General features: G+C 33.9%; 2 protein-coding genes and 1 pseudogene across 2 annotated transcripts; 2 read left to right on the top strand and 1 right to left on the bottom strand.

Moving 5' to 3' along the window:
* The first annotated feature begins 20819 nt into the window (after window positions 1–20819).
* LOC116145453 (laccase-11-like) lies at window positions 20820–28446 on the top strand. The gene is given in 7 exon segments (XM_031430906.1): window positions 20820–20934; window positions 21033–21177; window positions 21258–21502; window positions 21587–21715; window positions 21805–22728; window positions 28312–28367; window positions 28369–28446. Coding segments are annotated over 7 exon segments (1692 nt in total).
* Window positions 28447–29326: 880 nt separating this feature from the next.
* Window positions 29327–31913, bottom strand: LOC116145452 (BTB/POZ domain-containing protein At5g03250-like). The gene is made up of 4 exons (XM_031430905.1): window positions 31853–31913; window positions 31340–31410; window positions 29940–31160; window positions 29327–29848 (listed from the first exon to the last, which is right to left on the bottom strand). Exons 1-4 carry the CDS (start codon window positions 31911–31913, stop codon window positions 29327–29329), a joined length of 1875 nt encoding a protein of 624 aa, XP_031286765.1.
* A 28789-nt stretch (window positions 31914–60702) lies between these two features.
* LOC116145394 overlaps window positions 60703–60948 on the top strand; it is a 2955-nt pseudogene continuing 2709 nt past the window's right edge.

Raw genomic sequence — 60948 nt, 5'->3', positions numbered from 1 at the left:
TCCTATCCAAACGGCCCTTAATATACAATTTTATACAATTTCCATAAACCCTTCAAAAATTATAAACCAAGGGTAGTGTGCATGTTTCTTTCATCTTGTTCATGATAACATTTCTTACTTTCTCCATGTTAAGTAATATGTATTGAATATAAGTTTTACAGCACACTTGTGGAGCTACATTAATTTAATAAAAAAAAAAAAAAATCTCAAATCAGTTTCCATGCATTTAGGGGCATGTATAATTTTGATCGCCTGAGATTGTTAGCTGCATTAATTAATTTGTTGGACAGTCGACATTTACTTGAACAATATGAGGTGTATACATTAACCCCACTTGTAACCTTGATGTTTGAATGAAATTGCTAGGGTGTTTAAAAAATGCAAAAGCCAAACCGAAAAACTGGTTAACCGAAAAAACGGTTCAGTTATAATTCAAAAAATTTTAAAAACCGAATTTCCGTATTTTTATTTTTGTTATATATTATATATATTATTATAAACAAAAATAAAAAATTATATATTATAATAAATAAAAAAAATAATATAATTATTATATATATTAAATAAAAAATAATGGGTGGGTTTGATTTATTTTTGGATAGGATTTTGGGATAGTATTGGGTTGTTAGATTCGGGGAGTATTACGAGGTAAACTTTAAAAATTTATGAAAAAGCCCTTAGATTTACTAATTTAATTAAAGACCCTAATATATAAAATGACAAAAACACCCCCACCACCTGCAATGCTAGATTCCAGCCACCACCGCCGGAATCTGGCCGAAAAATTTCGTTACAACACAGACCGGTCGGATCTATGCCGTAACGAGTCGTTATGGCTTTTTCCGGTCAAATCTACCACGGATTTGGCCGGAAAAGACCAGATCTACGAACTGCTGGCTCCATCTTTGGCCGTCGTTGACGGCAGATCTGGCCGGAAAAGGCCAAATCTGTCCATTACCGACTATTTCTGGTGACTATGTAGCTATTGTGATAGATTCCGACTACCACCGGCGGTGGTTGCCAGAATCTGGCAGGTATCAGTGGGTGGGGTGTTTTTATTAGTTTTTAAACTTTTTTCTAGGGGTATTTAATAAAATTAATAAACTTATAGGGTCTCAACGTAATTAAAAAAAATAGACTAATATTTTGGGAATAACGTGCCAAACAACATTTGAAAAATATGATTGATAATATGGATAAAAACAATAAGTCAAACGCAACCAATAATATTTTTAATGTATTGTTAGTAGTGTTCAATGATATGTATGAATGTTTAATTTTTATTTGGATATGTATTATTTATATTTACAATTTAATTTAGAAAGAAAATAAGCTTTATAAATAAAAAGGAAAACCAATTCAACTCTCTAAACCGGTTTGGTTTTAGTTAGGAAATTTTTTCAAACCGAAAAACTAATTCGGTTAAAAAAAAAACAGTTAATGTGACACGACCTGTCCCGGCCCTCTTTATCCCATAGGCTCCGGACGCACCCATAAGACTCAGGTGATCGAGACGTGCCATGTGAGAAAACTATAAAACCCATTTATAAATAAAACATCATAAAAATGTAACGTCATTTACATATAAACAAATGTAATTAAATTTTTCACAAAATGAAATCTATGGTATCAGATTTTTTTTTTCCATATCTTTAATAATCCAAAACAAAAAATAAATACATGATGAAGGAAACATAAACTTTACAATAGAAAACAAAATACAACTATAAAATCTATGGTGAAAACGAGGAGTGAGCTAGAAATGCTCAATAAGTGGGGAATGGTTTAGTATGTAATAAAACATTTCAATATACAATAAAAACACTCATGCTTATAAAATTTCATTTCCATATACACATTTTATAATATGAGCCATCTTTCATAACATATGTTGAAATCTCTCATGGCAAGACATCTTTCTGAACACTATTATGGTAAACGAATAAATACTCATATTTATCTAAAAACATCATTTATAAGAAACAGTTCATATACGGATAACATTTACATTTATAAATTCTCATTTTCAAATAGATGATATACATATATGTACATATCCAAATCATCTCTCAATCACATGTGAAAACTCTCACTCAACTAGTACCCTGGGGAAAATCTGTCATACCTGGTTGGCGTCCCACACGCAGGCAGAGCGAGGGACGTACCTATCATACCTAGCAAGATCTATCATCACACGGGTAGAGCCACTGAAACTGTCATACCTAGCAGACCACTCAACGCCCAGGCAGAGCCAATAAAATCTGTCATACCTGGCAGACCACTCAATGCCCAGGCAGAGCCAATAAAATCTGTCATACATATGCGCAGAGCCAAAATCTGAAACTGTCATACCCAGCGGAATCCTGTATTGCTCGAGCAGAGCCAAAAATCTGTATCTCTGGGGGATGGGTACTTCGTAGGGTGGTTTTAGCACCACAACAATCTCATGCATAATCTCAAGTAACATGTAAGTCAAGAGTATATTACGTATGTGCTTATAAATCATAAACAAATATCACTTTTAAAAGTCAAAACTCATGTAACACATTATAATTATAATTAAACCCAAGAGCAAAAAATAATAATAATATATGAATATTCCCTATAAGGATAAGACATGCCAACATATGAGATTTCAGGAAAATAGGGGGTAAAATGCAAGTTTTTTTAAAATATACTTTCAAAACTAACGAAAAGCACCCCATTTCCCCTTTTTACCGAGAAAATTATTATTAACCTCACAAATCTCAGTCTTTTCTTTAACATTTTAACAGCCAAAATACCTTAACTCCCAGCATTTTAAAACACCGTGGAAATCAATTTTCTCAAAGACAGTCCAACTGGAAGCATGCTAAGTGTATTTAACCAACCAACTTTTTGCCCAAATACATAACTCAAGCACCTCTCAAAATGCAGTCCAGCCGAGTGCATGCAACCCAAAATATCCAGCCACCATCACAGTTTATTGAAACAACCAAATGCATGCAAGTTTAATTAGCAAGCAAAGTTCATTCCATTTTAAAACTCAAAACAACCACTCTAGAATCTGCCCGAAATCATGCAAAGAAAAATAAACCAAGCAAGCTTCACATTTAGCTCAAACCTCATCAAAATACAAAAATGGCATACTAGAAATTAACATGTAAGCATAGATCTGAAATTTTTAAGGAAAGTTTTTATTAAAACCACTCACAATTTGAAGCTCGACCCTTAAGCCGAAAAATGATTGAAATCTTCTAATAATGCCCCCGCTTGCCTCCCTATATACAAAATCCAATAAATCCTCCATACATAAGTCCCCATAAGGTAACACCTCAATATTAAAAATCATTGGACACTTCACACACCAAAAGGTTAACATAACTTCTTCTTTAACAAAACTCTCTCATAATCGAACATCGGTCGCTCTCAGATTTTTCTTAAAAATTCCATTTATCATTTTAAGCCATAATTTTAACAGGGCGTTCTAGAGACATAAGTTGTTCCCATTATTTCCTCAAGTCATTTCGGAATCAATAACTATTTAAAACACAATTTTCTTTCAACTCATTCAAATCTGTCCCCTGTTTCCAGAATTGAGGTTACTGACTTGAAAAATTCATAACAATCCAGCCCCTAATCCAAACCTCATGAAACTATCCAGAATTAAACTAGACACATATAGGATTCACTAGAATTTAAAATCACTCAATTTGGATAAGAATAGATACATCAAATCATTTTCCAAAAATACATGTTCTGCAGAAAATGAAAATTCCAGAATTCACAAGGCAACTTCAAAATTCCATATAAAATTCAATCCTTCGAGTTTTTAAATGAAATAAATTTCTAAACACTCCTCAAGAAGTCTACAACAACATATCCAAAATTCAGCTTCAAACAAAAACCCAAAACATACAAACAATTTTCGGAGTTCCAGATGGTCAGATTTCTGTATAATAAACCCTTACATCAAAAATCATATCTTTAACCCATTTTTGTTTAGAAACAACCTCTATGTTCTACCCACACCAAATTATTAAAATCAATCTCCCTATTATAGTGCAATCTCATGTCATTACACTCAATAATAACCAACACAAGCTAATGAACTAAAACTCATCAAAAAAAAAAAAAGAAATTTTAACCTTTACTCACCTCCCATATGCTTGATCTTCATCCACTCTCCGATCACCGGATTTTTTCTCGCCGGCGGCCACTTTTCCAGCCACCTCCGTCGGTCTCTTATCTCCTCTCTCTCTATTTTTGGTTTCATCTTTCTCTCCCCTTTTTTTTTTTTCTTTTCTTCTTCCTTTCCTTCTCTTCTTCTTCTTTCTCTCTTTTTTTTCTCTTTTCTTTCTCTCTTTTCCTCTCTTCTTCTTCTTCCCCGTTTTTCATTTCATTGAACGGTCACTGTTTATCAAAATATCTGACAAATTCAATTTAGTCCTCACTTATTTTGGATATTACATTATACTCCCTAAAACTTTCAAATATTACACTTTACCCCAGAATCACAAAATAAAATTTAATAAAACTCTATTAAAAAAATACAGGGTATTACATAATGGTTAACCGCTTTTGAATACCCTAAAAATTGTGGCTACTTGCATGACTTCATTGATTTTTGAGCTTGCAGTGGAAGAATTTTGTTGTTGTAAATTAATTTAGGCTTTTAGCCCACTAAATTTACATCATTTATCAGTAAGTTCCACGATATCTACACGGTTGTCTTTGTCATATGCTTTAATTAATTAACTGACAATGTCTAAAACTGAAATTGCAGGTATGAATTCAATTCAGATTTTTTTGTGGGATGATTTCAATTAATTCATGATAATCATCAATATGAAATTAAGCTTTTTCCTCTGGAAACTACGCTTTTTGTTATGACTAAGAAATTAAAGGCTAACGTGGAGTTGCGTGACGAAACGTGGTCTGCTTCCGTCAGAACGGTAAGCGCACGTCAGGCCTGCCAAACACCCTGGTGCTCCCACGTGTCCGCTAACCTGCTCCAAATCGCGTGAAATCGGCTTAGAAAATGGGTAATGGGACGTAAAATCAGATTAGGTCCTGACAATCACACTAACCCAAGGATTTAGTGATGATTACGCACATTCAACTGGGTATAAGAAGAGGAAGACCCCTTCATTAAGGGGATTCGACAATTTTACACAAAAACTCTCTCTCTCTCGCGCTTTTGTATCCATTTCCCAATCTTTTGTAAGTCAGTCCGCTGTTGCGACCTGACCCACACTATCAATATCAATACAAATCGGTGGACGTAGGATTTGCTACCTTGCCATCCGAACCACTTTAAAAACTCTCATAGCATTTATTTCGCTTTCTATATTCATTATCATGTGTGCTTTTTGACCAATCAACGCTACGCACGTGATAATTAGTTGGTGCCAAAATCCAACATCAACAGTTTGGCGCTAGAAGGAGGGCCCTGATTTAGTGTCTACCCTTCATCAGGAGAATCTTTGACCTACTGGTCCTACAACAGCAAATGGCCCGCCAATCTGAGCCAGAGCAAGCTAATCAACGTACTGAAGAAGTTCCAGTTTCGTAAAATGCTGCGGGGGATATCCCGGCAGCTTCACAACTCGACCCTGCCATCAGAAACTACCTGGAGAGGTTCGACAATACTCTCCAGATGGTCAACCAAAGGTTGGACCGTTTGGACCAAGGCATGTCATCTACCACAGCGAGGGCGGTGCAACCGCCAAAGACGCCTGCAGGTCGCGCGAAAGCGCGGCAAAGGGCAATAGCCCGTGCCGCGAGCACTGCAGCGCGTAGACGTAAGGGCAAGCAAGTGGCAAAACTAAAAAAATAAGGCTTACCAAGTGTATAATAATAGGCTCAAAGTGTTAACTAGGGATAAAGTAATATAGGTTGGCTTGAAAGGCTCAATCGTTCCAAAGAAAATTGCCTAAATCATATCCTAAGTAATGCGGATTCAAGATTTCACCTCAAGTGGTTATCAAAGGAGTTCTAGAGTTTATGCACAATTTTCACAAAAATCTATTGCCCATAAAAGCACACATAAAACGTCTCTAGGTTTCCGAATAACTCAACCAATCAAACTCATTCCTAAGAGAGTCATAACTAGATGCAATTATCATCTACTATCATCCTTACACTATGCAAAAGTTAATAAATTCTCAATATTACAAATTCACAACCATGGTCTTATCATTTACTTATGTATGAGTTCCAAAACAAAACAAAATACATTGACTCTTTGACCCTACAACATACCTAAAACAATTCCACCAAAAGCTTTTAAAGCGATAATTAAAAACAAAAGATATTCAAAGATGTCCATCAAACGAAACTAAATTTGGCCATTTAAAAAAAAAAAAAAAAAAAAAAAAATTCCTTACCCCCAACGTTAGAGATGGACATTGTCCTCAATGTGCAAAGAGAACAACTACACTATCCTTCGTGTGCAACATTTATGTGGAGATAATTGCGTGAAGGCATGCATAATGTTTGTTGTGTCCAATAGTCATCGGAAAACTAGTCAAAAGAAAACAAACTATGCGCATTTCTTGGCCAATTTAGTGTGCATGAAAGAAATTATGGGTGAAACATAAACAACTAACATATCAAACCAAATCAAAGTTATCACAACTTAACACATTAAACAAAAATCTAAAATAAATTCAAAACAATTGCAAAAATCAAAATTAATGTTAAGAGCTTGGGTTGCCTCCCAAAAAGCACTTTATTAGAGTCGTAAGCTTGACTTTTTTTCTTTTTCTTTTTGACTCCTTCAATCCGGATCATCTAGGAAAATCAAAGCCCTCATATCTTTAATGCCACCATCTACATAAAGCTTCAATTGCTCTCTTTCACTCTTATTCTCAATCTCCTCTTTCATAGTCCTACAATTGACTACACAAGTTCCTAGAGGTGGACAAGGGTATTTTTCCTCTAAGGTTTCAGCTACTTTGTCATCAAGAATGCTAATCTCAAAACATGTATCTACCTTGGATGGATACTTCATAGCATCAAAAACATTAAATTCTACTTATTCATCCTCTACTTTTAAGATTAGCTTTCCTTAGTGAACATCTATCAAAGTCTTACCCATAGCTAGAAAAGGTCTTCCTAAAATTAAAGGTGCTTCCCGATCTTCTTCCATATCAAGCACAATAAAATCTACCAGGAAAATCAATTTGTCTACCTTTATTAGGACATCCTCCACCACTCCTCTAGGATATGTTATGGATCTATCCGCCAATTGAAGATGAATCATGGTTGGCTTCACCTCTCCTAAACCAAGTTTCCTGAAAATAGAAAATGGCATCAAGTTAATGGTAGCTCCTAAATCACAAAAACCTTTATCAAAATAAAAACTACCAATTGTGCAAGGAATATTAAAACTCCCTGGATCTCTTAATTTCAATGGTAGTTTCTTTTGAAGCAACGCACTACATTCCTCGGTGAGCATAACCCTCTCATGTTCTTCAAACTTCTTTTTGTGCATGAGGAACTCCCTTAGAAACTTTGCATACTTTAACATTCACTCCAACATGTCTATAAAAGGAATATTAATATGTAAGCTTCTAAACATATCCATGAACTTACCAAATTGCTTGTCCAATCTCAGTTTTTGTAGCCTATGAGGATACGGAAGAAAGGCTTCATCTTTCTTCACATCTTGGGCTTTGTTCTCAAGTTCGGGTTTTGTGCCTAGGCATTGTGTTGAGGCATTGTTGGTTCTGTCCAATTTCATGTCTTCAACTTTTTCTTCAGTTTCTTCAGCTTTTCTTGATTCTTTAAGCTCTCTGCCACTTCTCAACATGATGGCATTGAGTTGCTCCTTTGGATTCTTCTCAATATCACTAGACAACGATACTTGAACTCTTCTCAATAAAATACTATGTATTTGTCCCATTTGAGTCTCAAGTTTTCGTATGGGAGCAGATTGATTTTCTGATGTGACTTATGATCATTATTATTACTCCACGAGAAATTTGGATGATTTTTCCATGCTGGAGTATATGTGCTTACGTATGGATTCCCTTGCCCTCTTTGAAAATTGTTGACATAATGTGCTTGTTCGGGTTCAGCAAACGGACTTCTCACTTGGCAATCTCTAGATAAATGATTTCCTGCACAATTTCACATGTTAGAGAATGAGTTTCAATAGCATTTACCTTTAGGGCAACTCCTAATTGCTTTTGAATGGCTAAAAGTTTAGCAGCCAATGCGGTGTAGCCTTCAACTTCGTGCACTCTCGCTGCTTTCCTTGTTAAATTTCTTTCCGAAGGTCTCACGTAGTTATTGCTCGCCATCACCTCAATCAAATTGTAGGCTTCCTTCGGATTTTTGTTTTTCAAAGCTCCCCCACTTGCAGCATCTATCATAGCTTGTCTATTTGGCAGCAACCCATTGTAAAACGTTTGCACTTGCAACCATATTGGCAAACCATGGTGAGGACACTTCCGTAAGAGATCATTATACCTCTCCCAAGCTTTCTAGAACGACCCTATATCTTGCTAGAAAAAATTAGTGATGTCACTTGGTAGCGTGCCGAATGCACCAAATTAATTAACATTACTAACCTAACTACTAAATTGTATATAGGGTGAGCAAGGGTCGATCCCACAGGGAATGATTCGATTAAATCCTATATTCTATGCCAATAGCCACAATGAAAACAACAGAAAAACACAATAAAACCCTAAACAGTAAACAGGACAACAGAGTAACGAAAGGGCGTGTGATCAATGCAATCTAAACTGAAAACAAATAATGGTAGAAAATATCAGATTAAAAACACCAGTTCTCGGTTCAAGATCCACCTAAACATGCATTGGATATACTAACTGTAACATTATTCTGTCTCGTTGTTATGGAACTACTGACCCTAGGAAACAACAAGCTCTGTTACCCGAATTTTTCCTTAATTGTCACTACTGAAATAAGCTCTTCAAGTAGATCCTAACCCTTGAACAACCTAGAATAAGCTCTATAAGTTTAATTCAATGGCAACCTTAAGAATTAGGAAAATAGATCAATCTAAGCAACAATCACGCAGGCTCGGATTATTTAACTTAGGTTATGTTATTCAAGATGACAGACTGAAAACTTGTCCATAATCATCTATCACCATGTGTTACTCATTGAATAGAAATAGGACAATGACATATCACAATTCCTAATTCTAACAGATAAAATTCAGATTAAACAAATCAGCAGGCCATTACTAAATCACTCAAACAGAAAATTATAAACAATTAAAACAGAATAACATAAACAATTCCAATAAAAACGAGATTAAGAATAATGTTACTGAAGTTAGGTTACACCAATGACATGAATTCAGGCTTCAAAATCCCCTTGAACTGAAGAAGAAAGATCAGCCTCACATCTTGACGTAGAAAGTAAAAGAAAACCGAAAAAACTAAAAACTACTGCTGTCTCTTCTCCCCCTTTTTTAACCTAACAACTCATCAATAAATAACATGTGTTTTCCTTAATTCTACCCCAGGAATCATGGAAATTACTTTCCTAGATGTTTCCTAAAAGATAGGCTTCCAAAACTGTCAAAATCTTATCAGATATGGAAAACAAAATTCGTCTCCAACTTGCACCAGGATTCTCGCAATGAAAAAGAACTTTTCTGAGCTTGGTCACTTCATAAAAGTTTTATTCCTGGATGTGTAGATGAATCTTGGCTTTTGAATCACCTGATTTCGATTTATGAAGCTCCAGTTAGGCCCATTCGAAGACTCAATACTCAACCAGAAATCCTTCTGCGAGTAGGATTCCAAGTCCGATTTTGCAACAACTAATGAGGACACAAACGAACTCGGATTCTCTCCCATAATACCTTCCTGGAAAGCTTGATTCCTCTACTTTACTTTTTCTGAAGAACACTTTTGCAATCGAGAAATCTGACTCCATGAAAAACCTGAAAAACGCAGCACTGGTCAAAATAACAAAAAATCTGGAATTTCCTAATCTTTTCTCAATTATTTCATAAAGTCTATCTAAATATGCCAAAGCTACAAAATAAACTCTAATCAACTCAACTAGGCATAAAACATAATGAAAAACATAATATGGAAGGAATAAAAATATATAAATTACACTCTTATCATCACTCCTCATCTTGGTGGACTTGATCGACAGAAAATACTTCGCAAGGAACGCTTGAACTAACTCATTCCAAGTAGTGATGCTTTCGGGTGGTAGAGAGATTAATCAAGCCTTAGCTTTATCCCGAAGAGAGAATGAGAAAAGTCTTAGCCTAATTGCATTGTCAGATACCCTATTATATCGGAATGTATCACATAGCTCCAAAAAAATTACGATATGCAAATTAGGATCATTGCTGGACAACCCTACAAATTGAACCGAATGTTGTATCATCTGAATAATGTCTGGCTTTATCTCATATCTATTTGCTTGAATCGGCGGTCTCCTAATAATAGAAGCACATCCCTCAATTGTAGGTCTTAAGTAATCCTTAAGTGCCCTTTGAACTTCTTCTCCTTCTATGTCTGCCATTGAACCTAACTCTTGTGTACGGTCCAACACTAAAAATATAGAAATAAAAATTAAAGCACTAAAAACAAAAAAATAAAAAATAATAATACAAACCAAATTAGCAATTAAACAGCTTGTATTGATATTGATAATATGAAAGCAATACCCTAGCAACAGCGCCAAAAACTTGTTGTGGATTTTCGCAAGTGTACGAAATCGTGCAAGTAATAAATTGTAAGAATACGAATGTTGAACCCAAGGGAATTACTACTATCAATTACCAAAATAACTATTGTGAAACCCCGTTTTTTTAATCCTAATATATATTACATATTCTTTATGATTTTATTTTTATGGAAGGGGATTTCTGTTAGTTTTTAAAAGTTTTATTAGGAATGAAATTGCAAGAAAAGGAAGCTGCTCGGTTTGCATGTAACAAGGGGCAAAAATCTGGAGGTTTTTGAAGGAAAAACTGATGTGGCAGGGGTTTAGCGGGATTATCTATAATCTAGGGGCAAAAGCATAATTCTAGAAAGATTAAAAATATTCAAAAAGGGGGGGGGGGGGGGGGGGGGGGGGGGGTGGGGGGGGGGCGCCGTGATTTTCGCCTGATGAAGGAAGAAGAGACTGTGAGAGAAGAAAGAAGAAGAAGAAAGAAAAGAAGCGAGAGAAGAAAAAGAAAAAAAAAATGGATTTGGTCGAAGAGAAAAAAGAAGAAGAAAGGTGGAAAGGAAAAGAAGTGAGATAGAGAGAGTGGGTATGTGTCGATTAGGAGAGTGAAGAACATTAGCCAATAAATTTCACCGTGGGTAACATGCGTGTCTTCTCTCAATTTCCACTTCCCCAAATTTGAGATTCCTAAGCTATTTCCTTGATTTTGGTTCAACGGGAAAGAAGGTAACTTTGAGGAGATCACACCAATTTGAGTTGAGCTTAAACTTGTGAGTGGATCCAAAACTGTTTTTCCTTAAAATATTGACTGATGTCTTTGCATGTTAATGATCCTTGCCTGTTAAAGTTTTGATTTGCTTTTCATGTGTGTGCACAAAAATTGATATTAAACATGATGTTGTGGGATGTTAGTTCCATTGCTTTCGTGGCTTTGTCTCTTGGTGTGTTGCTGGAAATTTTTGTGTGCATAAATATATTTTCAGCTGGACAAGATATTAGAAAATGCTTGAGTTGGTTCTCTTTTAATTGTTAAGCTTGCTGGAGGTTTATTGAATATGACTTAATAGTGTTTTTAATTCAATGTTTTTGTTGACATCCTATTGCTTACACTCGGCTAGATATAGTGGGAGTTGGTTGAATTATTTTGGCTTGGAATCTTTTTGTAAGCATGAATTTTGCTAGTTTATGCTCCTGAATGTTGAATTTGAGTTTTAAAATGAATGAAATTTGCTTGCTAATTGAACTTGCTGCATTTGGTTGTTTCAATAATTGTGATGTTGGCTGGATACTTTAATTGCATGCACTCGGCTGGACAATTTGGGAGATGCTTGAGTTAGGTATTTGATTTAAAGGTTGATTGGTTGAATACACTTGCATGCTCCAGCTAGAATGTCTTTGAGAAAATTGATTTCATGATGTTTTAAAATGCTGAGTTAAGGTAATTTAGTGGAAATTGTATTATTTCTTGAGTACTGCATTTTAAATATCGGTGGCCCCTTTTTATTTCCATGAGATACACATTTTCGCATGCATAACGTTTCATTACTTTTTGATATATATATCTTTGATTATATTATCTGCATATGTGATCAAATTAGAGTTTGACATGTTATATGTAGTGTTATTGATGGATATAGGGCTTGGGTTTTGGATTTAATTAAATTGGTATTTGGGTGCAATGAAGTGAGTGGGCCTAATGGTGTTTGAGTTTAAGTAAATACTTAATGTGTTTGGATTTATAAAATCTGTATGTTGCCATTGTAATTTTTCTGAAATTAATCAAGTTGATTAAAAGCGTTTACCAAAATATCTTATTAGTTAAAGGCAAGCCGTGTATTTTCAATTGGGTGTTAATGATAAAAGGTTATAACAATTATTAATGCTTTGTTTGATATTCGGTGAAATAGTTAAAGAGAATGCATTGAATATTTCCATTAACATATTATTCCCTTTTCTAAAAATTGTTTGAACGTTAATATAAAATAGTGAGATGATGTTTTTATTAGATTTTTTTTTTTTTTCATATGAGACAAAGTTCTAAATTTCTTTTGCTTAAAGAAATTACCTTACAATAATTACTTAGCAGTAGGGGTGTTCGGTTCCGGGTACCTTACACTTTTGAAGAACCGGAATCTGAACCGACGGTTCCTTGAAATTTGGAACCAGAACCGAAACCGACGGTTCCGTTCCTAAATACCCAGAACCAGAACCTCTAACAACGGTTTCGGTTCCGGTTCTGGGTACCCTGTAAAATCACATGACCCCCCAAAAGTTTTTAAAATGCAAAAAAACCCAAAAACTTACAAATACCCCCCCACCACTGGACTTATTAACAAAATAAATTACAAATTATAAATTCAAAATTACAAACGGTCCAACTTTTGTAAAGGTAGATTCTCAAAAGTCAAACCAACTTACTTTAAATGTTATGAAATATAAATATAAATGTATTCACATTACTTTTTCTACAAAAGTTTTTATTAACCCCCCTAATCTTTAATTTTATTTTATATTAGTCTTGGTTCCTGGTTTCTGGTTCCGGTTTCTAACTATAGGAACCGGAACCAGAACCGCACAGTAACGGTTCCAAAAATTTGGAACCGGAACCTACCCATTGATGACTGGTTCTGGGTAGAAACCAAAACTAAACCCAGGGTACCCGCTGGTTCTGGTTCCAACCAGTTCTTTTGAACACCCCTACTTAGCAGGATGAACGTGTGAGAGTAGACAGGGAGTCATGATCTGAAAGTATTTGTAAAGTTGGGATGCTTTGAAAGTTTGAGAACATATGGGGTTCAATAGAAAACTGAATAATCTGATAATTTTCTACAACTTCAAGTAGTCAAATATTACGGCTATAGAAAATTGATATTCTTTTTGTGTGTTGCATTGAGTCTGAAGCATTAAATGCAGGCCAATGCTTTTCATGTCAATGAGACTCACATGGAGTGCAAACCTTAATTAATAATTACATGTTACAATTTTGTCAGGGTTTAAGTGTTAAGCTTAAGAGTATTGAGGGTGTATTTGAAACTATGATGCATCGAGTTTTGTGGAAGTGCTTGCCACGTGAATTGTAGACTTATTTAATAATTGTGTAAAGCTTCTTTTGGCTCCCTCATGTTTATTTCATTACTTGTCTTTACTTACATTTTAGCCCAGAATACACTACCATAAATTATTTCATAAACTTTTAATAATTTTATAAAGGCCTATGTTTTAAAGAAATATAATGTATTGGGTTAAGAATAAGTATAGTAATGGCTTACAAACCACCTTGCAAAGTACCTGTTCCCCAAAGATACAGATTTTTGGCTCTGCTCGAGCGATGCAGGATCCCACCGGGTATGACAGTTTCAGATTTTGGCTCTACGCATGCGTATGACAGATTTTATTGGCTCTGCCTGGGCGTTGAGTGGTCTGCCAGGTATGACAGTTTCAGTGGCTCTGCCCGCGCGATGATAGATCTTGCCGAGTATGACAGGTACATCTCTTACTCTACCTGCATGCGGGACACCCACCAGGTAAGACAGATTTCCCCGAGGGTACTAGTTACGGTGAGAGTTTTCTGTTATTAATATCACAATCAGGTTTAGAATGTTCAAAATCATATTCAGTTTTTAGTATCAGCTATGAGCGATAGTCTCAATATGAGTTTTCAAAATATTAAGAAAGCTAGCTTTCAGTATTAGCCACACTTTCGAAATAAGATATTAGCTTATAGTTTTCAGTATCAATAAAAGCTACAATATTCAGTTTAAAGTTCAGTTATCAGCATGAAGTTTATAGTATTCCAAAATTAGTTATCAGTGCATAGTTTCAGAAAAATCAGTTTTCAATTTTATATCATCACAATAGTTATAAATTTAGTTACCAGATTTTTGTTTTGTGAATCATGAGTGTTCATTGAATGATGGTTTGGATGTTTGTAGTATGACTAGTAGAGTTATTATTTTCAGAATCATATGCATTCTTGAGTGATTACATAGATGGTTGTAGCATGACTTATAGGAAACATTGTTCCTAGAAGCATAAGCATTTACAGTTATGTTTTAAGTTTCCTTAAAAAGAATTTTATGCATTCAAAGATGAGCTATAAATTTAAAATTTGTTTTCAACTTAAATGATGAGATTAAAGTACTTAGAACAATTAGAAACGAGTTATACATGCATACAGGAATGATTTAGTTACTTCCATATCACGTTCATAGAATCATGTTGTTTTTAGGATTTCATAAGAACTATTGCATGCTATGACTATTGTTTGAAGAATGTTTTGCAAACTCTCCCCAACTGAGTATTTCAGCTCACCCCTTTTTAGACCCTTTTCCTCAGGTTCACAGGAAGAGTCCTACTAAAGAGCGTTTCCTCTCAAGGTTGGGCCCACACGTCATCGACTCATCATGTGTGTAAAAATGTCATGCTTGTTCCCGCTACAGAATTATGTTTTATCCCTATGTTTATCTCCGGTGTTGATTATAAAAGATATGAAGATCTGATATCATTCGTTTTTAGATTTTATGAACATACGAGTTAGCTTTCAGATTTTCTAATGTATGTGTTTATGCTTTCAAAACGAATTCAAACGAATGTTTTTATGAAAAACATATTCAGAATACAAGTTTTTGGATTCCCACACGGCATGTCTTGGCCGCCCGAGTCTTATAGGTGCTCCCGGAGCTTATGGGGTAGGGAGGGTCGAGGCGGGTCCTGTCAACTATCCTATTACTATTTGATTAATCTAAATTTTATCGAGAAAAACCTAAATTAAAGTAAACAATTGAATTTTAATAACAAAAGTGAAAAGAAAACAACTAAATAAATCTTTGGTTTTAATGCAAGATGACTAGACCCAAGGCATAGATTTCACACCAACTCTTATTCCTATGTATTGATAATTTATGTTAATTTCATTAAGCTCTTCCTAAAGGTCAAACTCCATAAATTTCCAACAATTTTCTCTTGAACAATTATCAAATTAACTCTTAATTACTAACCCAAATTATCTCTAATCAGATTTAAGTAATTTATGATCATTACGCTCTATGGAGTTTATTAGAACCTCACAAATTGCGGTAATCTATCTCTAGTGTTCACTCAACCTATGGTTTTACTACCATAGACCAAATAAGTATCATCTCTCAATCTCAACTTAGTCCATTAATTCATTCAATTCTTGGGCCCTTAAGAATCAAAAGCTGCATTAGGCATGATAATAAAACTTAGGAATAAATCTTAATAAAAATCAACATAAATAAATCAACACACAATCAAGAGATTGGGCTACATCTTAGCCCTAGAAAATAAAATTAGTTCATAATAAACATGAAAGAAACAATCATCTTTATAAAAACAATCATCATGAGTCTGTACGAAAGGAACGAGACGAACTTCTCTATATTGAGAATCAAAGCTCCATAAATTTTGTCCATTTTCTTCTCTACAGGTTTTTCTTCTCTTATTCTCTCCAAAGAATCCCTAAAATAATGCTAAAAAACTTTTCTTTATATTCCCCAAGGGTTAGGGTTTTGTTTTTTTTTTTTTTTTAATTCTATTTAGTTTAGGACTCTTAAACCTTATTTTTCTAATAAAAAACGAAAGAAAGATTTCCAATTGTCATGACTGTGCCCCAGCATTGTGCTCCAACACGGTTGATTATGGAAAAAGTGTGTTGCGGCATAGTGATAACTTCCTCTTCTTTAGTTCAAATCTCGCATCATTCCTCTACACTTCAGAGATGGTGATTTTTTAGCACGATAACAATGGAATCTGGAGAAGTGGTAATATATGAAATGTAGCCCTTTGAATCAGATTTCTAACAATCGAAGAATCGTCTTAATCCAAGGGAGTTATTGTCAAAACACCTAGACATGTTCAAACTAGAGCGTAATCTAGAGTCTCATCTTTACTTCAAAGCTTCATAACTTCTTCAATTCAACTCCGATTCTCGATCCGTTTGTTTCTACTCATCACTCATTCCATTGTTGACATGATTCTTCATCCGAGCATAAGATTTAGCACTAATAATCTGAAAAACACTCAACCACACCCATGATCCCATAAAAGATATTTAGGAAAATATTAAGTAAATTTACCAATTTAAGCCTAATTTCTCCCAAATAGTCCACATACACCACTAAGTAATTGTGTATTTTCAAGTTCTTATCAGAAAAGCATGGCGAGTGCATTGATGCAAAGATTGAAAAAAACAAAGGCAATGATGCAAAGAGAGAAGGGGCCTTGTTTTAACAAACATGTTTTGAATCTTCTTGAAGTAGTGTTTGTTGGTGATGTTTTTGGAGATTGGAACAACAGACAAGATTAACCCACCCAACAAACAGGTAACTGAAGGGACCAAGTGTTATTGAATGCAAGAGAAAAGAGAGGGGGCCGCGCCCTCTTCTCTTTGCTTATTCTGATGAAAGAGTGAGAGCTGTCTGCCGTCCAACGAATTGGACAATGACATGTGTTGCCGAGAGGGCCACTGGTTAATCATGAAATGAGAAAGGTGAGGGACGGAGGATCATGTGCCTCAGAAAGTTTGAAAGGCTATAAAAGAATGTAACTGAAATGATATTGAAACGTTAAAGAAATCAATTCACTTCTGTCAATTCATTCAACTTCAACTCGGCCATGAAATGTACTAAGGAAGAAAACCAGTGACCTTTGCGTTGGAGTTTCTCAACAGAAGTCTTTAGAACTGAACCCATCTCTAGAATCTTTGAATATTTTTATATTCTTAATGACTATAACGATAATGATCTTTCAAAATAATTGAGTTAGTATGGAAATTTTAGTTCTTAAAAAAAGTTAAAAACTTGTTATTATTATGTTGAGGCCTTTAATGGCATCCTGTCGAAATGCTCAAGTTCAAATACACATATGAGAAGTGGTGAGCAGACGTCTTTTGTTCCATGGGACAGATTTAAGGGCCCAAACGCCATATCAAAAGATGCTATATAAGAACCTGCATTGTATTGTTATCATTATTGTTTTTTCTCACCAAACTTTTATCCTATGGCGTTTGGGCCCTCAAATAGGAAGTAGTGTTACATATTACCTTGAGAATAAGACTTAAAATTAAGGGTGCGTTTAGTTTAATGAATATTATATTACTGGGAATGTTATATTAATGGGAAGATAAATTACCTTAAAGATTATTGGGAATGTTATATTAAATGTGTTTAGTTAGATTGAAATAAATTGATGGATATGTTATATTAATATGTTTGGTTGGAAAAAATCTATTGGTGGATATATCATATAGATTACTGAATTGCTAATACTATTATTATTGTTTGGATTATTTTTTAACCCCCTACATTTAAGATTTTGCTAAAACACCCTAAACACAATAAAAGTTTAAATTTTAACAAAATCACCCTCACCCACCCAAGCCATTGCTGACCGCCGGTCGTGGCTTGAACAGCACACGACCAGTTGAATATGACTGATCGTGCATCGATCTGACCGTTAACGACCATGGATCTGGTCGGAAACAACCAGATCTGGCTGTTTTGCAACCAAATTCACGACCATTTTCAGCCACTGATCTGGTTGGATCGGTGCATGGCGGCCACCGGTGGTGGCCAGATCTGGCCATCTGTCTTGAGTAATTTGGTTTAAGTTCAAGGGTAATAATGTTCTAAAAATCTTGTGTATAAGGATAAAATAGTCCAAAAATATTCTCGTAAATTGTGTTAAAAACAAGGGCATTATTGTCCAAATTTTTTAATAATTAGGGGTAAAATTATAACAAATTAAGATTACCAATCATTCTTAGAATATGTAAGAAAACAGTAGTATTTAGATTATCACATATATAACCAATAGTAATTATTATTGGTTTTAGAAGATTACCGGAATTTTTTATTACTTGACAACCACACATAGTAATATAAGTAATATAAAATTACATTACTAGAGTAATGTCAAATACCCTTGAACCATACACATCCTAACTGTTATATGAATTGGAATCCCGATTTTATATGTATAGAGTTACTTTTTTCTTTTAGGAGTACTATTATTCAAGTCTCATATTTATTTATTTATTTATTTTAATTTTTTTTTTTTTTTGGTATTCAGGGATGTTTTGGTCAGCTTGTGCGTACCTCAACTAGTCCCCCGGGATCCTTTTGTTAAGGATTATGTAAGCTTCTAGTGGTTATCCCTTATTAGTAGTCGTAGGGATTCGAACTCAAGATCTCTTGAGTAATACACCTAAGAGTCTCAAGCGAACCGCCAAGCTACCAATTGGTATAGTTTTCAAGTCTCATTTTCATATTAACTTGACTTTTTTATTTCTCCATTCTTCATATGTAGATTCTATCCAGAGAACAATAAACAAATGAAAAGGAAAACTCTACTGGGTACCCATAGATTAAAATCATCTCTGGTCATAATCAATATCTGGTTAGTGGCCTCTATGGCTTTGTTAGATTTCTAAAGAATAATTCTTTCCAACAACACTTCTAGATCTACTAATGTCCTTACAAGTATAGGGATCTCACAAACTAATTTGATTGATTAAATTCTAATTTAAGATAAAGAGGGAAATAACCCTTTTAAGAACACAAAAATTATAATTTTATAATTTTATCTTTTATTCAAAATGAAAATGGAGTTAATTAATAAAAAAAGCGTGGCTGAAATAATATGGCTCTTTCTTTAATGTCTGTAGGCAAATCACACCTCGTTCTTGGGACTTGAATATGGCATGGTATAAGTATTGGGCTTTCCCAAAACTTGCTCGACTAATACCCACTATCCAATTGCAGTTTTGCTTCAGGGGTAAAATTTGATGACTTATTATTTATAATCTTAATGAAACAAAAAATATATAGTTTTTCTAATATATAACGTTAAACTATGATAGGTTATACAAAACTAGCATTTAATAATATGATTAGACCATTTTTATCCATTTTGTTTTTTTATTAAGGACAATTAGATTAAGTAGTGTGATTTTATATAAATATGCCCTTTAAACAAAACCTTCACACATTGAGATTAAAATTTGTAAGGATAACTGATTATCTCAAAAACTTCTCTTGTTATTTTCTCTTTCATTATTCTTAAATCTTAATTATTAATATAGACATATAGTAATACTCTCTTTTGCACTCTCTTCCTCACCCTCTCACACTTATCGCCGCATGTGTGCAAAGGAACAAATAAAATGCGAAAAGAAAAAATCAATTATTTCTAATATTTTATCTCTTGCACACGTGTCATAACAAGAGTGAGAGAGCAAAAAAGAGAGTGCTCCCAGCACTCCTCATGTATATAAAGTTGAGATTCCGACTTTGGACATCAATTAATGTATATGATGACTTGACGTTTAAACATTTTTTTATTTTAATAACTAAGGTGTTTTGAGAAGCTTTCATGTATTTCAACAAATCTTCAAATAGAATTATCTCACAGCAATCCATAATCATGGCCTTCCGAGTAAACCGAACCTGAGACTGTGAGTTTTACCCATTTATAACCCCTCTGATTCACTTTTACTGTTGAGCTACTCATGGATGAGTAAAATTAAAATCCTTATCACGTCAACTTTGGATATAAAATATAAAGTTAGGATTTTAACTTTGTATGCATGAGCATTATTATCATTAATATAATTGACCAAGTTTAAGATAACTATCTAAGAGACATTTTTATTCGCTTAATACAACTAGTAAAATTTCAGACGTAGAAAGAATAGCTATGTTAAAACATTATAAACCTCAACTGATACGAACTAATTTTTATGTGACTGATATCAGTCTCTTTCCTTCACCGAACATCGTCAAATCCCAGATAGACAAACCGGCAGCCAAAGCAAGATGTTACTGCAAATCAAATATTGAATGCAGTTAGCATGTTCATAACATATTATAAGGTAAAAGCTTGTCAAATTATTATCACTTTCACGGTACTCTATATTATGAACATATATGTATAAAAATTTTAACAGACAAAATGGATATCTCAACGTCTTATAACAGTTCGCTGGCAAGCTTTGTTTGCTTCCAAACTCTTATTTAACTACCCATCAATACTTTTTGCACTTGAATGATTAAATTCTACTGCTATAAGTACGTAGCCATGGCTCTTCATCATTCACTCAAGAAGTCAAGCTCAAACAAGTACTAGTTTAAGTAATACAAATAATGGAAATGCACAATCATTGGTGCTCAGCATCACTTTTTCTCATTATTTCTTGCTTTGTTGGGTTTCTTTCTTTTCCAGCTGATGCAGCAGTGAAGAAGAATCAATTCGATGTGGGTATTTCGTTTCTGGAACTTGTTTTTTCTTGGATGAATTGATTGAATCATGAATGTAACATGATCTTCTTCTCGTTTGTGTTATATTTTTCGTTCAAGTTAAGAATGTGAGCAGATTGTGCTATTCTAAACCAATTGTTACAGTAAATGGAACGTTTCCAGGACCTACTATCTACGCTAGAGAAGGCAATCGAATTCTTATCAATGTCACAGACTACGCACAATATAACTTGTCTATTAGTTGGTATATAATTTGAATCCTCATAATTTGTATTAAAACATGCATAAATATGGCATAAATTTGCTTGTGACTTTTGTATGTAGGCATGGATTGAAGCAATATCGAAATGGTTGGGCAGATGGACCAGCATGCATAACACGATGCCCTATAAAAACTGGACACAGCCACACTTACGATTTTAATGTCACTGGACAACGAGGAACTCTGTGGTGGCATGCACATATTCTGTGGCTAAGAGCCACAGTTTATGGTGCCATTGTTATTATGCCTAAAGAAGGAACACCATTTCCATTTCCTCAGCCTTATCAAGAAACTAATATAGTTCTGGGTCGGTAACATCAACTATCACCATTAATCAAAATTTTTGAAGAGCAATTTATATATCTAACATTTAAAGATCTTATATATGCAGGAGAATGGTGGAATTCGGATGTTGAAACAATTGTAAACCTAGTTAATAAGTTAGGCTTGCCACCACAAACCTCTGATGCTCATAACATCAATGGGAAACCAGGGCCACTCTTCCCATGTTCTGAGAAACGTAATGTCTCTAGATTATGATTAAAAACAAAATTCTGGGAGATGAATGATTCTACTTCTTAACTCGATTTATTTTTTCCGTTGTCTTAGATACATTTGCCATGGAGGTGGATTCCGGAAAAACGTACCTACTAAGGATTGTCAACGCTGCACTTAATGATGAGCTTTTCTTTGCCATAGCTGGTCATAACATGACTGTTGTAGAGATTGATGCAGTCTACGCGAAGCCATTCACAACTCAAGCTATTCTAATTGCACCAGGTCAAACCACTAATGTTCTTGTTAAAGCTGACCAATCTCCAAGCCGATACTTCATGGCAGCCAGGCCTTTCATGGATGCTCCAATTCCAGTAGATAATAAAACTGTTACAGCCATTCTGCAATACAAAGGCATCCCAAACACAGTTCTTCCAACCTTGCCTCAATTGCCTGCTCCGAATGACACCAACTTTGAATTAAGCTACACTAGTAAACTTAAAAGCTTAAACACCCCACAATATCCTGCCCAGGTCCCCCTTCAGGTTGATCGCCATCTTTATTACACAATTGGTTTAGGACAAAACCCATGTCCCACTTGCCAAAATGGCACAAAACTCACAGCTTCATTGAACAACATAACCTTTGTGATGCCAAAGATTGGACTCTTACAGGCTCATTATTTCAATATCTCCGGAGTTTTCAGAGCTGACTTCCCTGGCCGCCCTCCTGTTCCATTCAACTACACCGGTGCACCTCTTACCGCCAACCTTGGCACTTCATTAGGAACAAGGCTGAGTAAGGTGGCTTTCGATTCCACCATTGAATTAGAGTTGCAGGACACAAATCTTCTTTCAGTAGAGTCACACCCGTTTCATCTTCATGGTTACAATTTCTTTGTTGTTGGAAGTGGAATTGGGAACTTTGATCCCAAGAAAGACCCGGCTAAATTCAACTTAATTGATCCTCTTGAAAGAACTACAGTTGGAGTTCCAACAGGAGGATGGACTGCTATCAGATTCAGAGTTGACAATCCAGGTAACTTAGTGCATGTCATGCTATAATCCGAAAAACAACCAAGAATAAACACACACAATAATCAATGAAAAAACAGTCACACAAACACCAGAACTACCGTGATTCACTTGCTCTAGATTCGAGTAAGCTACGTCCACGTTGAGCTCCAGAAATGGGGAGCTCGCTGCACTACTATTAATATTGAATCAACAATCTACAGCCCTATTCAAGAACAAGCTCAAGATCCTTCTCTCACAATCCTGAAATACTACACGTAACCTGACCCTAGGGAGACTCTAACCCACGGAATCCCTAGAACAAGAGTTGTCCCACTCTTCTCCAAATGATTAACACAAATCACTCAAGAATCACACAAGTTACACTCAAATTTCATATCAGAATTGCAAACCCTAACAGAGAACACAAAAACAAAGGAGAATGCTTCGAAAGAGGACTTGGGGTGTTCCTGAAATTTGTCGCCCTTTTATATCATTGACTTGAAGTAGGAATTATAGTCATTGGATTGGTGTTGAATCAACGGTCAGGATCCAACTCAAAAAACTGACCCAAACGGTGACGTTTCACTAATCCTCCAATACGACGACGTTTTTAGCATTTACTTCAACAATCTCCACCTTGAATGCTAAAAAAAAAACTCTTCTAGTGCAGCAAGCTTAGGCCAAATCCCTCATAGCTCCTGCCCCCACTACTTACTTCATGAACAATAAGTCCAAGCAGTGCTTGAACTTGGCAAGGGAGACAATCTTTGTTCCCATGTCAGCTAGATTATCTTCAGTGGACACTTTCCTCAAGTCAATCACTGCTTGAGTGACTAAATCTCTAACAAAATAGAAGCGGACATCTACATGTTTTGTCCTCTCGTGATAAACTGGATTCTTGCTTTAATGGATTGCGCTTTGGCTGTCAGAGTATATGATTACCTTTCCCTCTGTCAAATTTGATTCAGCTAATAAACTTTACAGCCAAAGGGCTTCCTTGAACACATCGGCAATGGAAATATACTCAGTTTCAATCGATGAGAGTGCCACTATAGGCTAAAGTTGAGACTTCTAGCTTATACAATTTCCACTGAGAGTGAAGTAATACGAAGTAGTAGACTTTCTTGTATCTTTGTCACCTGCAAAATCCGAATCTACAAAGCCAACCAAGTCAAGTTAAGCATCCCTTTTACAAAACTCTAACCCAACATTCAAAGAATTGTTAATATACCTCAATACCCACTTGAAGGCAACCCAGTGTTCACTGCCAGGATTAGCCATAAATCGGCTCAGCAAGGGAATGGCAAATGACAGATCCGGTCTAGTGCTTATCATCACATACATCACAGATCCAACTATATTAGCATAAGGGACAGATTCCATTTTTATTAATTCTGCTTCAGTTTTTGGGCATTGACCTTTTTCTAGTACAAAGTGGTTTGCAAGGGGCATAGAAATCAGTTTGGAATCTGCCATTCCAAACTTGGATACCAGTTTGCTAAGGTATGATTATTGCCTAATTTTCAGCTCATATTTGCTCCTATTTCTAGTTATATCCATTCCTAGAATTCTCTTGGCATTTCATAGGTCTTTCATGTCAAATTCAACCTTGAGTTTGTTCTTTAGCTCAAGTATCTTTGAATTGGACTTTCTAACTAGCAACATATCATCCACATACAGTAATGGATATATATGCATGTTCTCATTCAAAGTAAAGTAAAAACAACTATCATATCTACTTCTAGTAAACCCTATGCTCAAAATGAAAGTGTCAAACCTTTTGTACCACTGCCTAGGGGACTGTTTCAGCCCATATAAGGATTTATGCAGGAGGCAAACATGGTCAGGTACTCTATAGTCTACAAAGCCTATTGGTTGGCACATGTAAATTTCCTCTTCTAAATTTCCATGTAAGAAGGCAGTGGTCACATCCATTTATTCTAACTCTAGGTTGTGATGGGCAACTATGGAGAGCATTAGTCTAATAGTCTTATACTTGACTACGAGGGAAAAACTTCATTGAAGTCTATCCCCTCGCGTTTGGTGTACCTCTTAGCAACAAACCTAACTTTGTAACTAGGTTGGTCAGTAGCTAAAACACCATCTTTTATCTTAAACAACTATTTACATTGGATCAGCTTCTGGTCCTCCTTGGAACTCATAGCTTCTTCATATGAGTTAGGTTTTGCCCTTTGCACCTCTGTTCTTGCAAGTAAAGCAGTAAAAATTAGTTCAGCATATGAAAATCTGGCAGGGGGCCTTACCTCTCTCCTTATTATGTCCCTTTCAAGTTGATAATGCTCTAGTTGATCATGTTGTGGTTCAAGTACATTTGTTGCAGCTTCTTCATTTTCTGATTCAAGACCATTGGATCCTAGTTGAGTTTCTAGGACCTGTTCATCTTCAAGTTGAGGTGGTTCAGCCTGCTGACCCACAGGCTCCACCTCAATTGATGTAGTCTCAGTGGAGTGTATTGTAATTTCAAGGGTAATGTGGCTGCTTGCATCATGGTTAGTAGCTTTGCAAGGGAAAACCCCTTCATTAAACACTCCATCCCTACTTATGATGATTTTTACCTCTGGTGATTCTCTATCCCAAAGTCTATATCCCTTCATCCCTTCTTGATACCCCAAGAACACACACTTGTTGACCTAGGCTTTAACTTCCCCCCTACTGTGTGTACATAGGCTGCACACCCAAACACTTTTAGGTGGCTTAGATCGAGCCTTCTCCTAGCCCACACCTCTTTGGGGCATTTAAAATTTATAGCTGTAGATGGACTTCTGTTTATCAGGTAGGCTACAGTGGCCAAGGCCTTTCCCTAAAAGGTATTTGGCAGTCCTAAGGTAAATAACAAGCATCTTACCTTTTCTATGAGGGTCTCATTCATCCTCTCAGCAACCCCATTTTGTTGAGGAGTTTTTCTTACTGTTCTATGCCTTAAAATGTCTTGCTCATCGCAAAATCTATCAAATTTAGCATTGCAGAACTCTAGCCCATTGTCAGTTCTTAGGGCTTTCACTCTCTTGTCTAATTGATTTTGTACAAGTAACTTTCACTCTCTAAACTTGGACAGGGCTTGATCCTTAGTTCTTAGAGGGTAGACCCACACCTTTCTACTGTAATCATCCACAATAGACATAAAGTAGCTATTCCCCCCATGGGACCTGACCTTTTCAAGCCCCCACAGATCAGAATGGAGATACTCTAGGCAGCTAGTGGCTAGGTGTGTTCCCTTTGGGAAGCTAACCCTATGTTGCTTACCTAAAACACAATTCTCACAAAATTCTAAGGTGGAAACAGACTCTTTACCAGACATTCCTTAGTTACTCAAAATGTTTAACCCTTTATGGCTCATGTGGCCCATTCTAAAGTGTCATTTTTCAATAACAGACAAGTTTGAGGAGACTAGGGCAGTATTGAAACAATCTGAACAGAAATCACCACATAGGATATATAATTCATTCCTTTTTTCCCCTTTCAGAATCAGGTTTTGGTTCCTATACACATTCAACCACCCATTTCAACACTGTAGCAACAACCTACTTCATCCGAGGTTCCTAATGAAATAAGGTTCCTCTTGAGTTTAGGGATAAACCTAACTTTAGTCAGTTTTATAAATTTCCCCCCACTAAGCCTGTGTGTTATACTACCTATGCCTTTTACTCTACAAGCATGGTTCCCCATAAACACAGTCTCCTTTTCATAATCTTCGAAGTCCTGAAACCATTCTCTGTTTGGGCTCATATGGAATGAGCATCATGAATCTAATACCCACTCTTTAGTATTATCTGATATAGACACTGTAAGGACCTCTGGTTCTTCTACTAAGCTTTTAGTGGAGGCAATATTACTCTCTGTATTGCCCTGTTTTTGTTTCTTAAGCCACTCAAAACAGTTCTTTTTCAGATGACTAGTTTTGTTATAGAAAAAACATTTGCTAGATTCAGACTTTTGTTTATTATTCCATTTACCCCTTTTCTTGTTTTTGGACCCCTGACTAAATTGGTTTCCCTTAGCTAGTTGGCTAGTTTCTAGTTTGCCCCTAACAAACAGGTTACTGCCATTTCTTTTTTGCACTTTCAATTCTAGTTCTCTAGCGTTAAGACCTACTACTATTAGGTCAACGCTGGGGACAATACCGGAGTATTGGAGAGCATTCTTGACTACTTGGCAGTCATCAGTTAATGAATTTAGTAATATCATGGCCAAACTGGTTTCCCCTAATTCTTGATCGGTTCCCTTTAAGATGAGGGTCATTTTCAAAAATTCGTCTAGGTTTTCCGCTATGGTCTTATTACTGTCCATCTTATAAGAAAATAGGGCACCTTTGAGGAAAACTAAATTGGGAGCAGATTGAAGAGCACATAGAGATTCAAGCTTACCCCACAACCCCATGGGGGTTTTGATTCCATCAACCTTCCTCCATACGCTTTCTGGTAGGTTCATCACGATCAAATTATAAGCTTCTTCGTCAATCTCCTCCTTCTTCTTCAGTTTCTCTTTAGGCCACTTTTTGGGATCCTTCTCCAGCGCGAGGCCGACTTTATTGTGAGAAAGAAAGGGCTTTCATCTTCTTCTTCCAACTCTCGAAGTCGATCTTTCAATCATATTGGGTGATCTCCATTCGAGTGGTGGTGTTTGTCATGGTGTAGTGTTTAGGTTGGTGTTTAGGAATTGACGGACTCAAGAACTCAAGATTGTTCTTGAATTTCAAGATTCGAACATAACCCTAATTTCCTATCCTTGGTATAATCGACCCTAGTTTACTCGGATATAGGCACTATGGACACCTAATTAGATCAAGAAACCCTAGAATTGAGAAACCCCAAAATTTCAACAACCCTAAAAAAACCCTAGAATTTTTTAGATCTAATTTCCGAAATCCAATTTCCTAAAGACTTGTTACCAAAATGCTCTGATACCATTGTTATGCTATAATCTGAAAAACAACCAAGAACAAACACACACAATAATAAAGAAAAAATAGTCACACAAACACCAGAATTACCGTAGTTCACTTGCCCTATATTCGAGCAAGCTATGCCCACGTTGAGCTCTGGAAATGGGGAGCTCGCTGCTCTACTATTAATATTGAATCAACAATTTACAGCCCTATTCAAGAACAAGCTCAAGATCCTCCTCTCACAGTCCTGAAATACAACCCGTAACTTGACCCTAAGGAGACTCTAACCCACAGAATCCCTAGAACAAGAGCTATCCCACTATTCTCCGAATGATTATCACAATTCACTCAAGAATCACACAAGTTACACTCAAATTTCAGATTAGAATTGCAAACCCTAATAGCGAACACAAAAACAAAGGAGAATGCTTCGAAAGAGGACTTGGGGTGTTCCTGAAATTTGTTGCCCTTTTATATCATTGACTTGAAGTAGGAATTCCAACCATTGGATTGGTGTTGAATCAACGGTCAGGATTCAACTCAAAAAACTGACCCAAACGGTGACGTTTCACTAATCCTCCAAAACGACAATGTTTTTAGCATTCACTTCAACAGTGCACATAAGCAAAAATATACCATTAATGAATTCAAATATTCATATACTTGTAAGCATTTACTAAGAGCATGATGCGTTTATAGGTGTTTGGTTTATGCATTGTCACCTTGAGCTGCACACTATGTGGGGATTGAAGATATATGGAATTTGTTGTGGAGAATGGAAAGTCGCCGGAGGAATCCATTTTATCACCACCAAAGGACCTTCCACCCTGCTGATTAAATATGTATGATGTACAAAGATTTATTCTTCCTTGATTAACCCCCTTGTCTTCTTTTCATATTTGTATGCTCTGCAGAAGTTGCAAATGATTCTTTTCGGAGGGAATTTCCATTGATTCTAATGTTCTGACTGATTATTACTAGGACTACATGAAACCTCAATATGTAATAAAGTATTTGATCAAGGAAATTAAATATTTTTTTTTAAATTATGAATGTGTCCTCACGTTCTCCATGAATTTGGAGAAAACCATTGTGTTGTTCTAAATTATCATAATCCAAGCTGTGGTCATCTTAATGCAGGGAATGGAATTCAGGGTCAGATACAAATGAACAAGAAATATTAAGTGGTCAAAAGAATATCTGAATAATATATATGATATGAATTTAAAAGAGCAAAGATAGTTGAAGGGTAATTGCAGCATGATAATCATGGCGACACCAACAGAATGCATACTGAAGAAAAAAAAAATTAACCAAGACAGCAAGACACAAAAAAAAGTTTTCAATTCGATGCTAAATTTGTTAAAAAAATATAAATTAAGCATCGGACTTACTCAAGTATTTAGTCTTATAAAAGCCTGCCTATCTAGATAGCACAGTTCAGTGTTCAACAAACAAAGGCATGCAAAGCACGGAAACTCAAGGACATTGCAAAACTGCCAATTTAATTTAATTAATGGCTATCAAGTTCAAGAGAAAAATAATGAATTAATTATGTTTAGTTAGCACCTAATTTGGACACAATAAATACAGCAATTTGATCATCATTTTAACCACAACCAAGAATCACCCAATTATAGAAAAGTCAAGGAATGAGAGAGAAGATAATAACAATACACAAGAAGCTGTTATCCTATCAGTTTGAGTCTCATTGTCAATGAACCGCTTCATAGTCTTTGTGACTTTGTTTTCCATTCACAGAAGCTACTGATTCCTTGAAAGTGCAGCTCTTTGGTTCTTTTGGATAGCATGGCTCCGACTTCTGTTTAAATCCTAATCTTTTGGCAATAATTCTCCATGTTTTCTTTGTCTTCACAAGTTTCTCAAGCTCCTGTTTCATGCTCGAACACTTCTTTTCAAGCTCATGAACGCGCTCCTTCATTTCATCACGACCCACAACTTGGTCTTCAGCAGGGACTATCTGCCGACATCCCTCATCTCCAGGGTGTCCAAGGTTTCCACTAGGATTTTGAGAGTTCTCAAGATTGTCAACGATGAACCAGCCAGAAATAGAAGTGCGGAGACGAAGCTGTTCAAAGAAGAGGACTTGGACGACTACTCGAAGAGGTAACCTCTCATTCTGAGCTGCATGGGTGCTGGCATCCAACGAAAGCTTCTGGCAGTCCATAAGTCTGCAGAGTTGCTCCCTCTCATAATCTGTAATCCAAGGATGTGCCTGAAATGGTGAAATGTAAATTATAAATTCAATGAGACTTTTGATCTTTTGACTGACTGAATTTGTTGAAGTGAAAGAATAATTCAAACACCTTCAAGTAAATGTCAATTGCATGATAAAGTCCATCATCAAGTGGCCTAGCATAACCAGGGATTACAGCAGCTAGTGCCTCAAATTTTGGTAGCTTCAAATTAACATCCGGCGCCACCTCAGTGAGATATCCATCCACTAAACCAGCTACCGTTGTCATAGGTGTCAGTGAATCAGATCCATTCATTAGTTGCCCCTCTTCAATTATACAAGGATAAAATGATGCAGCTGCAGGATGGTTAAAGGACATGAAATGATCAAGCATCCTCTGGACACAGTCTATATCATAAAGGGTGTCTACGTAACCCATATTTGGTAAGAGAATATCTACAAGTGAAGCTTGGTCCAACTGGGCTCCCACCCTCTTTTCCAAATTTTCTTTACATGATGGACTTGCTTTTAAAACCATAGCAGTGTGAAGCAGCCTGAGAAGAAACTTGGTGGATGTGACATCCTTCTTATTGGGAAGTAATTCAACAATTTCTTCGACGAGAGCCCTCTGATCAACCTCAGACAATGTGGAAATAGTCCTTCTCAGGTTGACATGGTTTGTCTCATTGAAGTTTGATTGCCTATTCATCAAAGGGATATATCTCTTTGCATAGTAAATGAGGGATGAAGAAATAGTCTCAGGCTTTATGCTTCTTAATTTAAGAGCTAAAATCAATCGTTTATACAGAGACAAGCTAAGAGATGTAACATCCTCAAACCACCAATCATCTCCTATAGGATTCGGCTTAACAACTGTCGATATTCCATTCCATAAGACAAAGCCGTCTGTCTTGTGTGTGTTATTACTTTCTGGCACAGGCCAATTGAACAAGCTTGGGTCCGCACAAGCTTTCATGGCCAATGAATCAATGCATCTTGAAACTATGTGAAGCTCTTCTGCATATGTTAGAACTTGTTCGCATGTTTCAAGAGCTTTCATTGTGTCCGCCCAGTTGCCGAAAACCTCATCAAGGAAAGCCTCAGTTTCCATGATGAGATTTCCTTCCCCATAATTATCGGTCATGCAAAGGAACTCTGCAGCACATCTAAGGCTAACAACATTTAAAGCAGTGAGCTCTATTTTGACACCATAACAAAATTTGGCTATAAGCTCAAATGCTTTAGCTCCACCGGGAATGTCATGAAGTTTCAAAACACAAGCTGATTCACTTTCACTCCAGAACTCTTCAATAAGCTTCTTTAATAGCCCACTTCTAGAGAGCAATGGGAACTACAGAAGATAACCAAAATTGGTAGGAAAAAGTTTATAGTTTAGGCTAAACAAGTTGTATTTGCATTTAGCAAACAGCAATCAAGACGCTAAAATGACAGAGAAAATGAAATTGTGTGTGCATTGGAGACTATCATTACGAAGATTGAAGACCAAATTCAAGCAAATAAATTTTGTACCTTGTGGAGATGAAAATACATCCCTCCAACTTCAATAGTTACGTCACTTGGAAGCCCAGTTGCGCATAGCCTGAAACCAAAGCATATATGACAAAGTTCTATTACACCAAGTGTAGAATGTTTCTAAATATGCAAAACTAATTGCCAGTTAAAACAATAATTTGCATCAAGACATATTATTGAGGGAGTTGCTATGCATTCTACATCAAATTTTTTGCAGATGTTTATTACCTCATCACAGCACAAAGACTCGAATTACTACGTGAAATACCAGAAATGTCAGATAAATCATAGTAGAATCAGCTGTGAACCCATTTTCTAACAAGTTCAAAAATGGATAGATCCTCAAATAACGTAGTTCAAATCTCACTAACAAATAAAATTTCAAAACATCCACTTTTAAACAGCGCCATGTTAACAATTAACATTTTAACTTGTGTTATCTCAAAACCAATTCCATAAGTTATATTTCTGCATTAAACAAAATAAAGGAAGAAAAGAGAGGTGCGTTCCAACTGTGACCGTCACGATGAAATGCTTCCGATTTTAATCCCAGCAGCTTGATGAGTGCCATGAATAATAGTGTACGTACAAGTGCAGTGCAATGAGGAAGCTGAAAGTGCGAAATTAAAGCTGTGGAAATACAAGTAAAAGGTATATGATGAAGTTGTTAGTGATTGAATATGGGTTAGAGAGATGAGATGAATAGCGAGTCTAAAGCAATAAGTAGAGGAAGCGATTCCGGTGGCTATACATTTGGAGATGTACTTGACTCAATTGCGATGTTCGCCATTTGGATTCAGTCACTCCATGTTTCACATTTTACGTAAATGTTCAATCCCAACAAAAAACTTTGACTTATTATTATGAAGATATAAAATCTCCTCATATCTTAATCTCAACTTATGGATTATGACATTGATAAGTTACTGTCACCCTTCAAGACCTGACACAAACACATGTAAATTTACTTTGATTTTAATATTAAAGTGCTCAAGATCTTCGGACACTAATATGGGTGGTCACTGGGAGATTTATCCGGTTATTCACTTTAGGATTCCAAGAGATTAATTGATATGCAAACTATTAGCCAGACTAAAAAGAAGGCAGTTTCGTAAAACTACAACTCCACAAAAGAAGCAACGGCGTCATTTTGAGAAGAATAACTTTACTCTTTAGCTTATCATTGAGCTAGGTTTACTCTCAGTATTTTGTCTTCTCTCTTTCTTTGTATATAAACAAACGAATTATGTAAAGTGTTTACGAATTCTCAATTTCTCTCTTTCAGTTTTTCAGTTTCTCATGGTATCAGAGCCTGAGACAAGCGTCAACGGAAACGATTTGAACAATTGATTTTTTTCTTCTCAGCTTCAATGGAGAAAATGCAGAATGTTTCAGCTAATCCTCAACTCTCAATCTTTTCGTCAAGTCTTCAAGTCGTCACTCCCAAACTGACGAGAGACAGCTACACTGATAATTACCAATTCTGGCGATCGCAAGTCCTTTTCGCAGTAGGAGCTCATGAACTCGAAGAACATTTGACAGGTTTAATTCCCTGTCCAGCTCCCTTTATTAGCTATGTTTCTTGTTCAATTGAGTTGAGTGATAGTAAATCATTTGAAACCCTAGCTAAAGAAAAGCTGAATCTAGCTTATGTAACTTGGAAACGAACTGACAAATTCTTCGTTACTTGGCTTCTCACCTCAATTTCTAAGTGCATGTTCACTCTTGTTGCAAAATGTCAGTTTGGGTGTGAAGTATGGTTTAAGTTAGAAGTTGAGTTTGTAACCGAGTCAAAGGCCAGAGCCTTACATTTGAAGAATTTGCTTCAGATAACTCAAAAAGGCAATTTGACTATTCATGAGTATGTTAAGAAAATGAAAGGCATTGCTGAAAGCCTGGCTGCAAGTGGTCAAATGATCTCAGATGAAGATCTTCTACAACATATTTTAGACGATTTAGGTCCAAAATTTGATGCTGTTGTTGTCAATCTGACCTCTAGGGTAGAGTCTAAGGTTGATCTAATTACTTTACAAGAGGCTCAGTTTTTGTTGCAGAAATATGAGTTGCGGCTTGATAGGTTTAACTCTATAGAGTTTCATGGAGGTTCGGTTAATGTTGCTTCTCTTGAGAATTCAAGTGGTTTAACTGGTCAAAATTCGTTGCCTATCAATGCTAAGGTTTCCTCTACACCTACTAGTGCTTCTGGTTTGGTCACACATAGTCAGTCTCCACTGCGAGGCTTACCTAATCCTCCCATAGGATCTTAGAATTATCCTCAATTCAGCTCTAATGATCTTGGATCAAACTTTGGACATTTTGGTGGAAATTCAAGCCATTTTTACTCTTCATACAGACTTGTATTTGGGAGAGGCAGAGGAAGAAGTAATGGCAAAGGCAAGCCTATCTGTTAAGTTTGCAGCAAAATTGGCCATACAGCGGCTCACTGTTATCACGGCTACAACTCCACTTACATTGGTGTACCTCCTCAAAGTAACATGTCAGGACAAGGTGGTTCTGGTCCAGCTTTTCATAATGGATTTTATGGATCTCAGTTTGGAAATCAGCAGCATTATAATACTGGCAGTTCGTATAGTTCTTACTTTGGAAGTCAGCATGTTATTGTTCCCACTAATGGATCCTATGATTCATCATCTCAGTCAACTATAAATTCCAACTTGCATAGTCAATAATAGCACACTAATCTGCAAGGCAAACCATCTCTTACTCATCAACAGCAAGGGTTTCATGTCCCTAATCAGCAAAGTTGCTACCAAAATGCAATTTCCAACCAAGCTCCCAACCAAGCTTTTCTTGTGTCTAACCAACCACCTTCCTCAAACCATTATCCTCAAACACACATGACTGTCCTAGTTACTACTTCTGTTGATCTAGCCTGGTACATGGATTTAGGAGCCACTGACCATGTCACTGCTGATCCTACTCAACTAATTTCCAGCAGAACCTATGATGGAGTTGAGCAACTACAAGTTGGTAACGGTGAGTCTCTCCATATATCTCATATAGGCTCCACTTTATTTCCCAATTCATTTCATTCTAAGTGTTTACATTTGTGCAATGTGTTGTGTGTTCCTAGAATAACTAAAACCCTCCTCAGTATTTCTAGATTCACTAAAGATAATCAAGTAACTATGGAATTTGACTCTGATTATTGTGTTGTTAAGGACAAGGCTACCAAGGCAGTGTTACTGTAGGGAGGACTTAAGGCTGGTCTGTACCAATTGCACATACCTTCTTGCTTCTCCTCTGGTTACACTTCTGGTGGTCTAGAAAAGTCAGCTGCTTTGAGTTCTAGGTTTTGTAATACTTTGTTTTTAAATAAGTCAGTAGGTACTGATAGTAAGTATAGTCATAGATTGCCTCAGTCTATTAGTTCTCTGAATAATTTTCAATATGCTAATGCCAACTGTAATATACTGACTAGCAGTCCAATGAATGTTGTAGTTAATCACAATCATAGGCTGCAAGATCCACAATTACTTTGTAGTACTCAAAGTCCTATCTCATATGCAAATGATTGTACTCCTGATTTCATTAATAAGACACAATGTTTAGAACACTCTGGTTTAAACTCTGTTATTTCTGATATTCCTACAAATAATAATAACATCTCTGATTTGGTTGATAGTTCTAGCAGAGTTTCTAATAATACTCCTGATTTTGATGATTACTCTAGTCTGAACAAATCTGATTATGATTCTGATTCTGTTCTGCATATTGCTTCTGTGGTTGATGCTGATGCAAATCCTGCTTCTATGTTTAATGTTGATGAAAATTCTATGGTTAATGTTAATGCAAATCCTGCTTCTATGTTGAATGTTGATGAAAATTCTATGGTTGATGTTAATGCAAATTCTGCTTATGTGTTGAATGATAATGCAAATTCTGCTTCTATGGTTACTGTTGGTGCAAATCCTGCTTCTGTGTTTAATGTTGATGAAAATTCTGCTATGTCTAAATCTCTTCTTGTTCACAATGTTGCCATTAGAAAATCTGACACATATCCCCATCATCCTATCACAAACCATCTTACAGTTTTTCAGGCTAGTAGTACTAGGAACAATACATTGTCCCTCTGGCATAATCGCTTAAGCCACCCTCATGCTGATGTATTAAGTAAAATCTTACCTAACATTCATCCACGACCTTCAGAACCTATTTCATCATTAGGTTTTTGTGATGGATGTAAATTAGGAAAATTACATAGAAATCACTTTCCTAGTTCAACCTCTAGAGCTACACAGCCACTTGAAATAGTTCATAGTGACATTCGGGGACCAGCACCAGTAGCTTCCTTAGAAGGCTTCAAATACTACATTCATTTCATTAATGACTTTAGTAGGTTCACCTGGATGTTTCCCTTAAGAACCAAAGCTGAAGTTCAATCCACTTTCATCAAATTTCACCATTTAGTTGAGAGACAACTTGGCTATAAACTCAAAATCTTACAATCTGACCAAGGAGGAGAGTATAGGGGTCTAATACCTTATCTTACAACTGCTGGAATCTAGCTTAGGCATTCTTGTGCCTATGTCCACCGACAAAATGGGAGAAGTGAAATGAAGCATAGACATATAGCCAAAACAGGCCTGACCTTACTAGCCCATGCATCTATGCCTTTACATTTTTGGTGGTGTGCATTTGATACTACTGTGTTTCTTATTAATAGAATGCCTACCTCAATTTTGAATTTTTTGTCACGATATCAGGTTCTTTACAGTAGATATCCCGTATATTCTGAGTTAAAAAATTTTGGTTGTGCTTGTTTTCCATTCTTGAGAGATTTCCATAAACACAAGTTGAATTTCCATTCTTCTAAATGTGTTTTTCTGGGTTATAGCTTAAGTCATATATAAAGGTTACAAATGTCTTAGTTTAGAGGGAAAAATTGTCATTACTCCTAATGTTCAGTTCAATGAATTGGAGTTTCCTTTTGCTACTAGTTTTAGTCAACATTCGTCCAGTTCCTATTCTCCTTTACTCAAAGCAGCAGTCCCTCATAGTTCCTCTACTTGTTTTCCTTTTGTTTCTGTTCCTTTTTTCTAGTGGTACAACCAGCAAAGTCTCCTCTGCAGTGGACTGTTCTGTTCCTAATCCTTCTCTCACTACTAACAAGTCAGCTCCTAGTTCCTCATTTCAGGACATTAATAAATCTATACCCAGTCCATCTATTCCTAAACCATCCTTTCAAATCAGTACATCAATTTCAAATACTCTATCTAACAACCCTGATACTTATACTTCCTCATTACCTACTCCCATTCCATCTTCTATTCCACATACATTTCCATTAGAAATAGATCTATCTTGCTATCATCTTCCAAATTCCACGATTCAAAAGCCTTCTATACCTTCAGATTATACACAATCAGCATAGAAACACACTGATCACTCTCTTGTTGTTGACTTAACTCCATCACAATGTCTTCAATCTGAAATTCCTACCTATGCACCTGAATCCTTTTCATCAGCCCCTCATAATCAGTCTACCAACCAGTCTCTGACCACACACCCTATGCTCACTAGATCCAAAACCAGCCATTTACCCTCGACTAGCCTTATCCTGACCAGGCCTTTACCCATTCCATCAAAACCTGTTCCAATGAATGAAATACCTACCCTTGTTGCTTCTGTCAACCATAATCAACCCACAAACCAGTCCCTGATCACCAATACTCACACCAGATCTAAAACCAACAACTCAACATCACCTGCACTAGAACCTGTTACAGTGACTAAAGCCTCTAAATTTGAACCTACAAACCAGTCTCTGAACACTAATACATCTACCACAGTCACCAAGTCTCAAACCAGTAACTCAATCTCAACTGCCCTTACCCTGGTCAAGTCCTCACCTGTTAAACTTGGACTTGGTACTGTGACTGAAGCTCTTGCTTGTGATGAGTGGAAAAAGGCCATGCAAGATAAGTTTGATGCTCTTATTAGGAATGAAACTTGGAGTTCCTCGCACTTCTTATATGAATATAGTTGGTAATAAGTGGGTGTTTTGAATTAAGTTTCATGCTGATGGATCTCTCCAGAAGTATAAGGCTAGATTAATTGCTAAAGGATTTCAACAAACTCCTGGCTTAGATTATTTTGAAACTTTCAGCCCCATTGTTAAACCAGCAACCATTCGAATCATTTTCACATTGGTTGTCACTTATGGTTGGGATATTCAACAAGTGGATGTGAACAATGCCTTCCTTAATGGTCATTTGAATGAAACAGTCTATATGACACAACCAGAAGGGTTTGAGGTTCCTTACTTATCTTCCCATGTTTGTAAACTTAACAAGGCTCTCTATGGTTTTAAACAAGCCCCACGGGCCTGGTTTGACAAACTGAAACAAGCTTTGGTTCATAAGGGATTTCAGAATTCAATATCTGATTCCAGCTTGTTCATTCTCAAGGACAACTCTCAAGTTTTATATGTTCTCATATATATGGATGACATATTAATAACTGGTTCAAGTTCGTCTAGAATTCAACAGCTTGTTCATGATTTAAACAGCCAATTTACCTTGAAAACTCTTAGGGTTGTCACATATTTTTTGGGCTTAGAAGCAACCAGGTCAGTTGTGGGTCTACACTTAAAACAAACTAAATATGTCCATGATTTGCTTGTCAAAACTAAGATGCAAGAGACACATGCCTGTCCTACTCCACTGGCAGCAGGAACCAAACTATTTGCAGCAGATAGTGGGTTATTTAAAGACCCCAACCTCTATAGAAGCACTATTGGAGCTCTACAATATGTCACCTTAACCAGGCCTGATATCAGTTTTACAACAAACAAACTTAGTCAATATCTTCAGGCCCCTACTAAGCTACAATGGCAAGCGTATAAGAGAGTCCTAAGGTATCTTAAAGGTACTCAATTCCATGGTTTGTTATTTAGACCAACAGCCTCCCTTAATGTTGAATGTTATACCGATGCAGATTGGGGAGGCAATTTATATGATCGACGGTTTACTAGTGGATATTATGTGTACCTAGATCCTAATCTGGTTCAATGGAGTTCTCGTAAGCAAAAAGTGATGGCATTATCATCTACAGAGGCTGAATACAGAGCACTAGCCCAAACAGCAACTGAATTGGCCTAGTTGGACAGTTTATTTACTGAAATAAGGGTGTCTTTAAACACTTGTCCTATCATTTGGTGTGACAATGTGAGTGCTGGAGCTTTGGCATCAAATTCAGTTTTTCACGCAAGAACAAAACATATTGAGATTGATACTCACTATATACGTGACCAAGTTCTTGCAAAAAAGGTTATTGTGCAATATGTTCCCACCAAGCTTCAAATTGCTAATATTTTGACAAAAGCACTTTCCATTAGTCAGTTCCCGGATTTGAAACAAAAACTTTGTGTTGTTGAGATCCCACATTCAAAGGTTACAGTTGACGGTAGTTCAAGATCAGCTTAAATCTCTAAATCAGTGTAATATTCTGCTAACACTGTATGCAGAAGCATCAGAAAATTTGTTGTGTGTTAAACTTCCATTATGTTGCTGTTTTGTGATGATATGAATGCTGTTAACTATATGCAGAAGCATCAGAAGAATTGTTGTGTTTGAGCCACTGATGGTTTGCTGCTTTTGAGATGGTGTTTGTGGTATGTTGATATGAATACTGTATTTTTTTTTTTTTTTTTTTTTGTTTGCAGTATTGAATTGATGTTTGTGGTATGAGGATGTGAATACTGGAAATAAGTATTGAATTGAAGTGCTGGTTATAGTTGTTTTGTGATGATGATTGTGATGTGAGGATAGGAATACTGGAGATAAGTATTGACTTGAAGTGCTGGTTGCAGTATAATAATGTGTATGTTGGTGCTCTGTAGTGATAACTGTGGGGTGATGATTGCAGAGTGTAAGCATGAAGAAGATGAAGTGTTAGATGTGAAGTGTTGAATGTGATGATGCTTGGTAAATGCTGGATGTTAGTAGGAAATGCTGGTTGTTAGAATCTAGTAGTGTGATGATGAATTTAGTAGGACCTGCTGGATGTTATTATGAATGGAAGAAGATGAAGTGTTGAATGTAGAGCTTGGTAAATTGCTGGATGTTAGTATGAAAGGCTGATGTTAGTAGAATCTAGTGTGGATGATGAATTTAGTAGGACCGCTGATGTTATTAGGAATGTGAAGAAGATGAAGTGTTGAATGTGATGTATGCTTGGTAAATGCTGGATGTTAGTAGAAATGCTGGATGTTAGTAGAATCTAGTTGTGTTATGATGAAGTTATTTAAAAGTGCAGAAGCAATCTAGTCATGTTGGTAAAATTGATTGGTAAATACTGGATGTTTTGAAGAACTTAATGGTGTGGTGATGAGTTTATTGGAAAGTGCAGAAGTAGTCCATTCTTTGGTAAAAACAAGATAGTAATGCAGTGTTATTTTTTGAGAAAAAGTAGGAAGTGCAAAAAATGTTCGAAGACAACAACTGAAGTCTGAAGGCAATTCAGTAAAATGTTGAGTATTCAGTAACCGTAGTCCAGTCTGGGGGGAATGTTAGTCAGCTGAAAAGAGGGCAGTTTCGTAAACTCCAACTCCACAAAAGAAGCAACGGTGTCGTTTTGAGAAGAATAACTTACTCTTTAGTTTAGTATTGAGCTGGTTTCTCTCAGTATTTTGTCTCTCTCTTTCTTTGTTATAAATAAACAATTATTGTAAAGTGTATCTCTCTGAAATTATAAGAAGAGTTCACGAATTCTCATTTCTCTCTTTCAGTTTTTCAGTTTCTCACACACAAGCTAACCCGGACATCCTCAGTCACCCAAAAAAAATTATATATATATACACACACTAAATGTTAATGTAAATGACGGTTTTTTATTTTCTATGGCGAAATTCAGCTCCGGTTTCAAAAGTATTAAATACCTCCACTCCTTTATAAAATTATACAAAAACCCTCTAAATTTATGAAAACCATCTACAAATACAAACACCCATTTACAATATCAAGAATCGTCTTAGCTGTATCCTTGTTAAAAAACCATTTTCTGGATGAAGGGAAGGTGTTTCATTTCAAGTAATTCCAAGGAAACCAAATGAACCCATGTAAATGACATCTCAATTTTTTTTTTTTTTTTTTTTTTTTCTTTTTAAACTCAATAAAGATAAATTGAGGACGGAGAACGATGTAGATTGATCCAAGCCCAATATTCAAAATATTTGGACTAAAACAAAAAGACAGGCCCATCATGACCATAGAAGCATTGGGCCGATACAGTATTCCAGTTGTAGGAATGAAATTGAGAGATTTTAGGAAACGTAAAAAGAAGATGTGGGTGATAAATCCGACTGACACGGTTTGGAAGATTCTGGTGTCAGAGAACTGTCATCTCTCTTTCTCAATTACGTTCACATATTCTTACTTCCTTCTTTATTGTCTTGTAGCTGTCAACTTAGCCTGTTCCTTCCGTTCTTTTCTTTATTAACTGCTGATCAACTCTCTCTTAAACACGTTGTATTTGATATTTTTTGGGTGGACGAGGCTCATTACGAGCTATGAGAAGAGTTTACCGCTTAGTATAATACTATATCCCATATGAATGGACTGGCAATTTGTATTTGGTTTGGTGAGAATTGGCGTGTGAGAAGAGAATTACGTTTTGTAGTTTTGGGGCCCAATTTGACAACCAATAAGAGAACCACCTTTTGATTACATTCACATTATAAATAATTATTTTCTTTTTTTATTTTTGGTTTTAATATATAGGTATAATTTTATACATGAGAAAAATATAAAAGAGAGAATATATGATAATTTTCGTTCTTATGAATCCAATTACAAGGTATGGGGCAAAATGAGTTCGCATATCATATTCATATAGTGTTATATATACTTTTAAGTCTTTAACTTAGGTAACCCGTTCATTATTCATGTGAGAAGTCCAATTTAGATATTGTACCAATATTAAATGATTGACATAATTTATCTATTTATGACTATTTAACACAATTATAATGTACTTAAATTTAATTAAATTGTATCAACAATTAATAACACATTATAATTATTATATATATATATATATATATATATATTATATATATATCCAACCCTTTGGGCCTACCCTCCATTTTTTTTTAAATTTTTTATATAGCCCACCCAAAAATTTGTTATTAATATATATATCTAGCCTACCTTTAGATTTTTTAAGGCCGAACGACATGCACCTATCCATAGTTTGCCATAACGACAATGTGATACCCAAAGTTTGAAAATGACAATTACCCACTTTCTGTCCATCTCTGTTAATAAAATCTGTTTAAGTAAGGGCAATAGTAGTATTATAAACCCATTAATTTTAAATTAATCATAAATCCCTAATTTTTTTTATCGTAGTTTTTTTATTTCATTTTCTCCTCTTTCCATCTTCTTCTTCATCTCTCCCTTCTCTTCTTTCTTTCTCCTCTTTTTCCTCCTCCCTTCTCTTTTTTTACTTTTCTTCTCCGTCTTTTCCTTCTCTTTCTTCTCCATTCTCCCTCTTTTCCCTCCTCCCCTTCTCTTTTTTCCTTTTCTTCTCCTCTTTTCCTTCTCTTTCTTTCCTTTCTTCTCCATCTTTTCCCTCCTCTCGTTCTTTTTTTTCCTTGTCTTCTGTCTTTTCCCTCTTTCCCTTCTCTTTTAACTTTTTCTTCTCCCTCTTTTCCCTTTGGTCGCTAGCCAAGACCCGTCTTTTCCTCCAGTTTTTAAATTTTCAAATTTTTATAATTTTTCACAGTTGGGTTGGAATTGTCTGAAACTTGTGGTGTTTGTGGCGGTGGTGATGGTTGTATTTGGTGGCTTTTCCTCTTCAGTTTTTTAATTTTTAATTTTTTTTCAAATTTTTATAACTTTTTACAGTTTGGGTTGAATGTTTGAAATTGTGGTGGTTTGTGGTGGTGGTTCTGGTTTTTTGGTGGTTCTGGTGGCAGTTTTGAGCTGGTGGAGGTCCTGACCGAGAAGAAAGGAAGAAAATAGAAGGGAGGAGGAAAGACGGAGAAGAAGGAAAGAAAGAGAGGGAAAAGAGGGAGAAGAAAAGAAAAAAAGAGAGGGGGGAGGGAAAAGACGAAGAACTGGGAGAGAAAGAAAGAGAGAAGATAAAAGAGGGAAAGAAAAAGTAAAAAAGAGAGGGGAGGAGGAAAGGAGTCAAAAGATGGAGAAAAAGAAAGAAAAGAAGAGGAATGAAGAAGAAGATAAGAGAGAGAAGAGAAATGAAATAAAAAAATTGATAAAAAGTTTAGGGATTTATTATGAATTTAAATTAATAGATATAAAATTACTATATTACCCTTTCTAAACAGATTTTATTAACAGAGTTGGACAGAAAGTGGTAATTGTCATTTTCAAACCTTTTAGGTACCAAATTGTCGTTATCGCAAACCATGGTAGGTGCATGTCATTCGGCCATTTTTTAAAATAAAAATGAGAACTATATATATATATATATTATATATCTATATATTATATATTATTTATAATATATATAATATATATATTATATACCAACAAAAAATTTGTTATTAATATATATTTTCGGCTCACATCATATTAAAGTTTAAAACGTTCTTCACTCTTTTCCACGACTCCAATGTTTTTATGGTTTATTCCCAAAATTTATTACTCTTGCATTCCCTCTTTATCTTTCTCATGCTATTCGTCCTTAAACTTTTGAAGACTGAAATTGTTAAGCTTTTACTACTCAAGGTGTCACAATTAACTCAGTTTTTGTTTTATTATTTTAGTTATGTGTACTCATTCAATTTAGCTTATTTTAGTTATCATTTTTTTTCTTTTTTTTTTAGGTTTTTTATTCTAATATATGTAAAAAACATGGATCTTGTGAGTTTATTTTGTGTCTGAGAATATTCCTACTATCTCAAATTAAATCTTAACTATATTTTATTGAACGTTCTTTTTCATTCTTCACCTACCACTTTCCTATATTTTAACGTTTAACTACTCAAATTATTTAAGAAATTTGAGTTACTAATTTATGTTTATACCAGAAAATGCTTCTTTTTTTTATTATTTCATATTAAAAGTTAACGTAACTTGACTTAATTTAAGTTTTTTGTTGATTTAAACTTAGGTTATGTTTGATCAAAATCAAAAATTTATAGTATAATCTTTGGAAGCTAAAAATAATAATAATAATAATAAAAGTGGAGAAATAAGAAATTTATGTGAACATTTTTGGTAGATTGTGATGTTATAAACTCTTTGATTATATGGATTTAAGTAGATCGTTAGATTCGTGTGGTTTTTTGTTCTCTTATATTGAAGAAGTTTTCCACTTAAAAATTTTCTTTGTGTTCCTTGTGAACATGATGTTATTTTTAACACATTTGTTCAAGGTTTTGCTTCTTATAATTTATTCAAGTAAAAAAATATTATGTTATTAAATTTTTATTTCGATTTTTGATATTGTATTATTTTTTTGCTTAAAAGTTTGTGATTTTTTAAGTTTTTTACTAGTTTGATAAAACATGGAGAAGCTGCAAATGCCCCCCTTTGACAAAAATCTTGGTCCGTCACTATATATATATATATATATATATATATATATATATATAATATATATATATAATATATAATTGCATCATAAATAATTAAATATGTAAAAATAAGTTTACAGTTAAATCAATCCATTTTATTAAATAGGTGGGGGCACGGATTGAGTTTGCTAACAGAAAAACAATTATTGTCAGCCCAAACTACTTAAACTGTGTTGTTATTTATTAACGTGTAGTATCCAAATTTGTGTCCCTAATTGAAAGATGATGTTGTTTGTTGAGTATGATGAGACAAGAGCTGGTTTAGTTTATATCATAACGTAATCACAAACATAATGTACTTTTGTGTTTGCTTGAATATGTTTAATTTAAGTTTTTTTCCATCGTTAATACGTTTTCAATTATTGATTCATTCTAGACATCAACCTCACCTAATATCCTGCTTTACAATTTATTTAATTCTCGAATTTAAATCATCATAAACACAAATTAGCTTAGCCAACTTGAGAAGAGGCGAATGGAGGTTGAAACCTACCAATTTTGTTACGTAACTTTCAACAGTCTCTTGAAACATTGAAATTATCAGTTGGATTAAACTCCTGGTCACCCCAATTAGGGGTTATAGGGATTCAAACTGAGAAACCTTGTTAGATCCCCTTTTACTCGCCCAATGGTGGTTGACACAAGAAATATAATGTTTTTTTAACGTTAATTAGTATATCTCTTAGATAAGAGGAGTTAAAGACATCAATCTTCATAAGTTTGATGTAATAGCAAAAATTCATTGAAATTTTGAAAATTATAAAAATCTTTTTATCTTAATTATAGATCAGTAGTGAGTCATTAAAATATATATTATTATGAATTTAATTTTTATCAATTATCCTTCTATTTTTTATTAAATTGAGTGAAGCGTCCATTGTTGGTGGGTTTATGCAGGGTTATGGGATGTTTAAATACAGTTAGCAAAGCTCTATCTTAAGTAACAAAGAGAGACAAAAGGCCACCTACATCTGACGTGGCCCACTTTGGTTCCCTAAATCTTCCGAATTTTGGTTTCAAGTTCTAATCAATGGCGTTTGGTGGCCTTAATGTCACGGTCTGTTTTTTTTTTTTTTTTTAAACCCAATTCCTCTTCTCTCGTTAATTTCTTCTTCTGATGACATGAATATCTTTCTGTCCAACAACATGAAAGCTCTGCTCAGTCTGGCAATGACATGGGCTTCTTCTTCATTATTGTTTACCTTTATTTGGAAGGTATTAATCAATGGAGATCATCTATATTAATTTGGTATAAACTTATAAAGCTGTCACATGTGGCTTTTCTCGTGGCCACACTTCCAAATTAATGCATATATCAACTAAGATAGCCAAGAATTGTTCTTATTGAAAAATTTATCAAAGTTTCATTTCATAATTTATCGATAAATTAGATGAATCTACTCCTATTACGAGAATTATTAATTCACGAGTTATAGAAAGCAACCTATAGCACAATAAAAATTATTCAAAATTATTGACTTAAATTCCTATTACCATACAAAATTATTCAAAAAAAAATTAAGGGCTGTGTTTAATTTTTGAAGAGATTATCTAATTTGAATATATATAAATATGAAGATTAAGACAGTGTCATTTCACGTGTTCAACCTAAAGTTATTCATTATTTTGTGTTGGGTATCATAACATTATTATGCATAATTAAATAATTATAAAAGAGGTGCACGCTTAAGCCCCTATTTTAGGTACAACAAAATTAAATATTAATACTCACCACTACCCTCTCTACCTTTTAATTTTGGGGCCATTCTGTTTTTGCATGATTTGGTGAGACAAAATCACCTTTTTTTTCTTTTTCTTTTTTTAATAATTTGTTCTTTAGAGGGAGACAAACCAAGAAATTAAGCATAACAAGTAATAATTAACACTAATCACACTTTTAATTAACTGACAATTAATAGCTTTAATACAGTGCAATGAATCTGGATAGAAAAGGCTGCGGGCTCAGTGGATTTAATTTAATTAATTTATGCCGGAAAGCTTTTAACATTGCATTGATTGGAGGTATATAAACAATAAACACTTCTGATTGAGACTAAACATATTAATTTAACATTGTAATTGTTCTGTGGGCGGAAGAACATTTTTGTAATATAGATTCTTAATTATTAATTTAATAATTTACACCATGATTGAAACTTATAGCGTTTTTTATAATGTAGATGGCCTCCATTATAGATAATAATGAATTATATTTGTATATTTTATGTTCAGATTCTGTTTTCCTTCAGTTTATATTTAGGATTTTTTTAGAGATAAAAGAACAATATAAAAAAGTAATACTTAACCCTAAATTACTGATTAGAAGAATGTCAACCATTCAAATGATTTTATGGTTATTGTATCATGTCAATAGCATATTTTACTAACCGATCATAACGATAGGTAAAAAATTATCATTTTGAAACTTTTCAAATCGTAAATTATCTTTAAGGCAAACTTCAGATGGGAAAATGTCGTTTGACCTTAAATTAGCTCTTATCTCAATAGAGAGAATAATTTAATTTTGTTAGTTATATATAATTTCATAATTTATTACATGTTATTAAATATGACTTAATTTAAAAAAAAAATCTATTAATAATGTTACATAATTTTTAATCCTCTAACTTCTTCAAGACTTCAACCTTTTTTAAAGGAAAATATTAGGAAAAAACGACGTTCTAACTTCTATATTTATTGAAAGGCCCATCATGACCATAGAAGCATGGGCCGATACGTATTCCAGTTGTAGGAATGAAATTGAGAGATTTTAGGAAGACGAAAAGACGTAAGAAAGAAGATGTGGGTGAAAAATCCGACTGACACGGTTTGGAAGATTCTGGTGTCAGAGAACTGTCATCTCTCATTTCTCAATTACGTTCACATATTCTTACTTCCTTCTTTTTTGTCTTGTAGCTGTCAACTTAGCCTGTTCCTTCCGTCTTTTCTTTATTAACTGCTGATCAACTCTCTCTTAAACACGTTGTATTTGATATTTTTGGGTTGACGAGGCATCATTACGAGCTATGAGAAGAGTTTACCGCTTAGTATAATACTATAATCCATATGAATGGACTGGCAATTGTATTGGTTTGTTGAGAATTGGCGGTGGAGAAGAGAATTAACGTTTGTTTAGTTTTGGGGCCCAACTTTGACAACCATAGAGACAGCCACCTTTGATACATTAATTAATAATAATTATTTCTTTTTTTTATTTTGGTTTTAATATATAGGTATAATTTATACATGAGAAAAATAAAAAGAGAGATAATAGTGATAATTTTCGTTCTTATGAGATCCAATACAAGGTATGGGGCAAAATGAGTTCGCATATCAATTCATATAGTGTTATATATACTTTTAAGTCTTTAACTTAGGTAACCCGTTCAATTATTCATGTGAGAAGTCTCAATATAGATATTGTACCAATATAAATGATTGACATAATTTAATCTATTTATGACATATTAACACATATAATGTACTTAAATTTAATTAAATTGTACAACATATAAACACATTATTATATATATTATATAATATATATATATATATATATATATATATACAACCCTTTGGGCCTACCCTCACATTTTTTTTTAAATTTGTTTATATAGCCTCACCCAAAAATTGTTATAATATATATATCTAGCCTACCTTTAGATTTTTTAAGGCCGAACGACATGCACCTATCCATAGTTTGCCATAACGACAATGTGATACCCAAAAGGTTTGAAAATGACAATTACCCACTTTGTCCATCTTGTTAATAAATCTGTTTAAGTAGGGCAATATAGTAATTTTATACCCATTAATTTTAAATTAATCATAAATCCCTAAATTTTTTTTATCGTAGTTTTTATTTCATTTTTCTTTCTCTTTCCCATCTTCTTCTTCATCTTCCCTTCTCTTTCTTTTTCCTCCATCTTTTTCCCTCCTCCTTCTCTTTTTTTACTTTTCTTCTCGTCTTTTTCCCTTCTCTTTCTTCTCCATTCTCCCTCTTTTCCCTCCTCCCCTTCTCTTTTTTCCTTTTCTTCTCCTCTTTTCCCTTCTCTTTCTTTCCTTTCTTCTCCATCTTTTCCCTCCTCTCGTTCTTTTTTTTCCTTGTCTTCGTCTTTTCCCTCTTTCCCTTCTCTTTTTAACTTTTCTTCTCCCTCTTTTCCCTTTGGTCGCTAGGAAGAACCCGTCTTTTCCTCAGTTTTTAAATTTTTTCAAATTTTTATAATTTTTCACAGTTTGGGTGGGAATTGTCTGAAATTGTGGTGGTTGTGGCGGTGGTGATGGTTGTATTTGGTGGTCTTTCCTCTTCAGTTTTTAATTTTTAATTTTTTTTCAAATTTTTATAACTTTTTACAGTTGGGTTGGAAGTGTTTGAAATTGTGGTGGTTTGTGGTGGTGGGTTCTGGTGTATTTGGTGTTCTGGTGGCGAGTTTTGGAGCTGGTGAGGTCTGACCGAGAAGAAAGGAAGAAAATAGAAGGGAGGAGGGAAAAGACGGAGAGAGAAAGGAAAGAAAGAGAAGGGAAAAGAGGGAGAAGAAAAGGAAAAAGAGAAGGGGGGAGGGAAAAGACGAAGAACGGAGAAGAAAAGGAAAGAGAGAAGATAAAAGAGGGAGAAGAAAAAGTAAAAAAGAGAAGGGAGGAGGAAAGGAGTCAAAAGATGGAGAAAAGAAAGAAAGAGGAGGGAGAGAGAGAAGAGAGAAGAAAGAGGAGAGAGAGAAAAAATGAAATAAAAAAAAATGATAAAAAAGTTTAGGGATTTATTGATGAATTTAAAATAATAGATATAAAATTACTATATTACCCTTTCTTAAACAGATTATTAACAGAGTTGGACAGAAGGGGGGTAATTGTCATTTTCAAACCTTTTAGGTACCAAATTGTCGTTATCGCAAACCATGGGTAGGTGCATGTCATTCGGCCATTTTTTAAAAATGAAAAATGAGAACTATATATATATATATATATATAATATATATTATATTATATATATATATTATATATATAATATAATTATATATACCAACAAAAAATTTGTTATTAATATATATATTTCGGCTCACATATATAAAAGTTTAAAAAGTTCTTCAATCTTTTCCACGACTCCACATGTTTTTATGGTTTATTCCCAAAATTTTTACTCTTGCATTCCTCTTTATCTTTCTCAGTATTCGTCCTTAAAACTTTGAAGACTGAAATTGTTGAAGCTTTTACTACTCAAGGTGTCACAATTAACTCAGTTTTTGTTTATTAGTTTTAGGTATGTGTACTCATTTCAATTTAGCTTATTTTAGGGAAATCATGTTTTCTTTTTTTTTTAGGTTTTATTCTAATATGATGTAAAAAAGCATGGATCTTGTGAGTTTATTTTGTGTCTGAGAATATTCCTACTATCTCAAATTAAATCAACTATATTTATTGAACGTTCTTTTCATTCTTACCTACCACTTTCCTATATTTTAAACGTTTAACTACTCAAAATATTTAAGAAATTTGAGTTACTAATTTAGTTTATACCAAGAAAATGCTTCTTTTTTTTATTTCATATTAAAAGTTAACGTAACGTTGATTAATTTAAGTTTTTTGTTGATTTTAACTTAGGTAGTTTGATCAAAAATAAAAAATTATAGTATAATCTTTGGAAGCTAAAAATAATAATAATAAAATAATAAAAGTGGAGAAATAAGAAATTTAGTGAAACATTTTTGGTAGATGTGTGTTATAAACTCTTTGATTATATGGATTTAAGTAGATCGTTAGATTCGTGTGGTTTTTGTTCTTTAATATTGAAGAAGTTTTTCCCTTAAAAATTTCTTGTGTTTCTTGTGAACATGATGTTATTTTTAACACATTTGTCAAGGTTTTTGCTTCTTATAGATTTATTCAAGTAAAAAAATATTATGATTAAATTATTTTATTTCGGATTTTTGATATTGTATTATTTTTTGCTTAAAAGTTTGTGATTTTTAAAAGTTTTACTAGTTTTGATAAAAAAAATGGAGAAGCTGCAAATGCCCCTTTGACAAAATCTTGGGGCCGTACTATATATATATATATATATCTATATATATATTATAGATATATATAATATATATATTAATTGCATCAAAATAATTAAATATGTAAAAAATAAGTTTACAGGTTAAATCAACCATTTTATTAAATAGGGGGGGGCACGGATTGGTTTGCTAACAGAAAAAAAAACATATTGTCAGCCCTAAACTACTAAACTGTGTTGTTATTTATTAACGTGTGAGGATCCAAATTTTGGTCCTAATTGAAAGATGATGTTGTTAGTTGAGTTGATGAGACAAGAGCTGGTTTAGTAATATCATAACAGTAATCACAAACATAATGTACTTTTGTGTTTGCATTGAATATGTTTAATTTAAGTTTTTTTCCATCGTTAATACGTTTTCAATATTGATTCATTCTAGACATCAACCTCACCTAATATGCCTGCTTACAATTTATTGAATTCTCGAATAATCATCATAAAACAAAATTAGCTTAGCAACTTGAGAAGAGGCGAAGAGGTGATGAAACCCTACAAAATTGTTACGTACACTTCAACAAGTCTCTTGAAACATTGAAATTTCAGTTGGATTAAAACTCCAGTGGTCACCCCAATTAGGGGTTATAGGGATTCAAACTTGAGAAACCTTGTTAGATCCTTTTACCGCCAAGTGGTTGACACAAGAAATATTAATGTTTTTTTAACGTTTAAATGAGTATATCTACTTAGATAAGAGGAGTTAAAGACATCAAATCTTCATAAGTTGATGTAATAGCAAAAAATTCATTGAAATTTTGAAAATTATAAAAATCTTTTTATCTTAATTAATAGATCAGTAGTGAGTCATTAAATATATATTATTATGAATTTATAAATTTTTATCAAATTATCCTTCTATTTTTTATTAAATTGAGTGAAGCGTCCATGTTGGTGGGTTATGCAGTGGTTATGGGATGTTTAAATACAGTTATGCAAGTCATCTTAAGTAACAAAGAAGAGACAAAAGGACCACCATCTGACGTGGCCCACTTTGGGTTCCCTAAATCTTCCGAATTTTGGGTTTCAAGTTCTAATCAATGGCGTTCTGGTGGCTTAATGTCACGGGCTGATTTTTTTTTTTTAAACCCAATTCCTCTTCTTCGTTAATTTCTTTTCTGATGACATGATATATCTTTGTACCAACAACATGAAAGCTGCTCAGTCTGGCAATGACAAGGGTCTTCTCTTGGTAAATGCTGGATGTTAGTAGGAAATGCTGGATGTTAGTAGAATCTAGTAGTGTGATGATGAATTTATTTGAAAAGTGCAGAAGCAATCTAGTCATGTTGGTAAAATTGATTGGTAAATACTGGATGTTTGAAGAAACTTAATGGTGTGGTGATGAGTTTAATTGGAAAGTGCAGAAGTAGTCCATTCATGTTGGTAAAAACAAGATAGTAGATGCAGTGTTATTTTTTGAGAAAAAGTAGGAAGTGCAAAAAATGTCTGAAGACAACAAACTGAAGTCTAGAAGGCAATTCAGTAAAAATGTTGAAGTATTCAGTAACCGTAGTCCAGTCTGAGGGGGAATGTTAGTCAGACTGAAAAGAGGGCAGTTTCGTAAAACTGCAACTCCACAAAAGAAGCAACGGTGTCGTTTTGAGAAGAATAACTTTACTCTTTAGTTTAGTATTGAGCTGGGTTTACTCTCAGTATTTTGTCTTCTCTCTTTCTTTGTATATAAATAAACAAATTATTGTAAAGTGTATCTCTCTGAAATTAATAAGAAGAGTTCACGAATTCTCAATTTCTCTCTTTCAGTTTTTCAGTTTCTCACACACAAGCTAACCCGGACATCCTCAGTCACCCAAAAAAAAATTATATATATATACACACACTAAAATGTTAATGTAAATGACGGTTTATTTATTTTCTATTGCGAAATTCAGCTCCGGTTTCAAAAGTATTAAATACCTCCACTCCTTTATAAAATTATCAAAAAACCCTCTAAAATTTATGAAAACCATCTTACAAATATCAAACACCCATTTACAAAATTATCAAGAATCGTCTTAGCGTGTATCCTTGTTAAAAAACCATTTTCTGGATGAAGGGAAGGTGTTTCATTTCAAGTAATTCACAAGGAAAACCAAATGAACCCATGTAAATGACATCTCTAATTTTTTTTTTTTTTTTTTTTTCTTTTTAAACTCAATAAAGATAAATTGAGGACGGAGAACGATGTAGATTGATCCAAGCCCAATATTCAAAATATTTGGACTCAAACAAAAAAGACAGGCCCATCCTGACATAGAAGCATTGGGCCGATAAGTATTCCAGTTGTAGGAATGAAATTGAGAGATTTTAGAAGACGTAAAAGACAAAGAAGATGTGGGTGATAAAATCCGACTGACACGGTTTGGAAGATTCTGGTGTCAGAGAACTGTCATCTCTCATTTCTCAATTACGTTCACATATTCTTACTTCCTTCTTTATTGTCTTGTAGCTGTCAACTTAGCCTGTTCCTTCCGTTCTTTTCTTTTATAACTGCTGATCAACTCTCTCTTAACACGTTGTATTTGATATTTTTGGGTTGACGAGGCATCATACGAGCTATGAGAAGAGTTTACCGCTTAGTAATACTATAATCCCAATGAATGGACTGGCAATTTGTATTGGTTTGGTTGAGAATTGGCGGTGGAGAAGAGAATTAACGTTTGTTTAGTTTTGGGGCCAATTTGACAACCAATAAGAGACAAGCCACTTTTGATTACATTCACATTAATAAATAATTATTTTCTTTTTATTTTTTGGTTTTAATAATAGGTAATAATTTTATACATGAGAAAAATATAAAGAGAGAATAATAGTGATAATTTTCGTTCTATGAGATCCAATTACAAGGTATGGGGCAAAATGAGTTCGATATCATATTCATATAGTGTTATATATACTTTTAAGTCTTTAACTTAGGTAACCGTTCAATTATTCATGTGAGAAGTCCATATAGATATTGTACCAATATAAATGAGACATAATTTAATTATTTATGACATATTTAACACAATTATAATGTACTAAATTTAATTAAATTGTATCAACAATTAATAAACACATTATTATAATATATATATATATATATATATATATAATAATTATATATTATATCCAACCCTTTGGGCCTACCCTCACATTTTTTTTTAAATTTGTTTATATAGCTCACCCAAAAATTGTTATTAATATAATATCTAGCCTACCTTTAGATTTTTTAAGGCGAACGACATGCACCTACCATAGTTTGCCATAACGACAATGGGATACCCAAAAGGTTTGGAAATGACATTACCCACTTTCTGTCCATCTCTGTTAATAAAATTGTTTAAGTAAGGGCAATATAGTAATTTTATACCCATTAATTTTATTAAATTAATCAATAAATCCCTAATTTTTTTTATCGTAGTTTTTTATTTCATTTTTCTCTCTCTTTCCCATCTTCTTCTTATCTCTCCCTTCTCTTTCTTTCTTTCCTCCATTTTTCCCTCCTCCCTTCTCTTTTTTTACTTTTCTTCTCCGTCTTTTCCCTTCTCTTTCTTCTCCAGTTCTCCCTCTTTTCCCTCCTCCCCTTCTCTTTTTCCTTTTCTTCTCCCTCTTTTCCCTTCTCTTTCTTCCTTCTTCTCCATCTTTTCCCCTCTCGTTCTTTTTTTTCCTTGTCTTCTGTCTTTTCCCTCTTTCCCTTCTCTTTTAACTTTTCTTCTCCCTCTTTTCCCTTTGGTCGCTAGGCAAGAACCGCTTTTCCTCCAGTTTTTAAATTTTTTCAAATTTTTATAATTTTTCACATTTGGGTTGGAATTGTCTGAAACTTGTGGTGGTTTGTGGCGGTGGTGATGTTGTATTTGGTGGTCTTTCCTCTTCAGTTTTTAATTTTTAATTTTTTTTCAAATTTTTATAACTTTACAGTTTGGGTTTGAAGTGTTTGAAATTGTGGTGGTTTGTGGTGGTGGTCTGTTGTATTTGGTGGTTTCTGGTGGCGAGTTGGAGCTGGTGGAGGTCCGACGAGAAGAAAGGAAGAAAATAGAAGGGAGGAGGGAAAAGACGGAGAAGAAAGGAAAGAAGAGAAGGGAAAAGAGGGAGAAGAAAAGGAAAAAAGAGAAGGGGGGAGGGAAAAGAGACGAAGAACTGGAGAAGAAAGGAAAGAGAGAAGATAAAAGAGGGGAGAAGAAAAAGTAAGAGAGGGGAGGAGGGAAAGGAGTCAAAAGATGGAGAAAAAAGAAAGAAAGAGAAGGAGAGATGAAGAAGAAGATAAGAGAGAGAAGAGAAAAATGAAATAAAAAAATATGATAAAAAGTGTTAGGGATTTATTGATGAATTTAAATTAATAGATATAAAATACTATATTACCTTTCTTAAACAGATTTTATTAACAGAGTTGGACAGAAAGGGGGTAATTGTCATTTTCAAACCTTTTAGGTACCAAATTGTCGTTATCGCAAACCATGGGTAGGTTGCATGTCATTCGGCCATTTTTTAAAATGAAAAATGAGAACTATAATATATATATAATATATATTATATATATATATATAATATATATATATTATAATTATATATATATATATACCAACAAAAAAATTTGTTATTAATATATATATTTCAGGCTCACATCATATAAAAGTTTAAAACGTTCTTCATCTTTTCCACGACTCACATGTTTTTATGGTTTTATCCCAAAATTTATTACTCTTGCATTCCCTCTTATCTTTCTCATGCTATTCGTCCTTAAAATTTTGAAGACTGAAATTGTTGAAGCTTTTACTATCAAGGTGTCACAATTAACTCAGTTTTTTTTTTATTAGTTTTAGGATGTGTACTCATTTCAATTTAGCTTATTTTAGGTTAAATCATGTTTTCTTTTTTTTTTAGGTTTTTTTTCTAATAGATGTAAAAAAGCATGGATCTTGGAGTTTATTTTGTGTACTAGAATATTCCTACTATCTCAAATTAAATCTAACTATATTTTATTGAACGTTCTTTTTTATTCTTCACCTACCAACTTCCTATATTTTAAAACGTTTAACTACTCAAATTTTAAGAAATTGGTTACATATTTATGTTTATACCAAGAAAATGCTTCTTTTTTTTTTATTTCATATTAAAAGTTAACGTAACGTTGACTTAATTTAAGTTTTGTTTGATTTTAACTTGGTTATGTTTGATCAAAATCATGAAAAAATATAGTATAATCTTTGGAGCTAAAAATAATAAAATAATAATAAAAAGTGGAGAAATAAGAAATTTAGTGTAAACATTTTGGTAGATTGTGATTGTTATAAAACTCTTTTGATTATGATGTTAAGTAGATCGTTTGATTCGTGTGGTTTTTTGTTCTTTTAATATTGAAGAAGTTTTTCCACTTAAAATTTTTGTGTTTCCTTGTGAACATGATGTTATTTTTAACACATTTGTTAAGGTTTTGCTTCTTATAGATTTATTCAAGTAAAAAAATATTATGTTATTAAATTATTTTATTTCGATTTTTGATATTGTATTATTTTTTGCTTAAAAGTTTGTGATTTTTTAAAAGTTTTACTAGTTTTGATAAACAATGGAGAAGCTGCAAATCCCCTTTGACAAAATCTTGGGTCCGTCACTATAATATATACTATATGATATTATATATATATATATATATATATATATATTATATATAATTGCATCATAAATAATTAAATATGTAAAAAAATAAGTTTCAGGTTAAATCAATCCATTTTATTAATAGGGGGGGCACGGATTGAGTTTGTAACAGAAAAACATTATTGTCAGCCCTAAACTACTTAAACTGTGTTGTTATTATTAACGTGGAGTATTCAAATGTGTGGTCCTAATGAAAGATGATGTTGTTTAGTTGAGTATGATGAGACAAGAGTGGTTTAGTTTAATATATAACAGTAATCACAAAATAATGTACTTTTGTGTGCATTGAAAAGTTTAATTTAAGTTTTTTCCATCGTTAATACGTTTTCAATTATTGATTCATTCTAGACACAACCTCACAATAGCCTGCTTTACAATTATTTGAATTCTCGAATTAAATGCATCACTAAAACAAAATTAGCTTAGCCAACTTGAGAAGAGGCGAATGGAGGTTGATAAACCCTACACAAATTTGTTACGTACACTTCAACAAGTCTCTTGAAACATTGAAATTATCAGTTGGATTTAAACTCCAGTGGTCACCCCATTAGGGGTTATAGGGATTCAAACTTGAGAAACCTTGTTAGATCCCCTTTTACTGCCCAATGTGGTTGACACAAGAAATATAATGTTTTTTTAACGTTTAAATGAGTATATCACTTAGATAAGAGGAGTTAAAGACATCAAATCTTCATAATTTGATGTAATAGCAAAAATTCATTGAAATTTTGAAAATATATAAAAATCTTTTTATCTTAATTAATAGATCAGTAGTGAGTCATTAAAATATATATTATTATGAATTTAAATTTTTATCAAATTACCTTCTATTTTTTATAAATTGAGTGAAGCGTCCATTTGGTGGTGGGTTATGCAGTGGTTATGGATGTTAAATACAGTTATGCAAAGCTCTATCTAAGTAACAAAGAAGAGACAAAAGGCACCTACATCTGACGTGGCCACTTTGGGTTCCTAAACTTCCGAATTTGGGTGTAAGTTCTAATCAATGGCGTTCTGGTGCTTAAATGTCACGGTCTGATTTTTTTTTTTTTTAAACCAATTCCTTTCTCTCGTTAATTTCTTCTCTGATGACATGAATATCTTTCTGTACCAACAACATGAAAGCTCTGCTCAGTCTGGCATGACAAGGGCTTCTTCTTCATTATTTTTACTATTTGGAAGGTATAATCAATGGAGATCATCTTATAAATTTGGTATCAACTTATAAAGCTGTCACATGTGGCTTCCCTCGTGGCCAGACTCAAATTAATGCATATATCAACTAGATAGTCAGAATTGCTCTTATGGAAGAATTTATCAAAGTTTCATTTCATAATTTATCGATAATTAGATGAATCTACTCCTATTACGAGAATTATAATTCATGAGTATAGAGAGCGACTTATAGCACAATGAAAATATTGACTTATATTCTATTACCATACAAAATATCAAATTTTTTTAGGGCTGTGTTATTTTGAAGAGATTATCTAATTTGAATATATAATATGAAGATTAAGACGTGTCTTTCAGTGTTCAACCTAAAGTATTATTATTTTGTGTTGGGTATCATAACATATTATGCATAATTAAATAATTATAAAAGAGGTGCACGCTTAAGCCCCTATTTTAGGTACAACAAAATAAATATAACACTCACCACTGCCCTCTCTACCTTTAATTTTGGGGCCATCTGTTTTGCAGATTTGGTGAGACAAAATCACCTTTTTTTTTTTAATAATTTGATCTTTAGAGGGAGACAAACCAAGAAATTAAGCATACAAGTAATAATTAACACTAATCACACTTTTCATTAACTGATAATTAATGTTAATACAGTGCAATGAATCTGGATGAAAGGCTGCGGGCTCAGTGGATTTAATTTAATTAATTTATGCCGGAAAGCTTTTAACATTGCATTGATTGGAGGTAATAAACAATAAACACTTCTGATTGAGACAACATATTAATTTAACATTGTAATTGTTCTGTGGGCGGAGAAGAACATTTTTGTAATATAGATTCTTAATTATAATTTAATAATTTACACCATGATGAAACTTATGCGTTTTTTATATGTAGATGGCCTCCAATAGGATTAATTATAGATATATGAATTATATTGTATCATTTTATGTTCAGATTCTGTTTCCCTTCAATTTATATAGGATTTTTAAAAGATAAAGAACAATATAAAACGTAATACTTAACCTAAATTACTATTAGAAGAATGTCAATCATTTAAATGATTTTGGTTATTGTATCATGTCAATAGCATATTTTACTAACCGTCATAACGATAGGTGAAAAAATTATCATTTGAAACTTTTCAATCGTAAATTGTCTTTAAGGCAAACTTCAGATGGGAAGATGTCGTTTGGCCTTAAATTAGCTCTTATCTCAATAGAGAGAATAATTTAATTTTGTAGTTATATATAATTTCATAATTTATTACATGTTATTAAATATGACTAATTTAAAAAAAATTATTAATAATGTTACATAATTTTAATCCTCTAACTTCTTCAAGACTTCAACCTTTTTTAAAGGAAATATTAGGAAAAAACGACGTTCTAATTCTATATTTATTAGAATTCTTTTCACCATCTCTTCGTCTATTTCTTAAATGCTTAAATAAAACAATTTATTTTTTAATAAGATTAAAAAATTTAATTAATAAAATGGTTATATTAAATATGATATATTTTTATTTAAAGAATAAGGGAATACTTTTGTTTATACATACTTAAAATTAAGTTAGTATATTTAAAACGAGTAATGTTAAGTTATAATCTAAATTTATATTTTTTTTTATAGCATGAGTTGTGATCTCTAATTAAATAATTACACTTATAATAAGCAAGTGAGACTGTTAGAGCTATTATGTCAAAGATTATGATGAAAAGTTATCGGATTGAAGTGTGGACCTATTTAAAATTCATTTAAACTAAGAGTTGTACAACATTTAAGAGTTTTAACTTCTGGGGAGAAATTGGATTGTATTAAAACCCACGCGTTGTAAAAGAGACAAGAGTGAAACTGACTGAAGAGAAAACCAAACAGATTGGTTTTACTTTTTGAGCCTAGAGTCAAGACGCAAGACTTAACTACTAGAGAAACAGACAATTAAAGTCACCAGGGCGGCTTTCCCTCAACCGGACCAAAACAAATGGACATCATATAAGCCCCACGCGCTCTTCAAGTCAAAAGTTTCACCGCTAATAACAAAACTACTTGCCAATGTTTCTTTGGGTGGTCTAGAATTTGACTTATTCAAATTTCCATTTATATATTACTAAATCTACAAGTGATATCAATTTCAATAAAAAAATAGAGCTTAAATTCTTCTAGATCCTTATATTTTTGAATGATTTTTTAGTTGTCCTTATTTATTCAGCTTTAATTTAATTTTTCTAATTTTATTTCTTAATTATCTGTCGAATTAATTTCAATCTAATTTATCTTATATATTTTAAGACTTATGAGATACAATGGCATGTAGTAAGAACAAAGACAATATATTGCCTTTTAACTTGAAATGAATTATTTTTATTTTTTTATAACTAAGTGTCCGGATCAGCTTACTCTCACACCTCAATTAATCCAAAATTCATTAAACATTTATAAATTCAAAAGACCAGATAGTTACAATATTAATATGATAGATAGTCTCAAGGTTGAATTCAGAAACTCAAGGAGTGAATAATTTCTTGACTACGTCAACCCTTTGGAGTTAACTTAAAATGAATTTTTGTTTAAAACTATTACTATCTATATTTTATAATATTTAAAATTAAATTATATATTTAACATGAGGTTTGAGGAATGAAAATACGTTTTTATTTCAATTTTGTATACAAATGCCTTTTAACATTGCGTTGCTTACTTAAAAGGGAAAATTGAATTGTATTATTATTATTTTAAAAAAAAGAATTATCTAATTTTAGAGAGTGTTGCACTCGCCTGAAGGAGAGTTAGGTGAGCAGAAAAATTCCTCTCTACAAAATGCCAACAAAAAACAGTTTTAGTTAACTTGTAAACTCAGTACAGTAACCCTGGTTGACTAGTACTAACCACAGTTAACTTGTCGGTTAACGACTACCTTATTTTGCATTTAAGGAGACCCAATAATCTCGCGAGACTTTAAAAAATATTCGCGATAAGGAAAGCAACAGTTTTGCATGAATAAAAAAATGGGTTAAAATAATGAAAGAGAATTAATAAATGAACTTTATAAAAATAAAATAAAATAAATAGGTTCCTTAAAGATCTTTGTGTTTTGTGGTTCTGAAATACACAGAGTTTCTTCAGATCCGAAGAAAAAGGTAAAAATAAAATAAAATAAAATAAATAACAAAAGCAGAACCAGAAAAAGTAGTACAATAATTACTACAGCACTTAATAACTGTGATTAGTACTAATCAAGCTTATATTTTGATTGAATTTTCGTTTCTTTGTTAAGAAGGGTATTGCTTTTGGACTCTTGCATGATCCGAAAAGGTGCTTTCTTGTGAGTGTGAGTGTTGTTGTGTGCGCTCTTTCTATTGCTTTGATTGAATCTTTGAACAACGCCAACGAAAAGATTCCTACTTCAAAAGGGATTTTATTAACTGATTTTGAGAGATTTTCAAGGCCGTGATTTGTGTTAGTTAGTTACTGATATATAAGTGAGTCAGTCAGGAATTGTGGGTAGATCTTTGATTTTGAGCTGTGTTTGGTTGGTTCCGCAAGATTTTTTTTTAACTTGTGAAGCCAGAACTCACTTACTGAAGTTCAGGACGAATTAAAAGATATATGAAGGTTTATTGAAGGATTTTTGGTTGGCAAGTTGAGAGTATATGGAATTACAACTTTCATCTCTGGCTGCTGGTTTGGTGTATTATAATATATATGTATCTTTGGGCTCTTTCACTTTCTGCGGAGATATGGCATAAAGATTCCAAATTATTTTTATAAGGTAAGAATACATGAGTTTACTTCATTACTTTGAACCCATCACTGGTTTTTTTTAATTGAGTCCCTAAAATGTCTAATTTGGTAACCTATCTGGTTTGTGCAGTGTTCTTAAGTGAGGTAAAGAAGAAGGATTTTAAATATGCAGCAGTGGTGGAGATGATTACTTTTATGAGTCAAAAGAGAAAATAAAGAGGTTGACAAGTGCTTAGACTCTCAGTTATGGCACGCCTGTGCCGGAGGCATGGTGCAAATGCCCCCGGTGAACTCGAAAGTCTTTTACTTTCCTCAAGGGCATGCAGAGCACGCCTGTGGGCCGGTTGATTTCAGGAGCTGCAAAGAATTCCACCTTTATGTACTCTGTAGGAGTCTCAGCTATCAAATTCATGGCTGATCTGAAACTGA

Source organism: Pistacia vera, unplaced genomic scaffold (genome assembly GCF_008641045.1).
Source record: "Pistacia vera cultivar Batoury unplaced genomic scaffold, PisVer_v2 Contig461, whole genome shotgun sequence".
NCBI classification, from domain to species: Eukaryota; Viridiplantae; Streptophyta; class Magnoliopsida; order Sapindales; family Anacardiaceae; genus Pistacia; species Pistacia vera.
Note: the sequence above shows the minus strand (reverse complement) of the source record. Positions and strands in the feature narration are given on the sequence as shown.

Coding starts and splice junctions, on each gene's coding strand:
- LOC116145452 (XM_031430905.1), bottom strand. CDS start 31,913: ATGGCACTCATCAAGCTGCTGGGATTAAAATCGGAAGCATTTCATCGT. Junction 31,411..31,852: donor TCATCGTGACGGTCACAGTT/GGAACGCACCTC, acceptor GCTTTGGTTTCA/GGCTATGCGCAACTGGGCTT. Junction 31,161..31,339: donor TGTATTTTCATCTCCACAAG/GTACAAAATTTA, acceptor TATCTTCTGTAG/TTCCCATTGCTCTCTAGAAG.